At 36.2% G+C, this 72089-nt stretch overlaps 2 protein-coding genes across 5 annotated transcripts in view; one reads left to right on the forward strand and one right to left on the reverse strand.

Moving 5' to 3' along the window:
* Positions 1-16254: 16254 nt before the first annotated feature.
* LOC142622449 (DNA ligase 6) lies at positions 16255-54644 on the forward strand. Of its 4 annotated transcripts, XR_012841912.1 has the most exons (20): positions 16255-18806; positions 18922-19039; positions 19172-19253; positions 22803-22905; positions 23010-23106; positions 25256-25358; positions 28017-28145; positions 34370-34417; positions 36518-36615; positions 36732-36797; positions 37418-37577; positions 38726-38833; positions 44349-44398; positions 51063-51097; positions 51215-51276; positions 51623-51784; positions 51881-51969; positions 52669-52768; positions 53611-53788; positions 54038-54176. XR_012841912.1 is itself a non-coding variant. In XM_075795913.1 (19 exons), exons 1-19 carry the CDS (start codon positions 16400-16402, stop codon positions 54344-54346), a joined length of 4326 nt encoding a protein of 1441 aa, XP_075652028.1. In that variant the 5' UTR covers positions 16255-16399; the 3' UTR covers positions 54347-54644. The 4 variants fall into 4 exon arrangements, 2 of the variants coding, with proteins under 2 accessions (XP_075652028.1, XP_075652029.1); XM_075795913.1 differs by lacking the exon at positions 53611-53788 and having other exon boundaries at positions 54038-54644; XM_075795914.1 differs by lacking the exons at positions 34370-34417; positions 53611-53788 and having other exon boundaries at positions 54038-54644.
* A 12374-nt stretch (positions 54645-67018) lies between these two features.
* LOC142622450 (uncharacterized) overlaps positions 67019-72089 on the reverse strand; it is a 7521-nt gene continuing 2450 nt past the window's right edge. Inside the window, exons 4-7 of the mRNA XM_075795915.1 lie at positions 69038-69285; positions 67813-67938; positions 67652-67708; positions 67019-67564 (exon numbers count right to left, since the gene is read on the reverse strand). Coding sequence (XP_075652030.1) covers positions 67481-67564; positions 67652-67708; positions 67813-67938; positions 69038-69285 — 515 coding nt within the window. The 3' untranslated portion in view covers positions 67019-67480. The remainder of the gene's footprint in view (positions 67565-67651; positions 67709-67812; positions 67939-69037; positions 69286-72089) is intronic.

Here is a 72089-nt window from a genome sequence, read left to right on the forward strand (position 1 = left end):
TTTGTCAAAAAATTAGCCAATTACATAAAATGTTGACATATGTTCCTAACATGAATCACATATGTCCTAACAACAACCATAACTAATTGTTCTTCTTCACTTGGCATATTCATCATCTGTGTAGCTTTGGACCTCCACTTGGTAATGAAGGTAGAGAAGGATTCGTTTGGCTCTTGCTTCGTAGTTTCGAGATCTCTCCTTGTTATATCGACCTCTATGTTGTACTTGTATTGATTTTGAAACTCACGGCAGATGTCCTCCCAACTCCTTGCTCTAGTATCTTTTAGGTTGAGAAACCACCTAAGAGCGGCTCCAGTTAGAGTGTTTAGGAACATTTGAGCAAGTAACTCTGCAGTTGCTCCTAGGGGTTGCATGGCCCTCATATAAATCTTCAGATGGGACTTTAGGCACCTAGTCTTGTCAAACTTATCCAAGGTGGCATCTTGAACTTGGGAGGCAATCTCACATCAGGGAAAAGTGAGAGTGATTCGTAGTCCATGAGATCTTCCATCTTGCGAGCTCTTCTAATCATCTCTTCCACCTTATTCTTTCATTGATCTTCTTCTCTCCCTCCATGATTGGGGAATTATGGTTAGTCTTATTCTCCTTTTGGCCATTCTTCAAGCTTTGAACCTATTGTACCATAAGGTTTATGTCCTCCCTGAGCTGGATTTAACTAGCTACCATGGTGTTTAGTAGCTCTTGGGTGTTCATGGGTTCCTCAGTATTCGGATGTTCTCCCTTTTCCACCATGGTGATAGGATCTTCAGTCTTTTTATGGTTTGAACTGTCTTGTAGGACGAATGTGGGATTGTGATGTTGCAGCAATGGAGTGTCTTCTATGCTCACAGGCTTCAATACCGTGATGGGAGTGACGAGCTTGGAATTGAAACTACTAGCTTGAGTGTTGGTCTTAGGTTCTCTTTGGAGCCTTCCCTTTGATTTTGACCAAATTCTTTCCTAAGAAAAGGCTTGGTCGCGTCAATAACAACTAGATCCCCATCTATATCAAACAAACAAACAAACAAACACACACAACATGCAATGCAATTTTAACACGGACCGGCCTAGAGGCAGGTTCTAAGTCATTACGTTGTAGGGTGGTTTGTTGTTTTATTGTTTCCCATAGCTAGGACATTACACCTCCCAACTTGTAATGTAATGAACATTGCGTTAATCCAAATAGCATGTTCTATCCTTTATAGTCAACAAGAAATGATCCAGTGACTTTAGGCTATAATTTGGTGAGTTCGCCACTGGGTACCTGAATCTAATGAAGACCGGTGATCCATAATTACTACCATCATATTGTTGAGATGGGTGCATACATATTTGTTGTTTTGATTCCACACACCATGACAATTAGGGAAAGCTCTTAACAACCAACATGGCAACACAAAAAAATATCATACAAACATTTCAAGACATAAATAAACAAACAAACAACAATATCATGCAAACGAAAAAGGTATATAGTTGGTCACTTAAAGTCTAACACGAAACTTAGCCCTTGACATCCCCAGTGGAGTCGCCACTATAAGAGATCGCAAAACTTCTAATGAGAAAGGGTGCTCTCAAAAAAGAAATTTGGGTGCTTTGAAGGGCACCTTTCTTTTTGGATAAGTGGTGTGGAATTGCCACTTATTTTTTTATACCAGAAAAATAAGAAAATATTTGTACAACTTTACATGATCAAAATGCTTCATTGTCATTAATTGAACAAAAATAGATACAAGCTTGATAGATTGAATTTTATAAGGCTTTGAATCCTAGTTACAATCTACCAAAAGAATATATGACTTTTTGTCCTAGTTACAATCTACCCAAAAATAAAAAGAAAGACAAAGCATAGGTCTACCTATCCAAAAGAAACTAAGTTCGGAGGCTAGGTTACAGAATGCGAAGGTGTTAGGCACCCATTCTGCCCAGACAAAGTCTGATCTTCTAGACTCTAATGACCAATATACCCTTTTTGCATGATATGGATGACATGTTGAACATACATGACAAACTTAACCAAAACTAACTCACAAAAATCTATTTTATGAATGTATCCTCTCTTTTTTTTTTTTTTTAAATTCAGATTTGTTTTTTGTGAATTAAAAAATAATAATTTGATTCATTAAAAAGAAACCAGATTTGTTTTTGTATAGAAAAAAAAAACTAGTTTTGTAAAGAAAATCATATATGTTTTTTTGTGTAAAAAAGCACGAGGTTTTTGTAGAAAATATCAGATCTGTTTTGGAGCAAAGTGAAAAAAAAAAATGATTTTGTTTTTTATGTAAAAAATCAGATCTGTTTTGTGAATAAGAAAATCTAGATTTGTAGAGAGAAAAAATCATATCTATCTTTTATGAATAAAATAAGAAAAAGGGGTTTTTTTAGAAGTGGAACTACACTCTTGAAATAAATTTATACTACATTCATCAAACAAAAACCATCTCAACATTTGACTTCCTCTTTTAAATTTCAAAATTTGCTATTTTGGGACAAAGAAAATTTTCTTAAAAAAATCAGATTTGTATTTAATGAAAATACAGACCAATGTTGTGTGTTAAAAAAATCAGACCTGTATTTAATGAAAATATAGATCAGTTTTGTGTGTAAAAAAAAAATTGAATCTGCATTTAAGGAAAATAAAGATCATTTTGATTGTGTAAAAAAATCATATTTGTATTTAATGAAAATACAGATCAATTTTGATGTGTAAAAAAATTTCAGATCTGTATTTAATAAAAATACAGATCAGTTTTTGAGTTTTGAAAAGATCAGATCTGAAAAATTCAGATTAGTTTTAGTTTTAAAAAAATTTGTTAATTTGCAGATTTTTGAGACTAAAAAAAGAAATCATAACAACAAAAGAATTATCTAAAGACATATTTAAAGAAAAGTTTAAACAACATATGGCAATAACATCAGAAATCAGAAATAATAAAAAACATCCTAAATCTATTCATACATCGTCAAGTAGAATTAATAGAAAGGAATAGAAAAAGAAAAAAAAAAACTACCTCTTGCATGGGTGTGCTCTTCTTAGTGAAGGATATTTTAGGGTTCAAAGAAATTTATTCAATTCTCTTTGAAACCTAAAATATTTTGCTTACGAAAAAGAAATTCCTAAGACTAGAGCCTCAAGAACATCTTTAATGTAAGAGAGAAAAGAAAAGAAGAGCTAGAAAGAGGGGAGTTAGAGAGCGTGAAAAAATGTGCTGAATTTTGAGATGTGGCCTCTATTTATAGAGGTTGGGATGTTAAAAAAATTAGTTAAATGATAAGAATATGAATTGGGATGCGTCATTATCTCTAAAAAATCGAAAATGATGAGTTTTATCTCAATCCAAGTGCCCTCGGGCTGAGGCCTGCATTTGTGCCAATTGGCACTTCAAAAGTGCCGAATGGCCCTTTTGGGTGCCGGTCCTGCGTTTGAGTTTTGGTTCACTTTGAACTCTTTTTTTTGAGGTTTTTTTAGTCAAGACTTGCAATTAGACGCGTTTTTAATGCATGTTCTAAAAGTTAAACTCCTTTTCTGATAATTTAGATTTCTTTAGCAATGATTATCTTGTAGATAAACATTCCCAATAGTCTTGATTATCCACAATCTTATTGCTATCTGATTATCCTCTTTATTCCCATGCAAGCAAGCCTATTTTTGACACTAACTAACGACCAATCACAAAATTATTTAATTAGTTTTAATTGTCTAGCCAATCAGAATTAATTTAAACTAATCATGTGTGGTTGGTTCCACCTAAACAAAATACATGCAGACCGTGCAAACTTGATCATGCGATATCTTTCAATACGACGGTCTAATTTGAAAATCGGGCATACCGTCGTGACTGTTAGAACCTCAAGATCAGTTTTATGATATGCAATCAATGAATTAATGCATGTAATACAATCATAAATTTTGGGTATATAAATTGTCATTCTAGTCATCTTCCTTGATTAAATCATGGGTGCAAAATCGAATGTCTATAAAGTAATTCATGACATTATTCATTTTGCATTTAGCTATTTATTATTTCCTTATATATCTTGATGATAAAGGAAGAGAGTGAATAGTGGTTGTTGTGTGTGAAGAAAGAAACACAATTAAAAATATCAAGAAAATTTGATATTTTAGTGAAATGTAGAGTAAAAATAGATAATCTAATGTGAGGTCTTTTGAAAAGTGAATGTAAAATAGAAAAAGTAGATTCTTATGCTAAAATAGATAGAAAATTTACACAAATTAATACAAATGCTCTTAGAATAAATTTCGGTATGTACTTTTGGTTTTGCATCTTATATAATTCATAAAAAAAAAAAAAAAACAAATAGGTCGTAGTCCCCACTTGTTGTGCTACATGACTAGTAAAAAATAAGACTATATGGTCCAATTATTCTTTTCATATTAAACAGTACTAACATAACATATAACTCTACTTTTGTCATATTTAGTGGTTCTCTTTTTTTTTTCCCTCAAATTTGATAGTTCTATTATCACTATGAGAGATTGTGAAAATTGGGGTGCTCTCAAAAAAAAAATTTTGGTGTTTTTTCAGGGCACTTCTCTTTTTGGGTAAGTGGTGTAGAGTCGCCACTTTTTTTTTATACAAAAAAATAAGAAAAAATAAATACAAATTGCATGATCAAAATACTTCATTGTCATTTTGGGTAAGTGGTGTGGAGTCGCCACTTATATTTTATACCAAAAAAATAAGAAAAAATAAATACAAATTACATGATCAAAATACTTCATTGTCACTGATTGAATAAAAATAAGTACAATCTTAGTAAATTGAACCTTACAAGGTTTTGAGTCCTAGTTACAATCTATGCAAAATAATAGAAAGTTTTTTGTCCTAGTTACAATCTACCAAAATTAAGAAAACAAGAGACTAGTCTACCTATCCAAAAAATCTAAGTTCGGAGCTAGGTTACAGAATGGGGAGGTGTTAGGCACCCATTCCGCTCGACAGAGTCTAATCTTCTAGACTTTAATGACCAATATACCATTTTTGAATGATGTGAATGATATGTTGAACATACATGACAGACACTTGACCAAAACTAACTCAAATAAATTTATCTTATGAATGTATCCTCTTTTTTAGAAAAATTCAGATATGTTTTGTGAATTAAAAAAAAAATTTGAGATTTGTAAAGAAAAATCAGGTCTGTTTTTGTGTAAATAAAAAATTAGATTTGTAAGAAAAATCATATTTTTATATGAAAAGAAAGGAACAAGATTTTTGTAAAAAATATTAGATCTGTTTTAGTGTAAAGTTAAAAAAAGGTGGCTTTATCGAGAAAAATTAGACCTGTTTTGAATAATTAAAAAAAAGATTTTTTAGTTTATAAAAAAAAAATCAAATCGGTTATTGGACATAAAATAAAAAAGACTTTTTGGAAGAGGATTCATACTCATTAGATAAATTTATTTTACATGCATCAAATACAAAACTTCAACCTAACTTTTAATTTCTTCTTTTAAATTTAAAAATCTACAATTGTATGACAAAGAAAACTTTTTCTTAAAAAAATTGGATCTTTATTTAATGAAAATAAAAATCAGTTTTGAATTCTAAAAAAAATCATATTTGTATGTAATGAAAATACAGATCAGTTTTGAATCTTAAAAAAATCAAAACTGTATTTAATGAAAATACAGATCAGTTTTATGTGTAAAAAAAAAAGATCTACATTTAATGAAAATACAAAACAATTTTGAATAATAAAAAAATCAGACCTGTATCTAATGAAAATATAGATCAGTTTTATGTGTTAAAAAAATCAGATCTGCATTTACTAAAAATACAGATAAGTTTTATGTGTTAAAAAATCATATCTGTACTTAATGAAAATAGAGATCAATTTTATGTGTAAAAAATTAGATCTGCATTTAATGAAAATACAGATAAGTTTTTATGTGTTAAAAAAATCAGATCTATAGGAAAATACAGATCAGTTTTGTGTGTTAAAAAATTCAGATCTGAACAATTCAGATCAATTTTTAGTTTAAAGAGATCTTTGATAATTAGCAGCTTTTGAGATTCAAGAGAGAAATTACAACAAAAAATCAACTAAGAACATATTTAAAGAAAAATTTCAAACAAAACTTGGCAATTATATCAAGAATCAGAAATAATCAAACATTTTGAACCAATTCATGCATCATCAAACAAAATTAATAGAAAAGACTAGAACAAGAAAAGAAATAGACTACCTCTTGCATGATCATGCTCTTCTTAGTGAAAGAATATTTTAAGATTCAAGGAAATTTATTCAACTCTTTGAAGCCTAAAATATTTCGCTTACAAGAAATAAATTCCTAAGGCAAGAGCCTCTAGAATGTCTTTAACATGAAGAGGATTTGAAAAGAAGATAAGGGCCAGAAAGAGTGGGGGTCAGAAAGTTTGAAAAAGTGTGCTGAATTTTGAGAGGCATCCTCTATTTATGGAGGCTGGAATGCTTCGAGAAATTAGCTGAATGATCAAAATACAAACTAGGACACGTCCTTATCTCTAAAAAATAAAAAAGGATGAGGTTTATCTCAATCTCAGAACCCTCGGGCCGGGGCCTTAAAATTTGTGCCAATCGACACTCCAAGAGTGCTGAATGGCCCTCTTGGGTGCCAGACCCGCGTTTGAGTTTTGGTCTACTTTAGACTTCTTTTTTGAGGTTTTTTGAGTCGGGACTTGCACTTAGACGTGCTTTTAATCTGTATTCTAAAAATTAAACCCATTTTCTGATGATTCAGGTCTTTATAGTAATGATTATCCTATAGATAAACACTCCAAAAAGTCTTGATTATCCTCAATTTTGTTGATATTTGATTATCCTCTTTATTCCCATGCAAACAAGTCTATTTTTTACACGAACCAACAACCAATCACAAAATTATTTAATTAATTTTAATTTTCTAGCCAATCAGAATTAATTTAAATTAATCATGTGTGGTTGGTTCCACCTAAACAAAATACATGCAGACCGTGCAAACTTGATTATGCGATATCTTTCAATCCGACGGTCCGATTTGGAAATCAGGCATACCGTCGTGACCATTGGAATCTCAATATCATTTTTATGATATACAATGAATGAATTAATGCATTTAATGCAATCATGAATTTTGGGTATATGAATGCACCTAAACTAAATGCATGCAAACCGTGTAAACTTGATCATGCGATATCTTTCAATCCAACGGTTCGATTTGGAAATCAGGTATACCATTGTGACCTTTAGAACCTCAATATCATTTTTATGATGTGCAATGAATGAATTAATGCATGTAATGCAATCATGAATTTTGGGTATATGAATGATCATTCTAGCCATCTTCCTTGATTAAATTATGGGTGCAAAATCGAGTGTCTACTATTAAGCAATACCAACATTATATCTAATCGTACTTTTGTCACATTTGGTGGTTACTTTTTTTTTATCTCACATTTGATCCATCTTCACATTGGAAAGTACCAATATCACATATAATTGAACTTTTGTCACATATGGCGGTTCCTTTATTTTTCTTTTTCTTACATTTGATAGTTCCATTGTCATATTAGGCAATACCAACATCACATCTGACCATACTTTTGTCATATTCGGTAGTTTTTTTTTTCACATTTGTCAGTTTCATTGTCATATTAAGCAGTAATAATATTATATATGAAAATACTTTTATCATATAGCTCAAAAAATGCACAAACTCTAGTCCTTTACATCCATTAAAATTAAAACCATTCAAAGAGACTAATAGATCATAAGCTCTTAGTATTGCAAACCCAAAATTACCTGGCATTGATAGTTTTTTGAAGACAAAGCATTCATTCATTCAATAATATGTAAAGAGTCTTGGTCCAAAGCCTCCACCGCTGATGGTGGTGAATCCTTTATCCAATACATTTCATCACTAAGATTTTTTGTGTACCTAGCTAAAGAATAAGCCATCATATTCCCCCCTTCTTAATGCAACTAATTGATGCATGCTGCATTCCCCTAAGGTAATACCAAATGTCCTCATAAATATGTCCAAGTAAGGAATTATGACAAGACAAATCTGATATAGTTTTCATGACTGTAACATTGTCACCTTCAACCACAAGCTCTGAAAACCTAGCTTCCATGGCAAAAATGACTGCTTTTCGACACGCCAACGCTTCTGCCTCTTCGCCGTTTCTCACAAAGGGTCCCTTCACTGACATCCCAGCCATCACTTCTCCCTGAGCATTCTAGATTGTGGCTCCAAAGCCTGAACACCGTTGATCTGTGAAAACAGTTGTGTCAAAATTCAGCTTGAACATATTCTGTGGAGGAGGCTTCCATTGTTTTCCACTTGGTGCTGCCTCTGAAGTAGCCAAATGTTCCTACGCCTTTTTGTATTCTTCAAGGTATTCTGTTGCTCTTCTGTTCAGCTAATGTGGATCCTTCATCTGTCCGCCATGCACCATTGTGTTTCTCTGATTCCACACAGTCCAAGTTTGAACCAAGAAAAAGTTTCATCCCAGCTGCATCCAACTTGTTCATCAGCACCTCAAATAGCTGCATAAAATCATTAAAATTAGTGGAGCATTTCTCATCATGGTAGAGCTACTAGCCCAAACATCTTGGGCCGTTGGACATTCCCAAATAGCATGAATCGCTGTTTCTAGAGCTCTCTGACATCAATGGCATGTATTATCCTTGATGATATTTCTTTTAGCCAAATTTACTCGGGTTGGTAGTATTTCTTGGCAAGCTCTCCAAGCAAAGACCTTCATTTTGTTAGGCACCTGAACCTTCCACAGCTGCTTCCATACTTGATGCCCTGAACTTGTCGAGCATTCAACCCACTCTCTAGGTACCTTTCTAGCTACATGGTACCCGGACTTGACTGAGTAAATCATTTTTCTATTATGCTGCCACACCATTACATCTGATACACGCCTATGACTTAGAGGAATTTTACATATTGCCTCCGCATCATCCCTATTAAATCTCTCCATGATGACATCTTGCCTCCATTCATGTAATTTCAAATCAATAAGGTTCGAAACTCTCCAATCCTCCTCACCCTTATGTACCGGATGCAATACCCTATTTGTTGGATAATTTGGAATTTATTTATCCAACATAACTTTTATGGATTCCCCTCTTCCCACTCGCCAACAAGATCCACTTCTCAAATTTGGCATGGCAGACATAATACTCCTCCATACAAAGGAACAATTGGGAGACACAACTGCATCCAAGAAATGGTATCTTGGAAAATATCAAGCTTTGAAACATTTGAAGAAAAGAGTATTTTGATCATGCATTAATCTCCAACCTTGTTTTGCTAGCATCGCATAATTAAACAACCTCAAATCCTGAAATCTCATCCCTCCAACATCCTTTGGTTGAGTTAGACTCCCCCTACTCTTCCAGTGTATCTTTCTTTCATTTCCCACTTGTCCCCACCAAAATTTAGCGCATAAGGCATTTAGTTCCTCGCACAATTTTACTGGCAACTGGAATACCCCCATAGTATATATAGGAATTGCTTGTATAACCACCTTTATTAATACTTCCTTCCCTGCTCTTGATAACATCATGCCCTTCCACCTTTATAATATTTTACAAACTTTATCCTTTAGATAGGAAAAAGTTTGATACTTTGCCCTTCCCACCAAAGTAGGCAGCCCTAAATACGATTCAAATCTCTCCACCACCTTCATCCCCAACATTGCCACAATCTCTGCTTTTTGTCCTTGTTGCATATTACTGCTAAAGTAAACCGAAGATTTCTTCATATTGATGCATTGTCCAGAAGCATTAGCATAGGTCTGCAGGACTTCATTAATTACCTCAACCTCTCCACCCGTGGCTCTACAAAATATTATAGAATCATCTGCAAACATTAGATTTGATATTCTAGGCGCCCTTCTGCATAGAGAAGCTCCCTTGATACAAACATCTAATTCTGCCTTCTGTAATAATGAAATGAATCCTTCTGCACATAATAAGAACAAATATGGAGAGAGAGGATCCCCTTGCCAGATTCCTCTAGATGGACGGATGTTGCCATATGCTTTTCCATTAATAAGAATGGAAAATGTGGGAGTAGTCACACACCCCATCACCCACTAAATCCGTTTTTCTGGAAAACCCAATTTGGTCATAATGCCTTGCAGAAAAGCCCGCAAAACACGATCATATGCTTTACTAATACCAAGCTTTAGTAACCTGGCATTGAAAGTTGCATAAGCATATTGAATTGAACTATCACAATGATGTTTGCGTTCTCATTTCTAGAAATTTAACAAAAGCAAAAATGGTAAGGGGTTGTTTGGATTTATGATTTCCATAACTCATACCTTTGTTTTCATCACCCATAACTCAAAATATGTGGGTCCCACGAAAAAAAACTCTGTTTGGATATGTTTCTAGTTTTTGTTTCCATCACTTAATTCTCTGATTTTTGAGTGATGAGTTATGGAAACTGAAAACACATTTTAGGTGTTTTCAGTTTCCAAAACTCAGTTTACAATGGCTTTTTGGTAATTAAACACACACTGAGGGACCCACTAGTCAGAGGTCAGCCGCAACTTTTGAATTTTTTTTTTCACTGGGTTCGATGAGTTTGGGTCTTTTTTTTTTTTCTTTTTCCTTTCACATTGGTCTTCTTCTTCTTTTTCTTCTTTTCTTTTCCCTTTCACACTGGGTTTGGTCTTGTCTTCTCCATCTTTTTTTTTTTCTTCTTCTTTTCTTTCCTTTTCACACAGCTTCATATCCAAAACCAACATCATACCTTCATCCGGAAATGCAACATCAACTTTCAATTTAACATCAAAATCCATAATCCCCTTAAGGAAATCCAAAATCCAAAATCCAAAACCGGGCCTTCACTAAAGCATTGATCTAAACCCAAAACCCACACAAGCAAAACCCATAAAGGACTAGTCTTCAACTGCCACCGCCGCCGTCGCGTTCAGACTTCAAGGATCTGTCGTCGCCTTCACCGTTGCCATCGTCGCCTAGAGATGGGAGAGAGGAGAGCATTGAGAGATGAAATAAACGTTGGGCAAGAGGCAGAGAGAAGAGAGATGAGAGGCAGAGAAAGATGAGAGTCAGGGGAAAAAGAAAAAAAAAAAGAGAAAAAAGGAAATGACATTGGGTTAGTGTGTGGGTCCCATTTTTTTTTTTTTTAGTTTTTTGGTTGAAAACATAACTGAGTGATGGTGCCAAACGGGTGGGGAGTAGGGAGTTAGTATTTTAAGTGATATGTGATGAGTGATGAGTGACGAAAATTGAGTGAGGAGTGAAGAGTGATTAAAAAAAAAAAAAAAATAGCACCTAAATCACTTTCTCCCATTTTAATTTGTTTCCACTATTTTTTTGCATCTATAGCTTTCCTCCAAATTCAACGTTAGCTTTTTTTTTTTTTTTTTTTAAATGGAAGAATTATTGCATAACGTATCACTGTATAAAGATCTATCCATACCAGTACCCTCACCATTTTCCCCAGTTTCCCCATACCAAAACCTCCAACCATTAAACATGACACACCCAGCTCAAAACCCTTTTAAACAGTGTGGACTCTTTCCCAACATACCAAACCCAACACCACTACCTCAACTCGAACCCAGACTTGAACCTCCAACCAAACCACAAAATGAACCTCCTCCCCTCAAAAAAGACAAAGAACCATTATACCAACCACCAGACCCAACCATTGGTGCTTCCTCCAGACCCCCAGATATGAACCTGTTAGACATAAACACTGACCCTCCAAACCCGATATCATCATTTCTCAGAACTTTAACTCTTCACGAACAAACAGAACCCTTTGTTCTTCCAGTCATTGATGAAGCAGATCTAGACTTGTCTGATCTTGACTTAGATGAAGTCTTCATGACTGAGCCAAAAGTAGAAGAAGAAGATGATGTCCTTCGTCCTAAAAAACCTCCACCTCCACCACCAATATTCCCTCCACCACCTGTCATCCCTGATCATCATACAAGATTAACCTACTCATCAACCACAGATTCAAAACACCTGTTCACCCTTGATAACAGTCCTCCTTCCAAATGGCATGATGAAATATTCAACATGTATTCATGGTGTACAGCTGAACTTCATAATCAAGCACTACATTTCAGAGATAATTGCCAAATTTGTAGCAAGACTCACGGGTAAGGCGAGACAATGGGGGATACACCTTGGAGAATACCGGCAACGCCAAGCAGCCCCGAGTAACACACTCGAGGATTATTTCCCGATCCTCCATAATGAATTTCTTGGTTCATTAGCCCATTACACTGAAGTAGCCAGAGATGAATTCTTATTGATGAAATGCTGTTCTTTTGAAAGAAAAGATTTGGAGAAACACTTTGACAGAATGTCGAGCAGATATTATGCCTTTAATGGCATGGATGATGTGAATTCCAAGCACACATTCTTGAATTCTTTTCCAGAACCACTTGGTGATGAAACTCTTCGCATGATGAATCTTCAAAAAATTACCTTGCAGCAAGCCTCTCTTGGAGAAATCTATCAACATGTTCTCATTGCTTTGGAAAAACTTTGCAATCAAAGAAAGTTTCTTTCGGAGATTGACAAGATCCATAGCAAGCTCAAAGACAATTGCAAAAGAAAAGATTTGCAGATTAAGTGTTATGATAAGAATTGTTCTTGCCCCACAAAGAGAAGAGGTCATTATAAGAAGTACTCTTGGAAGAAGAAATATTCTCATCCAAAGAAGAAATTTTTCAGGAAAAAGAAATGGAAGTTTCTCAGAAGAAAGCAATTCAAAGGAAAAAAAATTCAAAAGTTTGTTTTGTATGCAGAAAGCCCGGTCATTTTGCAAAAAATTGTCCAAAGAAAGCCAAAGCAGCAAAGCTTTTGGAGCAAGCCCAGATTCATGCAGATGATACCCCATTTTCAGATGTGGAATCACTCTTTTCACTTGATGATGATTATTCTCCCCAAGCCTTGGCAGTCATAGCCTATTCATCCTCAGAAGAAGAATCAGATTCAAGCATTACAGATGATTCAGACCCAGAAATCCAAACCATATACACATCTCAGCCTCTTATAGCCCCAATAATTGGCCCCACACCAATAGCCCAAGTTCACATCCTCCTTGATACATATTCCAGACCTATCCCAGTGATAGCCTTGTTTGATACAGGAGCAGCAGCAACAATCCTTCATCCTAAGATTTTACCAGAAGATTTTTGGTTACCCCGTATCATCAAATGTTCGGAGCGACCAATGGAGAAACATTCCGATCACCGAGAAAAGCAAACCCATTCACATTAGAATATTCCCAACCGTTACCATTAAACACCAAGTCCTTGGATCCCTCTCCACGGGAAGAGACCTCCTTATAGGATTTGACCTCCTTCACCGAGATACCTAGCCTCGAGATGGTCTTGAAAGGCCTCTTGCATAAACAACACCTTCTCACATGGACCCGGGTACCACATTTGTTTTCACTAAACCCCTTTGATTCCTTGAAAGCCCGGATCATCGTGAATGTTGTGCGACCACTTACTCGAATTCCTCTTAAAAAACCCAAATCCACTTTATGGAAAAACCCGGCCTTTTTCATAACCCTCCCCTTCAAAAAGAATGAAGATGTTAACCCTACAAAAGCTAGCTATAGAGGTATGAATCCGAACACTTGTCCACTAGCTAAGCGGGAGTTAGCTATCCTTCTTTCGAGAAAACCTCATTGAACCCACGGACTTCTCCATGGGCATGTGAAGCCTTCTATGTTAACAACCATGCAGAACAAGTTCGAGGAAAGCTCGGATTGGTAATCAACTATCAAGATCTTAATCATTTCCTTCTTGATGACAAGTTTCCACTTTGCCAAACAAAAGTGCTCTTTTCCAAGCATCTTTCCAATGCCAAAGTATTTTCAAAGTTTGATCTCAAAGCGAGGCTTTTGGCAACTTGGAATCCATCCGGAAAAGAAAGATACAAGACGGCTTTTTGCATTCCGGACCACCATTATCAATGGACGGTAATGCCTTTTGGCCTCAAAATGCTCCATCCCGGTTCCAAAAAGCAATGGTAACTCTTTTCCAACCACGCTTGTCAAATGCATTGATCTATGTAGATGATATCCTCCTATTCTCAAAAGATGCGAATCCCATGAAAAATTGCTTGCGAATTCTACAATTTAGTAAAAGCTCAAGGGATAATGCTTTCGGAAAAAGAAAATGGTCATAGGAGTATCCTCTATTGATTTCCTTGGAGTAAACATTTCGGATGGAAAGTATACTGCAGCCTCACATAGATCTCTCGGTGAATTTCCGGATATACTCGCGGCACAACGGATCCAACGGTTTCTTGGAATTGTTAACTACATGTCGATTTCATTCCAAAAATTTCAGACACGAGAGATTGTTTGTCCGAGTTGTTGAAAAAATCTCCTCCGGCATGGAATTCGGCTAAATACGGGAGCGGTTCAACGAGTTGAAGAAATTAGCGGAAAAGCTTCCCCGCTTTGCGGATTCCGAGGGCACGGGAAAGAATTTTACGGACGGATGCAAGTGATGAGTATTGGGCAACGGCTCTCTTTGAAGAAATTAATGGAAAAAGAAGCATTTGTGGATACAAAAGCGGTGCATTCAAGCCTTCGAACTCCATTATCATTCCACTTTCAAAGAAATTCTAGCGCAGGTTAAACATGGTATTGAAAAGTTCCGGTTTCACCTCCTTGGTCACAATTTTCTTGTTGAAATGGATATGTCTTCCTTCCCAATGCTCCGAGTTCAAAAGAAAAATGCTCCCCCATCCCCAGTTACTTAGATGGTCAAATTGGTTTTCACAATGGTCCTTCCAAGTCAAGCACATCAAAGGTACGGATAACCTTATCATGACTACCTTTCCGGAAAACCTCCGATCCTCCATACCACTATAATCCCTCCACCCTTATGTGTATATCCAATAACGAGATCCATCCTCGTCCTCGGGTCCTTCCTCATCCTCTTCATCCTCCAATGACATCGTGGAAATAATAGAAACCCTTCCCTCGGACATAAAAGACCAAATAAAAACCCTAACCAGCTGACGGATCCAAAAGAATCATCCAAGTCCTCCACAATTACCTCACACAAGACCAGAACCATTTCCTTGCCATCTACCCAGATATTGAGCAACCATGGAAAACCCCATTTGCATTTTGGATAACACGATGGAACGTTGTTCATTACCTTTACATGTGGTACTTACTCAATGAGTACTACTTGTGCATTCACTTTGAACCACGATTCTACTCATACATTTTTCTTCATGATAATAAATATTTTAACAAATTTTGGCATGAACTTTTGAAAAATGATGCTCATGATGGTCAATGGTCCAAGTATCACAAAGCAGATCACCCCAGATTTGGTCAAAGAATCACTTCAGCATGTATAGTTGCAAAGCTAAATTCCAAAAATAATGTTCAAGCAGAAGGAATTGTCCACCCTCCAGATGTCCATTGGGTAACAAATGCCGACGGTACTATTCACAGACACACAGATGTATCATGGATATCCTGTCACTATTCACACTTTCGATGGCGAGAATCTCTCGGCCAGGGAATCCTTCCGAGGAAATTGTATGCCGACCAGACGTTTGCGAACAGCAATGGCCTTATCAACACCATTGGGAAATGCCCAGTCCGTTTGATTTTGATGATCCCTATTTCCATAATCCTGATCCAGATGCAGACTTTGATGAAGAATGGTTTCAAGGAAGAGATGATTAGAAGAAATTATGTACAAAAGAATATATAAAAAAAAAATATATATATATAAAAAAAAAAATGAAAAATGAAAATTGAAAATTGTGGGACCCACTTTGGACCCACTTTTGTCTTGCCCTCCTTTTCCACCTTGCCGTCACACTCCTTTCAAGAATGCATGTATTATCACTAGTCCTTTACTTCAATTCCAGGATTTCCGTTGTCAGAAGAAGATTTTGCAGAAGCCAGCCCTTACTGCGTCATCCGCCAGTTTCCAACACCTGTAAAGCAAGAACTCAGACTTCACGCTTTGTTACTGTAAATTATTTCGTCTTCTTGTAACATGTTTGCCTATAAAAAGGCCCTTTGTATCATTTGTTTAGCAGAGTGAAGCGAGAACAGAAAAGAGAGAGTGAATTAGAGTAAGAAAAATTAGAGAGTCAGCCAGCTTGTGTAATATTTTACAGTCTATGTCTGACCTCGAGATGCTATTTAATATATAATTTCAAAAGGTTGCCAACTAGCTATATAAACTGAGATTGATGTCGGATGCCAATTTTCCCCGCCCCTTTGTGTACCCAAACCAAATCAGCAAAAAAAAAAAAAAAAAAAAACTTCTGCTGCTCATCAGGAACTGCCTTGGCCAAATCACCAACTGCTGCCCATTCTCATTGCTTTCTCATATCGATCATTTTCCAAATCCAAATGGCCTCTTCCTCTTCCTCTTCTAAAACCCTCTTAACGCTAGACTCCTCTCACCTCTTCCTCGCCGCTCTCGAATCCCAATCATTATTGCCACCACCATCGCCCCTCTCCGTTTCTTCGGCCTCTCTCCCCCCTTCGAAACGCATCCCCAACACCCGTTTCCTCGTAGACGCCTTCCGCAGTGATTCCGATTCCAGTTTCTCCGTCTCCTACTTCCTCTCCCACTTCCACTCCGATCACTACGCCGGCCTCTCCCCCACTTGGTCCAAAGGCATCATCTTCTCTTCCCCCACCACCGCCCTTCTCCTCACCCGTGTTCTCAAACTCCCCTCCCCCTTTATCTTTCCTTTACCGCTCCGCCAAACTGTTGTCATTGACGGCTGTCAGATCACCCTCATTGACGCCAATCATTGCCCTGGTGCCGTCCAGTTCCTCTTCAACATTCCTGGCCCCAACGGTGGGAGGTATGTTCACACCGGCGATTTTCGGTTTTCTGATTCCATGAGATTTGACTCTTTTCTAACTCAATTCATTGGTTCTGATGCTGTTTTCTTGGACACTACTTATTGTAATCCCAAATTCGCGTTTCCTTCGCAAGATGAGTCTATTGATTATGTTGTTAGTGTGATAGATAGAGTAGGACCAGGAGGTGATTGTTCATTTAGGGGTGTTTTGTTCCTTGTCGCTACTTATGTTGTTGGGAAAGAGAGGATTTTGCTCGAGATTGCACGGAGGTGTAATCGGAAGATACACGTCGACGCTAGGAAAATGGAGGTTTTGCGTGTTTTGGGGTATGGCGAGACCGGGTTGTTTACAGAGGATGTGTGTGAAAGTGATGTTCACGTTGTTGGGTGGAATGTTTTGGGTGAGACATGGCCGTATTTTAGGCCTAATTTCGTGAAAATGAAAGAGATCATGGAGGAAAGAGGCTACTCTAAGGTTGTGGGTTTTGTCCCGACTGGGTGGACTTATGAAGTGAAGCGCAATAAGTTTGCTGTCAGAACTAAGGATTCGTTTGAGATTCATCTTGTTCCGTATAGTGAACATTCAAACTATTACGAACTTAGGGAGTATGTGAAGTTATTAAAACCAAAGCGTGTTATTCCTACCGTAGGTTTGGATGTTGAAAACCTTGATAGCAAGCATGCTGATAAAATGCAAAAGCATTTTGCAGGGTTAGTTGATGAAATGGCCAATAAGCAAGAGTTCTTAAGGGGTTTTTATCGAGGGTCCTGTGAAGTGGTTCACAAGGTTGAGCGAGATGCCAGCACTAATGAGGAGCTGGACAAGGAGAATGAGATCAAGGAAACCAAGGCAAAGGGCAGTGATATTAATGATCCGGGTTTTGCTTTGGACAACTCATCTTCTCCTAAAGAACCTGGTACACAAGATCCAGTTGTCTTGAATGATGAGGAGATATCTTCTCTTGAACAATCCAGTTCACAAGATCCAGTTATGCTGAATGATGAAGACATGGAGAAGCTCGTTCAGGAACTTCGTGATTGTTTGCCCACATGGGTCACTCACAACCAGATAGTAGATCTGATCAGCAGCTCAGGAAGGAATATTGTTGAAGCGGTGTCTAATTTTTATGAACGTGAAACTGAATTTCATGAGCAAGTCCTTGCTAGTACAGCTACAACATCTGTGTCCACTTCTCAAAGTAGCTCACTTAATGACTCTGCTTCACTTTCAAAAGCAGGTTTTGTTATGAGTAGTCCTTTTGGAAGCCTTGACAATGCTTTAAGTAAAGTCTATAAGCCAGCCAACCTGAAGCATTCTCGTAAGAGTAATATTTCCCCAGGCAAAGGTAAGGGGACTATTGACAATAAGCCGGACAAGAAAGTTAAAGTCAATTCAATTAAGAGTGGCACTTCTCCTGGAAAAAGGAAGGTGAATGTTGAGAATAAGAAAAACAAGAAGGCTAATTCAAAGTTGGAATCTGGTGGTTCAAAACAATCTACAATAACAAGTTTCTTCAGTAAAGTTTTGCCCGATGTTTCTGAAGGTGGTAAGGTAGGAACTTTGTTTGAGCAGAGCCCTATAGATGAAAATCAGTTGCCTGATGATTCTGCCAAATTTTACAGGGATGAAATAGACCAGTTTATTCAAATAATAAATGGCAATGAATCATCCAGAAGCTGTGCTGCCACCATTCTAGAGAAGACAAAAGGAGATATTAATAAGGCACTGGATATTTACTTCTGTAATCATGAGGATGACCTTGGTGACTTTAACAAATCAGTTCTGGTGCAGAGTAGTGTCAACAACTGCTCTCGTGGCCAAAAGAAGAATGTGCTAGAGAAAGAACATGTTCCTGATATCTCTTTGCAGACAACGTTAACAAAGGATGTGGATGCAACTCCTGTATCACTACCTCCAGAAAAATACAATCCTATAGAGCATGGTTGTTTATTTTACATTTTGAAATTGTTCAAAACATTGAGTTTTCTTGTTAATGTATTTAAATTTTAAACATTTTCTTGATGGCAATCCTTCACATTGCTGAGATACATGTGCAGCATGCTGGAGGAGCGGACAGCCTGCTCCGTATATACATCTTGCAAGAACTTTTGATCAGCTAGAGGATGAAAAAGGGAAGATAAAAGCTACTTCTATGTTGTGTAATATGTTCAGAAGGTCTGTTGCTATAGATGGCATCTTTGATATCATTTTTGTTTTTCTTCTTCCTGTTATGGTATCACAGGTTGCTTTTTTATTAGTTTTTGCTGATTGGGACATATTCTTTTCTTGCACTGGCTTTTATGACAGTTTACTGGTCTTGTCTCCTGAGGATGTTCTGCCGTCTGTGTATTTGTGCACAAATAAGATTGCTGCAGACCATGAAAATATAGTGAGTCTTATCCACCCATGGTCTTTGTACTCTTTTTCCAATCAATGCTTGATTGGTGATACTGTATTCAAGTTTTATTTCCTATCCTTTGAAGCCTCAATTTTCTTTTAGTTATGAGAGTTGTTTTTATTTTTATTATTATTGTTATTATTATTTTTAAATCCAAGTTACTATTTTGTATCACTTGGCTGCACCTGATATGACAAGACTTAATTTTGACCAATAGAATTGTGACCTTAATTTCCTCCTTTTCCCCTCCACATTCTTCTTCAAGTTCATGGTTTTGTTCTGACTCTAGAGTTGGAGCTGACATTACCTTTCTTGGTCAATCATGGCAACAGAGATATATTCTATGGAACTAGTAATTGATTTTTATTTTTTATTTATAATCTTTTTTGAATGGTAGAACTAGTAAATTTCATGAGAAATCTATCTCCAAATTTAAGTGTAATTTAATTTACCTAGCATTATTAGTTTAAGCAGTTTAAGAAGTGGAGGATTTGTCTCTAATCCTTGGGATTTCTTCCCTCCCTACGAAATATTTGGGGTTACCACTTGGTGCTTGACTTAAGTCAAAAGAGAGGTGGAGTCCTGTTGTGGAAAGAATGGAGAAAAGCCTTGTGGGGTGGAACTTTGGAAGAGAATTTATTTATCCAAGTGGGGTAGACTCACTCTTATTAAGAGTACTCTCTCGAGTCTACTGACATATTTTCTCTCTTTTCCCTCTCCCAGTTAGCATTGCTAGGCCTATTGAAATGATGCAAAGGGATTTTCTTTTGGGAGGGATGGGAGATGAGCTTAAGTGTCCGTTTGGATCACGTCTGCACATCTGCATTTCTGCGTTTTTGCCCTTTTTTTTTCACTAGTGCCTCTTGCACTGTTCACGGGACATGAACAGTGCATTAAGGCAAAACCACAGTGTTTTCAGCAATGAACAGTAACCCAAAAATTATTTTTTTATTGTTTTCAGCAATAAGTTTTTAATTTTCAGCAAAATAAGCGGTATTCAAACACACACTAAATTTTACCTTGTGAATTGGATTATAGTGTGTACACCAATTAGATAAGGAGGGTTAGGAGTGAGATAGATGGTGCCATTCAAAAAAAATTTATTAGGTAAGTGGTTATGATGATTCACCGTTGTTTTGCTCTTTTGAGGAAAGTAGTGGAGTGTAAGTATGGGTGTGGTTTGGGAGGATGGTGCTCGAAGTTGGTTAAAGGAGGGTATGGAGTTGGTTTATGGAAGTTTATTAGATTGGGTTGGGGTCCTTTTTCCAGGTTTCTTTCATTCTTGGCTGGGAAAGGAACCTGTGTTTGTTTTTGGGTTGATTGGTGGTGCGGTGATGGGCCTTTGAAGGATGTTTTCCAGTTTTGTACGAAATTGCTCAGGATAAGGGGCTTTTGTGGTGGATTATTTGATTTGGATAGATAGCTCTGTGCTTGGGATGTTACTTTTATGCGTCTATTACATGATTGGGAAGTGGAAGCTATGATTATGTTTTGGGAGGAGTTAATTCTTTTCCTTGGAAGGATATTTGGAGGGTAGAGCTCTGCTTAAGGCTGCTTTTTTTACATGGACTGCTGCTTTGGGTAAGATTCTCACAATTGATAATCTGCATTGCCATAAGGTTTGTGTGATCGAGTGGTGTTACATGTGCATGAAGGTGAGGGAAACAGTTTAGCATTTGTTCCATTGCAAGTATGCCCTTGATTGTGGTCAATGATCTTCTGTTTAAGGGGAGATTTCCTAGACGGGTGGGGGTTGGGGTGGGGGTGGGGGAAGGGGATTGGTGTTGTGTGGGGTGCAGTCTTTGTGCCTTTTGTGGATGGTTTGGAAGGAGTGCAACCGTAGAGCTTTCGAAGGATTTGAGAGGTCTTCAGCAGATTTGAAACTATTCCTCCTGCATATTTTGCATAAATGGATGGCTGGTTCCAACCAATTACCCTTTACTTTGCTAGATTTCATTGATAGTTGTTATCTCTCATGACTTTGTAGTTCTCTTAGAATATTGCTTGTGTACTGAGGGGCTCCTTTTTACTTTAATGAATAATTATTCATAAAAAAAAGTTCCACTAGATTTTGAAATAAATATGTATTGCCGTGTGCTAGAATCCTTGGTGACCAAGTTAGAGCAGAATGGTAAGACTATGTAGCTGACCACAAAATTTGTTATCATGTTTTGTGCTTTGTAAAGTTCTTCTGTCTACTTTATATAAACAACTTAGTAGGTTGATTCTGCTGCAGCATAAGAGATCATTTGCATTTTTTTGATTGTTGGTATGGTCTATGATTTGTGTGATTATAACTCAGGTTCCTTTACCGTCCCCCTCTCCTTGGAAAAAGAAGAATAATTGAAAATTGAAGGAAAATGAAGGGCACAATGTCTCTATAAGGCATACCAATGCAATTTGGTTGTCTTGCTGTTTTCCTTGAAAGTGTTTTTCCTCTTGCTTTTCTAGTTGTTATTTTTTTTTTAAATTTCCTGATTTATTATGTTGATAATTCTTATAAGTTTTTGGTGTTTCTTGTATACTACTCCATCCCTGTCTTATTCTTGTTATTCTTCTCAATTAAGTACCCTCAGTTTTTATTATTGCTGTGCATATTCTCATGGATATATTCAGAAAATGGAAATCAGTATGCATTGATACAACAATAGCAGCAGCAACAACAACAACAACAAGAAGCCTTAATCCCAAATTTTGTGGTTGGCTATGGATCCTCAATTGATTAGTTAAAGTCCACCACATGTATTCTTTTTCCCCATTATATTCTATTGGAAGTCATACTCTTTGTTATTTACTTAATTGACAAGTCCGTTTTTTTATTACTTCTACTATATTAATTAAATTACTTTGAGTTTTGACTAGATGTACTTTTATCAGATATTATTACACAACGTGATTTTATCCATCTCTTATTCTTGGTGCTTTGAATTTTCTTTCTGCTCTGTAATGTTTTTAATGATCTATTTCTCTCGAATGTAATGCTATTCATGTACACTTCCGATGTACCTGGGTATTTTGATTAATGAACTTTTGTTATTTATCAAAAAAAAAAAAAAAAAAATCTATTTCTCTTGACAACAGAAATCTGGAAATATGATTTTGTTTTCACATGCCAATGTCAGGTGTGAGAGATTTTAAGCATTAAGGGTCCGTTTGAATAGAACTTATTGCTGAAAACTGAAAACACTGTAGTAAAATAATTTTTAAATGTGTGAATAGTGCCGTATGACCCATTTTTAATGAAAAAATTGCTGAAAAGTGAAGTTTGTGGGTCCTGTGAACAGTGCACGGGACCCACTGATGTGCTGAAAAGTGGCTGAAAAGTCCACTATTGTGGCTACTGTTCCATGCACTGTGCATGAACAGTAGCCTTTGTCCCTTAAAAGCTGAAAAGCTGCCGCGGGAGAAAAAAAAAAAAAAAAAGAGCTGAAATGTGAACGTGCGAAACGTAAACGCAATAATTTGTATCCAAATGGATACTAAGCATCTTCTCTTGTGTGCAAGAAATTAAAATGTGCTCATGTCTTAACTATGGTGCAGGAACTAAACATTGGTGGAAGTTTGGTCTCCTCAGCACTAGAAGAGGCATGTGGTACAAACCGGACCAAATTAAAGGAGATGTATAACAAGATTGGTGATCTTGGTAGCAACAAATGTTTTTCTCTCATATATTATATCTGGTCTGCAGAACTATTTCTTTCTGTGAGGTTTTTGTTCAACCTAAGAAATAGTCTATTTTGGTTAAAGGTGATGTTGCTCAAGAATGCCGACAAACACAAACATTACTTGCCCCTCCTTCGCCGCTTCTAATTAGAGATGTATTTTCTGCACTCCGAAAGATAAGGTTTGACTTATCCATCTTGGTTTTTGTTCTTTAGAGCATAATGGACATATTGGTGACTATCTATTGGTGGTTTTTTGAAATGATAGAGAATAGTTTGTATAATGATAGTAGTATAGTACCGCTTAGATAATAGTATTAGTAATATATGTAATGCCTAGGAGTTGGTATCATAGATTTTGGGAAAGTGGTATGTTCTTCCCCCATAAAACAATGGGTGGAGGGGAAGGTCACATGTTCAATCCGATATGATGCATGAGTTTACTTGCCTATGAAAAAAGGGAAAGTAGAAGAAAAAGGAGAAGATCATCACCTGAGATTGGTTTTTTCTTTTTCTTCTTATTGTGGTGCAAAGCAGTTTATGTTATAAAATATTTCCCCAGTCAAACTCTTTTTGTCAATTAGGTTTTTCTTTTTCATTTTTCCCTTATATATATATATATATGTATATATATTTGGTCTTTAGCTGGAAACTTTGAAAAATACAATAATAGACTAATGCTATTATCAAGATATTAAAACATCAGTATCCCACTGTTTTCAGTGTTCACAGTAGGAAATGGTGCCGTAATGAAAAGTTTCTTAAGGTTAGCATGAATCAAGTGTAGGAATGTTAACTCTGTAAAAATATATCTAGTTAAAGTGGTATTTTTCCCACTATTCTATCCAGATGGTAGGTCACGGCATTTAGGGCATGTTTAAGAGGCTTGAGTTTTCAAAAGCTGCAGTTGTTTTATTTTTATAATAAAAAAAAGGGAAAATTACACTTTAACACCCTAAACTATACCCCTGTTACACTTTGCACCTTAAATTTTTCAAATGCATTTTGTACTCTAAATTATGACCCTTGTTACACTTTGCATTTGCCGTCAAGTTTACCGTTAACTTGGATGGAAAAGAATGACATCTCTTGAAAAGAACCAATTGGCCATCTTCTCAATCCCTTAAAAACAAAGTAGAAATTATACTTTACCAGCCTAAACTATATTCCTGATAACACTTTGTACCCTAAATTTTGTGTTTCCATTCAAGTTAACAATAAACTTGACGACGGGGTGCAAAGTGTGACAAAGGTCATAATTTAGGGTGCAAAACATGCATTTGAAAAGTTAAGGATGCAAAGTGTAATTTAGGGTATTTTTCCCACTATTTTATCTAGTTGGTAGGTCACGACATTTAGGGCAAGTTTAGGAGGCTTGAGTTTTCAAAAGCTGCAGCTGTTTTATTTTTATAATTAAAAAAAGGGGAAATTACATTTTAACAACCTAAACTATACCCCTAATTACACTTTGAAAATGCGTTTTGCACCCTAAACTATGACCTTTGTTACACTTTACACCAAATATCAAGTTTATTGTTAACTTAGACAGAAAAGAATGACTTCTCTTGAAAAGAACTAATTGCCCATCTTCTCAATCCCCTAAAACAAAGTAGAAATTATATTTTACCAGCTTAAACTATACTCCTGATAACTCTTTGTACCCTAAATTTTTTGTTTCCATCCAAGTTAAACAATAAACGTGATGTCGGGGTGCAAAGTGTAATAAGGATCATAGTTTAGGGTGCAAAATGTGCATTTGAAAAGTTTAGGATGCAAAGTGTAATCTGAATTATAGTTTAGGGTGATAAAGTGTAATTTTCCCTAAATTAAAGGTTTAGTTGTTTCAAAAGCCTCCTAAAAGGCCCAAGCTGCCTTTCAAAGTCCTCAAATGCAGAAGAATCTTTGGGTTGCCAAACAGCTTCTAACTTTTACTTTTTATAGGCTTAGGCACCCAATGGGGTTTGATTTTGAGTCTTTAAAAGAAGTAACATTAATAGAATCAACCTTATTAGGCACACGGTGATGGGCATAGGAATTTGTCCTCAAAGTTTGTATATGATGAGATGGCTATGGAATCATTTACAGAGTGAACCATTATAACACCGTATGGGATTTGATTATACTTGTAGGCCTTTTAGTTTATTAGCTCCTGTAGAATTTGTAGCAAATTTGTTCTAATTTTCTTTCATATTATGTGGTAATTTTCATGATTCAAAATGTGTATTATATAATTTATTTTATTGATTTGAATATTTTTGAATTTTGATACCAATTGCAAGCACTCTGTTATGTGAAATTATTATAATTCTTGTTCTTATATGGTATCATCAGTGTACAAACAGGCAGTGGAAGTACCGTTCGAAAGAAAAACATTATTGTGAATCTCATGTGTTCTTGTAGAGAGAAGGAGATGAAGTTTCTTGTTAGAACTTTGGTAAGACTCTTAATGTAGTTTGCTTTGAACATGTCTACATTTATCTAAATGGTGATCTTTGCACTACATTTATCTAGGACTATTCCTTGCTTATAAATACTTGTCTGTTTTGTTAAATTATATCTCATTTATTCCTCTCAACTTGTCAGTAACCCATGCAATGCACACAAAAAATTAATAAAATATGATATTTTTCCGTTTTCTATTTTTTGGTTAAATATGAAATTTGATAATTATGGTAGTTAATAATAAGCTTTTATTATGATTGAGGTTGTATATGGATATATCTATTCTACCATTGTGAGGCATCAAAAGCTTATGTGGCAACACTAGAAGAAGTTAACAAAAAGTAAAAGGTTTCTATATATTATAGATTATAGATGTGTGATGGTATATTTATGTGTTTTGTTGAATAACAGCATTAAATAATATTATGCCTTTTTTTAAAGTAATTATCTTCATCTTGCACTTGTTGACTTGAAGAATTGTGTGCATCAGCGCATCAATCTTAATACAATTCTCTTCTTTAATCCTTTTCTCTTTTTAGTTACTGTTTTCATTATTACCTGCCCTGCATGCTTATAGAGCATAAAATGGGGCACATGTGGTTAAGTCGTTGTTTGCTGTTGAGAATTTAATTTTGAAACATAATAGTTTATCAGTTTAGACTTTCAGCAATTTTTCTTTGCTTGGATGGGAGGGGGAGAGGAGAGTAGAGTAAATGGGAGGGGTATGGTTTAACAAACCCTCCTAAGCCTGCATTTCTAATTCAGTGGAGTGGAGGGGATTAAAAAAAAAAAAATTGAAATGTCAATTTTGCCCTTAAGATGTCAATTTATATTTATTTTTTTAAAATTAATAAATAAGGTTATAATTGTCATTTTATATGAAATTCTCATCCCCTCTCCTCTCCTCTGCCTACTTAATTTTTAAAACATCCAAACAAGGTGAAGGGGTAGCCATTCCCCTCTACTCTCATTTACTATCCTTTCCTTACCCTCCTTACCCTCTACTGCCTTCTGCCTCCAAACTTCCAAACATAATGTTTGTGTTGGGAGGAGCATATGAATCTTTTGTTGGTTACACTTCCAAAAAGCCGAAATTTTTTTTTGACCTTTTGTTGTAATTATCCATTCATCATAATAGTGTTTGACTTGCAATTTTTAGTTGCAGAAAAAAAATATTTTACACCGAAGCAAATAGATGCTTATTAAATAGTAAATGTTGTTGTAAGAATAATGGTTAAATTATTTAATTTTCTGTTTTTTAACAGCTTAGCAGGATATTGATAAATAGGAAGAGCACAACAGAGATTTTTATCCTTGAAAACCGAGATGATTTTAGTTGCCCCCCCCCCCTCCAAAAAAAAACCAAAAAACCAAAAAAAGATTACTGCTTCATATACTCTATTTGAAGTTGATCTTTTGTTAGAAAGGGATTCCACAAACAGCTGCATCTTGTGTTTTTCAAGCTTTGATTGATCACTCTTGTACTTGAGTTTTGCTTCCTCATTTTGTTCTTTATGCTCTTGGATGTTCAGGTCCCTAAAAAGTATTGACGTTTTGCATGCAGCAATGGCTTGAGGTTTAAGTTTCTTGAGAGTATGGTTGTGAAAATGATCATGTTTGATCAGCTTTTGCACTATTTACTGAGGAAGTACTGTGTTTTTGGTCTAGCAGTTGAGCTTCAAATTTCTCATTCCAGATTGTAGCACCACAATGTCACCAAGCGTTCCTATTTATTTCTCCTTATGTGCTCTAGTGTATACTTATCATTCATACTTCTAGTTCACCAAGATCTTAATCATTTATCATTAATCATTAGGGGGCTGTATTATCCATTTAAATTGAAAAGTAGGGTGTTGTTTAAGATCTGAAGACATGTTTTATTAAGATGCAACAAGATTCTTGTTGTACAATAGATAGAGATAGCTGTTGCAGGTAGGGTGGAGATGATGTTGCTTTACCTGTCATTTGCTATTGATTTCCAGAGCAAACTGTGTTTTTCCTTTCATTGATCATGTTTGATCAGCTTTTGCACTATTTGCCAAGGAAGTACTGTGTTTTTGGTCTAGCAGTTGAGCTTCAAATTTCTCATTCCAGATTGTAGCACCACCATGTCACCAAGCATTCCTATTTATTTCTCCTTATGTGCTCTAGTGTATGCTTATCATGCATACTTCTAGTTCACCAACATCTTAATCATTTATCATTAGGGGCTGTATTATCCATTTAAATTGATAAGTAGGGTGTAGTTTAAGATCTGAAAACGTGTTTTCCTAAGTCACGACAAGATTCTTGTTGTACAATAGATAGAGATAGCTGTTGCAGGTAGGGTGGAGATGATGTTGCTTTACCTGTCATTTGCTATTGATTTCCAGAGCGAAGTGTGTTTTTCCTTTCATTTTGTTTCATTTCTTCCCTTTCTCATGGTCTTCTATTTTGTTATTTTTAGGATTTTTTTTTAGAGAATTAATAGACGAGGTCTTCACCTGTGCTGCACTGAAAATGTGCATCATTTGAATATGGCTGGGATATCTGATTGCCGAAAAAATATATATTTTTGAATGAGTATAATGAATGTGGAACTTAAATACGGGGTTTAACTTATGGTATTGAGCTATTTTTTGTGACCATTTTTAACATCATTTCTATGCAGGTCAGAAATTTACGGATTGGAGCAATGATGAGAACTGTTTTACCTGCTCTAGCTCAAGCTGTTGTTTTTAATTTCTCCCCTAACTTTTACCATGAAGGAAAAGTAGACAATTTGAAGGAGAATCTTCAGGTTAACACTATTTTTGACAAAATGTCATTTATTCATTCTGTCATGTTTTTACGGTTTCATAAAAGTTGGTTCTCACCCTTTGCAATCACGATTCAAATGAATGAGGTTTTGGCTGAGTATTTGAAAATTTTATAGAGTTTCTTAATAAAAATTGTTTTTTTGCCTTTTGTTTTTTCTTTTTCATTTTTTTTTGAAAAATTTAATGTGAACTTATTTAATTTTTTAATGTGGGCATACTTATTTTGTGAGTCATTTGGGTGAAAATTATTTTTTAATCAAAATATATTAAAATACTGTTTGAAACTTACCTATAAAAAAAAGTGTTTGAAACTTATCTGAAAACTATGGTGGTTTTAAAATCATGAGTTCAAGTCACAATTTTAAGGTCTGTAATCATGACTTCAGCTCACAATTTCAGCTGACTTGGCAAGCTAAGTTGGCTTTCTTGGTTTGTTGGTGACACATGAAATCATGGCATCAATTCAAGGCTTCTTCAGATACATAATTTGATGCAAAAAAATATAGGAAAATAGGAAATAAAGAGTGACAACTACAGAACCATTCCTAGGCTTCACCACCTAGGATCTGCTTGCAAACCCTAGGCTTCATCACCTAATGGCATTTGGCATCACCACTAAACAAAGAAAACAAAAGAGTAGACATATTCTCAACTCATTATAAAATTCTTATTCAAAATCAACTGCCTTTCACAATTACAAGAACACTAGTTTAATAGGGTTTAGGGATTACGCTAATTTGGAAAATGCCTAATCAAATCCCTTAAAACCCTCAACATTAAAAACTAAATTCAAAATTCAAAATTCAAAATCAAACATAATTTCAAATTTAGAAACAAAATCTTAAACGAATGTTGAGAAAACTCAACCTCAAGTTTTTAAGTGGAGAAGGATCAAAACTCTAGCACATAGTGCTTGCCTCAATTGAGGAATCACCTTTGGGAGCACAGAGACTAGCAAAATCTTGCATTCCCTGACCTCAGTAAACTCATTTGGAATGACAAAATCAATGTGTGGAATCACAATCTTATCTTAAACCATAGGAAGCACCATGGTATCCACTTTGGCAAACAGTTTGTCTCCATGCACCATGCAAGGTTGATGATAAGCAGATTCATCAACTTCAACTGTCACATCATGTGCACCCTCATAATTTTCACTATGTTGTTGAACTTCTGCCTCATTTAGTAATGACTAACCAACAGGTTGAATTGGCTCTACTACAAATGGTTGAGGGTGCGCTGATGGGACATTATTTGGCACTTGTATCTCCTTTTCATAACAAAATTTTGGTACCACAACATTACTATCTCTCATGTGTGAAGCTTTTACCCTTAAGTTTGCTGGGTAGTATTTTAGTGAGTGCCATTATTTTGTCTGGTTAGTTTTTCAGTGAGTGCCATTATTTTGTCTAGCCAGGCATTAATCCTAGTGATAATTTGCTTCCCCTATTTCCTAGTGATTATTTGCTCCCCGATTTCCATAAAGTAGGTGATACATTCTGATTTTCCTTTCTTGCACTAGCTAAAAGCGAATTGAGAAGATTGAAGGAAATTTCTTCACTTTCATCTATGACAAGAGTCATATTTGTTTCCGTGGTTGAAAATACAACATGTGGATGGTTGGACCTAATTATTTTTAAGAAATTTTGAAACATCTCAACAACCAATGCATCACAATCAAGTTCCAACATCACCAATCTAAATTTTTGCGATGCTCATCTAGATTAGATTTTGATGCTTCGTATAATCCTTATTTGGTTTGAGGCGGTTTCTGGTCTAAAGATAAATTTGGGCAAGTCTGAATTGGTTCTTGTTGGAGTGGTGCATAATATTGACTTATTGTTGAATGTCCTTGGCTGCAAGCAAGGTACTCTTCCATTGAAATATTTGGGTCTTCTATTGGGTGCTAAATTCAATGATAAGACAATATGGAACCTGATTCTAGATAAGATGGAAAGGAGATTAACGGGATGGAAACGTTTGTACTTATCCAAGGGAGGTAGAGTCACTTTAATCAAGATCATTCTATCTAATTTACCCACTTATTTTCTATCTTTATTTCCTCTACTTGCTGTTGTAGCTAACAAAATTGAGAAACTTCAGTGAAATTCCTTATGGGATGGCATTGGTGATGAACCCAAATTTCATTCGATTAAATGGGCTACTATTTGTTTTCCCATTTCTTCGAGTGGCTTGGGAATAAGGAATGTAAGACTTTTTAATGAAACTTTGCTTGGGAAGTGGCTATAGAGATTTAGGATTGAGAAGGATGCCCTTTGGAGGCAAGTGATAGAGGTGAAATATGGATGTGTATGGGGTGGCTGGTGTATCAGATCTGTTTATGGTCCATATGGTGTTGGTTTATGGAAAAATATTAGTTAGGGATGACCTTCTTTTACATGCTATATTCTGTAGGATATTGGTGATGGGTCTAGGCTGAAGTTTTGGTGAGACCGTTGGTGTGGGGAGAAATCTCTTGTAGTTAGCTATCCTGAGTTGTTTAGATTTTGCCAAGATAAGGAGGGCTAGTTAGTGTGGCTGAACTTATGAAGTCCACTAATGGAGTCCTCTTTTGTGATGTAAGTTTATTTAAGGTTGTGCATGCTCGAGAATTAGAGGCTATGTCGGGTTTCATGAATACCATATATGGTTCTTCAGTAATGGAGTTTGGTGAGGATAAGATGTGTTGGAAACCTGATAGAGATAAGGGCTTCGTGGTTAATGATTATTATAGTATTTTAGTGGGCTCTAATGACTACTATTTTCCTTGAAAAGGTATTTGGAAATAGAAGATTCCTTTTTGAGTAGTTTTCTTTGTTTGCATTGCTGCTTTAGGGAAATACTTGATGATTGACAATTTACAAAAAATGAAGGTTTGGATATTGGATTGTTGCTAAATATGCAAGTGTAATGGTGAATCGGTTGATCATCTCTTTCTTCATTGTTTGTTTGCTATGGATTTGTGGTATATGGTTTTGGGTTTATTTGGAGTAAGTTGGGTTATGTCGCAATCCGTTGTGGGGCTACTAGCTTGTTGGCAAGGTTTGGTTGTCATCTAAATGGTCAAATATGGTTAATTGATCCCCATTGCTTAATATGATGCCTTTGGAGGGAGAGAAATAGTAGGTGTTTTGAAGTAAATGAGAGTTTCATACTAGACCTCAAGTTATTTTTCATTAGAACTTTATTGGATTGGTCGGTTGCTATGCGAAACCAATCATTCTCTTCTTTTCTTGATTTCCTTTATTTTTGTGATTTTTGTACTTGAATTGTTGACTCCTGTACACTCCTTGAGTACTAGGGTGTTCATTTTTTTATATCAATAAAACTTATCAAAAAATAGTTCTAGCATTACCAAGCATGACCTGACCTTTGCAACAGTATCAAGAATTGAAACCTTGTATAACAGTGACTGGACACATGAGACAAGTTTTCAAATGCTGCTACAGACGGCTGAAATATTTCCTTTATCTGCTCATAATCACATGGGGCATCTAGTGCTGTTACTGTTGTAATCTCAGTAATGCAAAATGCAACTGAAACCTTCAGAACCATTTCATCATGTCTCAAAAGTGTCTTCATTGAGGGTAAATATGCATCTTGCATTGATTTGGATGGTGCTTGCTCCTCATTTGCTAACAAATTTTCAACTTTCTCAAGAAGAGTGAGTGAGTCATCATTGGAGGAAGGAGGGTTAATGAGGTTATTCTCAGCCTCCTTAAGCTGCTCCTCAAGGTCTCTATCAAAGGAAGTAATTTTCAACTCAAATTTAGAGCCACAAAACACAAAGACTGAAACTTAGCTCCTAAAAATAAGCTTTCCATTTTTGACGCTGGGTTGGTTTGGCTGCATGACGTTGTGCAAGATTGGGGCCTAAAGGTGGGGTGGCAGTGGATCAGCAGATGGGAAAGGGAGAGCGATGGCGGTGGCGAGTTGTTATTTGGAGTTTTGGGGTGGCTATCAGCAAAGCGTCTCGGTGCCGAAGGTTGACGATGGTGGCTTGCTTCAAAAGATTGGCTGTGGGATGTGTTTTCTGGTGGTGAGGTTGACGAAGATTTGCAGTCTGACCTTCTGGTGGATTGGGACTTTGCGGATCTGGGTGTGGATGGGTTTTGTATAGAGTTGTAATTCTTGGCCATGGGTTCTTTTGTTTTGTTTCTTTTGTATAGAGTTGTAATTCTTGTCTTCTGGTGGCAGATGTGGTTTGTAGTGGTTGGGCTGTAAATGAAGTGGCTTGCAGCGAGTGGGTTCTCGGTGGTGGTTGTATGATGTTGGCGGCTGGTTTCTTTTTAGAATGATTTGGATTGGGTGGAGGGATGGGATGCGTTAATACCAAGATGATATAGAACAATGTAGGAAAATAGGAAATAAAGAGTGACCACAAGAACAACAGAACAAATCTTAGGCTTCTCCACCTAAGGGCGTTTGGCATCACTACCAAGAAATGAAAACAAAAGAGGAGACATATTCTCAACTTATCATAAAATTCTTATTCAAAATTATCTGCCTTTCACAATTACATGAACACTAGTTTAATAGGGATTAAATATTACACTAATATGGGAAATGCCTAATCAAATCCCTTAAAACCCTCAACATTATAAACTTAATTCAAAATTCAAATTCAAATTCAAATTTAGAAACAAAATCTTGAATGCATTTGGTGCTCCCTGCATCATAATTGCTAGCCCTCTTCCTTAGCCTTTTTACTGGGTCACTTGAGATGGGATGGCCGCTTGGGGTGTTTTTAACGGTTACCTCGACTGGCATCTAGGTGGCAGCATGGCTTATGTTTGGGGGGTTGATGGTGGCAATTTTGGGGAGCTTTGGTTATGGGTGGGTCAAGATTGGTTTGGGAATTTGTGTTTGAATGGTCAATGGGCTTGTGTTTGGCTATCGGCATTTGGTGTTTGGGTGTCTCATGGTGGTGATTTGGTGGTGGGGCTTGAGTTTGGTGGTGTTTTGGTTATGGGGTTTGAGTTTTGAGTGTCTCCAATAAGTAGGTTTTGTGTGGGATGATGGGGACAAATATTGATAACTGTGATGGAGATAACGGTCGTGTCAAAGTCCAATCCCGGTCTTAAGTAGGCACCAACCCATTTTTAAGACTAATTTGTCAATTGGAATGTGGTATTGGGTTAGCTGTTGAGGGTAATTTATGAAGGGAATTATTCGGCATTGCAAATTCTTGCAATTAAAGTAATTAGGTTTTTGACAAGAACTTTTCATGCAAGAGAGACGAGGAAAATTTGTTGGTGGCAGCTTTTGTGTCGGACATCTTATATGTTTGAGTTGAAACCCCGATTTCAACTTTTCAATTATTTATTTATTTATCTTTTTGATAAGTAAATAAAATTTTATTCAAAGACATAAAAATGAGTCACCCAAGTATATGGGAAGTATACAAGAGGGGACCAAAACTATCAAATACATAAATTACAAGCATCCACCAAATCATAGTCCGAAAAAATAGAATGACTTCTTATGATAGACATCCAATCCGATAGAGTTTAAAGAAGAAAAGTCTTAAATCGATTATAGTCCTTTCAGAATCTTCAAAACACCGGTTATTTTTCTCCTGCCAAATGCACCACATCAAACAATGAGGGACAACCATCCAAATAACACCATTACGATGATGACCAAAAAGCTAACCACAGTCTTTGGCATCACCTAGTAGATACCAAACAAGGTGAACACCATAGACCATAACTCAGAAACAATAGGACAATATAGTAAAAGATGGTCTACTAATTCTACATTACTTTTGCACATATAACACCAATCTAGAATCAACACCTTCTTCTTACGTAAATTATCAATAGTCAAGATAGTTCCTAAAGCTGCAGTCCAAACAAAAAACGCGACTCTAAAATCTTTTCCTTCCAAATACTTCTCCAAGGGAAGGATTGAGTACATACACCCAACAAAGCCTGATAATAATTGCTTACCTCAAAGCCCAGGTGTCCAACACATCTTATCCTCACTAATACCCCTCAACTATTTATTTATACCTCAATTATTTATTTATTTATATATTTTTATAAGTGCCACAATTTTCTGATAAGTTTCAGGAACATGGTATTTTTCAATATTTTATTATTATTAAAATACATCTTTTAGCTAAATGACTTCCTATTTTGTAGAATGGGTTATTTGATATAGAAATTTCAGTTGATTATTTGATCTTTTGGTTTCTTCTCAGTTCCTTTCTGCAGCCGTAGTTGAAGCCTATAATATACTCCCCAATTTGGTTAGTATTAATGTTTTTGGCATTACAATTCTTGGCTATTTTCTTTTTTCTTCTTTAGCAACTATTTATGTTGAATTTTTTTATAGCTATATGCTCCATGTCTTTAGTTTGTTGTCTTATTAAAAGAAGATATTGATTTGCATATGTCGTTAAATAATGTGTTTTATTTGAGAATATGTCCTGGTTAAAATTGAGAAAATAACAACTAAGCCTCTATCCCAAACTTTGGGGTCAGTTATGGCTTTTCAATTGACTAATAAGGTCGTCCATATGTATTCTTTTTTCTCATTCCTATTATACTTTGTCACTTTCTTAATTGACATGCCCTTTTAACTATTTCCATGAATGTTATTTTAGGTTTCCCTTTACCTTTTTTCATTTCCTTGACTTGAATCAACTTACTCTTTTTCATTGGTGCACTAATTGCTTTCCTCTACACATGACCAAACCACCTCAAACGGCTCTTCCTCATCTTTTCATCAATAGAGGTCAACTCTACGTTTCATCACTGAGATGCCTACCAAAACTCCCTTTCCAACAAGCTAGCAAATCCATAACTCAATTATTTATAACCCAATGGTGTCCAAACAAATAATACACCAAAGACCATAGATTATAAGCAAAATCAGAATGGAGCAGGTGATCAATGGACTCCTCATTTCTCGTACACTTTACTAATCTACAATGTAATTATTTCTATCCATCTAGTGAATCTTCCCTCTAGCAGTTGTCCACATGAAGAAAGTTACTCTGGTAGGAGTCTTTACCCCTCCAAATACTTTACCCCTCCAAATACTCTTCCATGGTATCTTTTAGAAAGAACCTTATAATAGAATTTTACCTTAAAAACCCTGCTCCTAGTTGGAATCCATCACAGCTGGTCTTCCCTATCTCTGTTAACCTTTAAGGAATAAACAGGGCCAACGAAACTCCTAATCCTGTACAGGTCTAGTAAACGTGACATCCCAACACATAGTGCCTTTATTCTATCCCACATAGTCCGGCATAGAAGCTTCTTTGTCATGACAACTAGCTTGTAACCGGCACTTTGTGTGGGTACATTCCTTGTATCATATATTTTTTCCCAATGATTGAGAAGTAAATAAATATTTTTATTTATTTATCTATACTACTATTTAAGGGGATTCCCTTATTTGGATTCCTTATTTTTTTTTGTTCAAAAATACCCCTACACACCTATGTTTAAGTAGAGACAAAATTAAAGGACAATCCAATAAAAATACAACTCTAACTTCTATTAAAACATTGTCTAAAAAATAGGGTCACTCTCCTGTTGATTTTCAAATTTCTTTATTCACTTATAAATTAGATTTTTAAAATAAAAATTATATATATAAAATAATAACACAGATTTTTTGTTTTGCTACATCATAGGACCACTAAAATATAATAAAAAAGCCTCATTGCACACGTGAAGTGCGTGTGACGAGGCTAGTATTTTTTATAGTCTTTTTGTGGTTTGGTTTTTCTTGAGTTAAAACTCATCCAACAACCTTTATAAGGGAGTTGTGGTAGCACTTGGACCTCTTTTTCCAAGAAAAATTGTTGAGAAGTAAAATTTTATAAGAAGTCTTTTATTTATTGGCTGATTAAAAAGTTAATTTATCTTGGCTTAAAAAAAAAAAGAAGATAATATATTCTAGCATTCAGCTTATTCCCTTCTACCTATCTAGTGTGTTGCTATTTCAATTGATGCCATCATTTGTCCATAAGAGTCATGATTATGGCGCTGCTGAAATAAGCCATAAAGGTATAAATATGCTGTTTAACACAAGATTTTGTCCATGCAGTTTGTATAATAATATTATATATTTGATTCAAATTCATCAGATCATGGTTAGATACTTTTGGTAGATTAGCTTAAAAGAACAATTTAAAGATAATATCTATTTAAATAAAAGTAATTAAAGTGGAATTAAATTTGCTCTTTGTGTAATAATTATTCATAAACGAATTGTTAATACCTCTGACAACTCAGCAAATCTCAGATAGTAGAGTTTAAGATAATCTGGGACTTTATGCTGCAATCACTGTCTCAGAATGTAACACTTGTCTACTGTGCAATTAAATAATAAGCAGGATCTGGTTGTTCCTTCTCTCATGAACAAAGGTGTCAAGTTTTCTTCTTCGACTTTGTCAATGGTTCCAGGAATACCCATCAAGCCTATGCTTGCAAAGTATATATTCTTGGATATGCTTATGCCTTTTTTTTCTTCTTTTATGTCTTTTTAATTTATGCAGGATGCATACTGAAGGACTTTCTATTTGTATTGGTTTTTTTGCTTTGTGCTAGAATCACCAATGGTGTTCCGCAAGCACTGAAGCTCTTCCAGAATAAAGCTTTTTCATGTGAATATAAGTATGCTTTTTTTCTCAAATATGTAGTCTCCTTTCTTATGCTCTCTTGATTTCCCATATGTAGTTCTTTATAGAGTTTTGATGATTCTAATTGCAAATTAGGCGTACTATGTATGAACAGGTAAGAGTGGTGATGTTGAAATTCTTGGTTGGAGACAATAATAAGTATTGCATATTGCAAGCTCATTTTACATTGTTGGCAGATAAATAATATGCAGTAGTGATGGCAGTGTAGTAGATAAGCCCTCGACTTCAAATGGTTGTACATCTTATGTTCCCGTAGCTTTGTTTATTATCATGATAATTCAGATTTGTAAAGTCTCTTGGTGTGTACTAGAGACATTCTGTTTAAGAGGAGAGGCTGTGGGTTCTTCCCACCCCCAATATGCATTTATATAATTTTTCTCCACATATTAACTTATAAGAAGAAAAATTATCAATTAGTTTGCTCCACTTGTGTGCAGTTTGTATATTACAGTTTCTTCATCAAAAGAATTAGTTTAGTGTTAGTCACTGATTTAGCAATATATCTTAGTTTTTTCTATTCATTTCACTTTGCTTTTACTTTTGGTAAGTTGGCTACAGTACCTGCTGAACTGGTTTTTGTGGTTGCAATTTTAGATATGATGGTCAGCGTGCCCAAATTCACAGATTAGTTGATGGAACTGTTCGCATATTTTCACGAAATGGAGATGAAACGACCTCAAGATTTCCGGATGTGATTAATATAATAAAGGAATCATGCAGGCCTGCTGCAATGACTTTCATTCTGGATGCGGAGGTAGGAACCTTTTTTTTTTTTTTTTTGATAATTAATTGTTAGATTAAATGATTAAATTCACAGTTTCCTAATAGTTGAAGCTTTTGAGTTAGTTGGTAATTAATCTTGGTATCAGAGCTAGAGGTCATGGGTTGAAACCCAGTCTCCACTTTACCTACCATTTAACGAAGTCCCATGTGTTGGGCCCCCCTAATTAGGGCAGTTTAGGCCCACATTTGAAGGGTAGTATTAACTTAATTGATTAAATTCAACAATTTTCTAACAATTTAAGCTTTTAGGACAATCAGTAATTTATTAGTAATATATATATAAAATAATATGCTAAAGAAATGTACTGGGAAACTAATGGAGTATACAGATTGTATACCCATGTTTCCTTAAAAACAGGTATAAATACAATGTGACAATAAAATCATGCAATAATGAGGGTCTGCTTGCATCCAAAGATAGCCAGTAGAATAATTCCCCCGGGAACTGAGATTTGAATCTCTCTATAAATAGTTTATGCCCCTCAATAGTTCTCTTATTGCTCCCTCTCAAAAGTTGCCACATTAAACAAGAGGGAGAAACATTCCAAACTCTATTATGGAAAGTAATGGAACTTCAGCACCAATATTTAAACAAATCATTCATTGCCTTTGGCATCACCCACTTCACCCCAAAAGATATGAATAAAAAATTCCATATCTATTGGACAATTGGAAACTGCAGTCCACATGAAATGGCAGCCTTTGTGGCTGCTTTTACCCTCCAAACAGCCTTCCAAGGGAAATCAGAGTAGGCATCACCTCTCAACTCCTCATAATAAGATCGAATGCAAACCTCCCATTCCTGTTTATGTTCAAGGTGGTACATGATTAACCTCAAGGGGTTAGTCTAGTGGTTCCCAGGCCTCATGTGATCCATAAGGGTTTCCTAACCAACACCTTGGGACCACTCCCAAGGAATTCTTTCCTGTAATTACCTAGTGTGTGTGAGGCGGGGGAACTATACTCACTCTGGTATTACCCAGGTACTTTAAGAGCCCTAGACAGCCACATCAGGAGAAAAAAAGAAAAAAAGAAAAAAGAAAAAAAGAAGGTAGTACATGATTGATCACAGGTAAAGCAATGTTATCTGAATCATTTCAAATGTGGTTCTGGTTTTAGGTTGTTGCAGTTGATAGGAAGAATGGCTTCAAACTTATGTCTTTCCAAGAATTATCTTCTCGAGGGAGAGGAAGCAAAGATAACTTGATTACAGTGGATAGCATAAAGGTTTGATACATTATTACATTACCTATTTTCCATCATGATGTGGTTCAATGTATCAATGCCTAAATAAAAACAAAGACTATTTTGCTATTCCTTGGTTTCAATTTATTGAACATTATTTCTTGCTATGCGATTTTGTTATGTTGGGGGTTATAATAATTGTTTGCAATCTTTCCTGAAGAAAATCCTAGTAGTTTCCTTATTTTTACATAATGTAGACTTGTAGTTTGTTAGTGTTGTCATAAGCTTGGATTCGAAAGTTAGAAGATGTTTGCAAGTACTTGTGCTTCCTTCCACGATGCTCAAGTAATTGGTAATTTGGTAGATAGAATACTGTTATGACTGTAACATTGGAATTTTTAGAACTGGTTCAATTGAATTCAAAGTTGTCAATTCCATTCCGATGGCTGTTTTGGTTTGTTTATTGGAATGGAGCATTTCGATACTGGTGTATACTAGTATACTGTTTAGGAGTTATTACTTTATATATTTAACACAAATAAATATATGTGACTGTTCATCACATGTGACTGTTCATCACATGTATTTCTATAACATTTCAATTCAAATTCAAGTAATAAAATCCTAACTGTATTCTTCTATTCCAATACTACCACTTTTTTCATAATTTCTAGTATTTGATATTGATTCTTGCGTGTCCTCCCTACTCCCTAGCTTGCATCATCACTCATTAGTTCCTCCACAAATTGACAAACAGCACATCACTCATCACCCATTAGTTCTCCACCACTGATTGACAAACAGCAAATTACCCAAATGCCCAAAAATAAAAAGATAAGACAAATTAGCAAATTTGACTTTTGCAAAAGCTAAAAGTAAAGAGAGAGAGAGAGAGAGAGAGAGAGAGAGAGTAGAAGAAATAACTTAATCTTAATGCTAATCTTGAAAACAGAAAGTTGGTAACATGAGACTTTTTCTTTGTCGGAGATCAACACAGGGAGGTGCTTCAACATTTTGCTTCATCAGCTTCATCCACAGCGTGGCACCTTCATTTCTCCACTGTCCAATCAATCTCAACGTCCAAAGCAACGACAAGGTCCTCATTTTAAATCCCCAATCATCTATCTTGGCTCTTGACTTGCAATCTGAAATGGAGAGAGAGAGAGAGAGAGAGAGAGAGAGGGAAGGAAGCTTAGAAATGTGTATGAGAGAGTGAGAGATGTGAATAAACGGGAAAATAATTGTGACTAATGGAAAGAAAAAAAGGAAAGTTAAGTTTGTATTGGGTATTGGCTGAAATAAAGAATGTTACTAATAGAAAGAACAAAAAAGAAAGTTAAGAGCCTGTTTGGTAACCCTTTTTTTTCCTATTCTCCAAAAACAGTTTTTTTTTTGGTGTCTTCAAAGCTAGTTTTCAATCCACAATATTGACATATTTTGTGTTTGGCTCCTATTTTGGAAACAAGTTTTCAAGATTTAAAAAAAAAAAAAAAAAAATAGAAGATGTTTAGATGATATTTTCAGTTTTGAGAAAAAGATTATCTTTTGACACATCAAACGGTAATAAAAAATCACCATGAAACACCTTTACCCTTGATTCTACAACATTTTCACGTCTCTCCCTCCTCTTCACGCTCTCTCTAGGTCATATCGCCTCCTCCACTTCCAAAAAGGATAATATAGCCCACCAAACAATCCACCATGGTGAAAGACACAGCCTAGGTCCACTAGCGGCTGCGAATCACTACAAAAACCCCTTCAAATCCCAAGCCACTATGACTCTGACTCCCAAGCTACCACCAAAACCCTCCTTCAAATCCCAAGCTACTGCAACTCTGCCTCCTAAGCCACAACAAAAATCCCCTCAAATCCCAAGCCACCATAACTCTTGCTTCAAAAACCATTGAAAATACTGAAATCCCAAGCTACGCTGTTAGAGAGAGAGAGAGAGAGAGAGAGAGAGAGAGAGAGAGAGAGAAGGTTGCAGATCAGCGTCACTTGTTGGAGATTTCATGGTTGTTTGTTGCCGATCAAACAAGCCATCACTTGATATGTGTCTATGTCGTTGTTGATGATAGGAACGATTCTATTCCACATCGAATTCTCTTTCTTGCTCCTCCTTAGCAATGCTACCCATTTGTGGGATTGTTGTGCCATTTGGAAAATCTGAGGCTTGGGAATTGTCTATCCTACTTTTTAAAAAACAAAGGGGCTTTGCTTTGCTTGAGAGTTTGTGAGGAGTGAGAAAGATGAGAGTTTGAGAGGAACGGTTATAATGGAAAATGAGAGGAAGGATTTTTTTTTGGAATGGGAAATAATGGAATGCTCTAGGTTTCCGCTCTTAATTCTTCAATGTGCTTTGAGGTACGTGGTTTATCATTCCCTATCCCCGTCTAATGCCATGTTGTTTCCTTGGAAATTGGTGTGGTGTTTGAAGGTTCCCTCTAGGGTTGCCTACTTTTCTTGGACTGCCGCTCTAGGGAACATGTTATCTATTGACAATCTTCAGAAGAGACATATTATTTTGGATTGGTGCTGTGTGTGCAAAAAATGTGGGCAGTCTGTGGGTCATTTTCTTCTTCATTTCCCTATACCTTATGAGTTGTGGACAATGGTGTTCTATTTGTTTGGACCAAGGTGGAATAGAGGGGTGATTCATACCAGTATGAAAATTTCTAGCCGGAATGGTGGGAATGGAACATAACAAAAACCTTGATTCAGTGAACCTTATATGTGTTTGTTCTATGTGCTCTTTTGTCTCTATGTTCATAAAAATTAGTATTTTTTATGTTCTTATCAATCATGATCAAGGGACTGCTGCCTTAAATTGGGCTCAACATGCTTGTGGATAAAATTTTGGGTTGGAGCCAAATGCTCATTTGAACATGTTACGCACTCACTTTCCCACTGCAAATGTTCAAACCACTCCTGATGGTTGGTTTTAGAAAAATGATTGGAGGTTTGACCAGCTTAAAATCTTAGTTATCATCTATCAAGTAGTCCATGTTCTGTGAATGTGTTTTCTGATAGTTTGTTGGAAAATTATAAAGCTTAAAACTAAGACTGAATAATAATTAAAATAATCCAAATTGCCTTTATTCTAGTAATAACTAAAGTAACTTCCTACTAACTGTAATCCAAATCAGTAACAGTGAATGTGACAACCGTTTGTGAACAGAAAAAAGAATATTGTGGGTAAAACAAGAGGAAGAAGAAATGAATGGATTACCATAAAATGGAATGATCCAAGACCAACAACAAACAAGTTAGCATCCCTGAATTTGGTCTGAACCTTTACCCATCTGTTTGAACATCCACTCATAAATGGTACTCTACAATACCCATTTCGTGAACACTAAAGAAATTTTGCAATCAAGAAGCCAAGTTTTTCAGGCATCTCATCAAACACCTCAAGAGAATATAAAAGATACAGTTTCATGTACATGTCAATGTGAGCTCTGGCTGTTTAAACAAACATCAACATGAAAGATAAAGAAACCAAAGAAATACATAGGAGGAAAAAAATCCTATGATTGTCAGTAACTATTATATATTACCTTAAACAACATTGCTAAGCTACAGCTTGCAATTAGGATATATATTCCTTGATGCTCAAATTTTTGACTGCATCAAGGACTAGTTAGCTAGAATTAAAATTGAATTGAATTGAATTGAATTCAGACTAGTCTGGCCATTGGAGCTTCTGGGAAATTTTTTGTGAGAATTTGGCGCAGCTTTATTCAACATATCACAGAGGGGAAACAAGATTTTGGTTGAACTCATAGTTCCTATGCACTGATAGTGAAGTTATAGTTTTAGTTCGCTATGCTTGTGATACAACTTAAAGAAAAATTAAGACAATGTAGCTTAGACTTAAGTTTTTAAATAAACACCAACCCCCCCCCCCCCCCCCCCCCAAAAAAAAGCATTCAGTTATGTTCAGATTTTTTTAATTGGTAAGTTACACATGCATCTGGTAGGACTTAAATCCATACAAGGTGCCACTTGAGTAGAGCTTGTTGGTGGTTATGTTTATATGTTAAAATGGCCAAAGAAGCAATCAAGGATCATTAAAGTGACAGAGGATGTAGCCTGGAAATAATTATGAGAAGAAGGAAAAAAAAAGCCTTAAATTAGATGAAAAGAAATTATCAATACAAAAGGAAATTCATATAAAATGTACTCCTTGCCATTTAACTGGGAAAGCTATTAGAGATTAGTGTTATTATTAATGGATTAGAAAATGTACAAACCAATCCCAAATTTGATGTCATAGATTCAGTTCTGATTTGAGGCCAGCGAATTTATTTACTACTGATTCAAAGGTTTCTTTCTTCTTTTCTTTCAAACAATGAAATTTGATTTTCTTTCCTAATATCTAGACATCCTTGGTATAGTTAGATTTATTTAGTTTGAGACGTGATTTTTTATGCTCTATATCAATTTGGTTGGGAGCTGACACAAGGGTAAAAGAAAATCACTTGAATGATTCTCTTGACATGTATGCTCTGTCGAAATCCAAACTAGGTTGGTTGATTTTTACTACTTCTAAGCCCTACATAATCGGGATCAAGATAAATGAATTCAATAAGGGTAGATTGGTCCGATTCGTGTGGATGATGCCAAAGACAGTCGCATCTCTACTATTTGCATGGAGGAATTGGTTGGGTAAATAGTTTTCAAATATTTGGACTATGGTACCAACTTGTCTAATGTGGTTGATTTGACGGGAATGCAATACCCTTCCTTTTGAAGATATTGAGAGACCTTTAGATCTTTTAAAGTCTCTGCTAGTTGGGACTTTGTTTGAGTGGTCTCAAATTTGGGGTTTTACGCGATGTATTTCCATTTTTGATTACCTACAAGCTGTTAGTTCTTCTTATTGATTTGTTTGTAATTGTTTCAAATACAGTGTGTTCATCATTATAATCGTGATGTACTTTTATATTCAATAAAACTTCTGTTACCTATCAAAAAAAAAAAAAAAAGGATTGGTCTGATTCACAGGGTGAGTGGGGCCAAGCTGCTTATGATAGATGTGTAGCTTAAACAGAACCTTTAAAATAATATTTGAATGAATCAGATTAAGGAATTTGATTTGTGGAGAGAAATTTAGTAAGGGAAGATAATTTGTATCATGATGTGTCATTCATGGTTAAACTTTGTAAAAAGGAATGAGGGTGAATGTTAGCTTATGACAGTGAAAGATGAATAATTAATTTCTTTTCATGCAATTCTGCACTTCAAAACTACTTCAAATTAGTCAAATATGAACTATTTAATTCCTTCTTTATCTTGATCAGTGGGTGGAGCAATAAACATGGGAAGTTTGAAAATTTTTTATTTGTCAACCTGACCAAGAAATGCACAATGGTTCCATAGCATGTCTCTGTTAAGGTGCCAAACTGTGGTGATGGATCTTATTGCTGTTTTATTTGGATTTTTATAATATATTGTTTATTTTCTGTGAAATTTAAATTTTGCCTTTTATTTTATTTTAGTTTCATTTACTTGTTTAAATTTCTCGTTATACTTCTGATGTTTTCTTTACATGCAGGTTGACATTTGCGTGTTTGTCTTCGATATCATGTTTGCTAATGGACAGCAGTAATTATCTAGAACTTTCTCTTGGAATTGTTTTGGATGTTCTTGCCACATATATGTTCATCAAAAATTTAGGACAAAACCATCATGTTACACTATCATTGATTCCCATATATTCTCAAAAGGGTACAATTGAGATTCAAAATTGTAGATGTATTTTTCTCTTTTCGGCGGTTGGACAAGATTCATGCCTCAACCCAGCCATGGATACCCGAGCCAGGCCCTGAGGAGCAAATACTGTAACCAATCCCATACTACCTCCATTTTACTCTCATTTATTTAATAGATCCAGTCCGCATGAAGTTTACCGTAAGTTTGGGAAGAATCATAGTATTTTTAGCAGTATATCCGTCAAAATTAACCCTTTTACTGACCAATATAATTAATTTACTTTTAATTTATCTGTCAAGTTAGTATGAAACCAAGTACTGCAATTGAGGGTAGAAGTTAAATTTTGCAATATCAGAAAAGTTTTTAAGTATACATTTTCTTGATCAACTGGAGTCCATTCGATGTATTCTCAGAAATCGTTGGTTTGGGTTTGACCGCTTCCCATTTGGTGAGCCACCCCAAGGAATTCCAAACAGATGCTTGGTACATGTGGACGGGTCTACATGTGCTGGTGAATTGGTGCATTGCACTAAGTGTCCCAGATGCCTTGGCCAAAGAATAAAAGTAGGTTATAAAACATAGGGGTAGTAGTTAAGTACAAAATTTGAGGCCTGGCTACCTCGGATTAGTCACAAAATTTGAGGCCTGGCTACCTCGGATTAGTCACAAAATTTTGGTTTTTACTCTGTTGATATGGGAGGTTCCATTTTCTTTTTCGTGGAGTCCAAGACCTTTGAGTTCTCTGTTGAGGAGGGAGGAACTTATTTTATGTTACGCATTTTTGAGAGAAACCGAGATTCTCTCCGATCAGTTTTCATGGGCAAAGAGGGTGCAAAACGTCTGCTAACTATTGTGGAGGATCTCATCTCTAATGCAACTACTGGAAATTTTGCACGAACATTTAGAGAGGGTGTCAAGGTATTTATCTTGCAATTAGGTTCCAATCCTCATGGCAGATTTTTTATGATCTCGGAACTTGTCCATGGCCGGCGGAAAGGCTTTATCGTGGTGCCGAGAGAATTTGGGTAGTGGGTGGAGAGGGTTTGGGCTACACTTGCGGAAAGTCATTGTTCACGAGTCGAAAATCAGCACCCGACCACAAGCTGTCTTGAAGCAGACAGTGGAGAAGTCCAAGTCTCTCTCTCTTGATGGCAACGGCGGAAGGCGGTCGGAGAGGGCATGGTGGTAGCAAGAAAGGAAAGTCATTACGCCAAATTTTCAAAATTCAAACACAACAAACTTGCGCAATCATACCCATGATTCTCGTGAATTGAATGCCTTGAAAAAGATCTTGCGAATGCGAGGCTAAACTTCCGTTTGAAGTCCACGATATAAATGGCAAAAGCGTATCCTTTGGAGATCTCTATGGGTTTGGAGTGTGGGCCGGATGGTAGATGGCGAGGTTCGGTGGTCCAATGCTCGGGAGGTTATAAAGCCCAACCGCTTCTATGAAGTCTATAGCTCCCGCTGAAAGCCAAAGCCCCGAAGCCCCGAACCCATACAAGTCGCGGCCCAAAGCCGACACAAACCCATCTTCGTTCTTTATCAACCGGAGAGACCCGACACTGCGGGAGTTACGTACCTTCGGTTACGGTAAGTAAGTAATGAGAGAGATTCCGACGATATCGCGGTGCTTGCTACGGCCGATGCACCATCAAGTTGATCTCCTTGTAGCTTTCCGACGATAACCGAGTCATTGAAGCTCGCCGATGACGCCGATATTGATGCCGATGCGGGGATTCCCGGCTCGATGGGGCCGATGCGAGTCTCTTGGCTCCGACGAGGCCGATGAGCAAGCAACCACCTCGATTGCGAAGACACTTTGCGGACATCCGATTGTTGCTTCGGGAGCATTCCGGCAATGTTATCAAGAAATGGGGGAATTCGGATCGGTGGGTGCTTGAATTGAGAGATGGAAGGAGAGTGGCGGTTCCGATACAAATTTCTGCGCCAGGAGTGAAGTCACGGAGGTTCTAGAAGTGCAGAAACAGTGGCTTTGGTTCCATTGAAGTGTTCGGACCCTTTGGAGGTGTCATCGGCTCGGTTGAAGGGGATGAAGTAATTGTGGAGACTGGGTTTCGGACACATATTCGGAGGTTCTTTGAGTTGCCTAACGAAGGGGTTTGTCACCTATAGCGGTGGAACCAGCACCTTTTCTTTACCATTGGGCATGGAAGAAAAGGAATTTGTAGGAGCGAAGAGTCCATTAAAGAGGAATCTTACTACGGCGGTTTCAAAGTAAATTCAATGGGTTTGATAATTTCTGGGTGTATCATTAAAAGGGTTGGAAAATCAAGCAACAAATTTCTTGTTAGGTCTGAAAGGCTGAATTGCAACGTAGGGCTGCTTTGGAGATTAAAGCACGTGACTTGAAGAGTTCGGGGGTGAGAGGTATCGAGAGCTAAAAGGTCTATTCGGTTCGGTTAATTATGGTTCTACTTCTTCTAGGCGGAATGGTACTAGTAGGGTGCGGGCACTATCGTTGTTTCTAAATGAAGTTGAAGATAATTACTTGGAATGTCGAGGTTTGAATCGGGTTGAGAAGAGGCTTCGATTCGTAATTTATTGCGATCATGGAGGTCGATATAGTATGTTTGCAGGGAGACCAAACTTGAGTGGATCACTAGAGGAATTGTTCGAAGTATATGGGGCTGCCCATATGTTGATTGGCTTTTACAGGTTACGAAGGTGCTTACGGGGGTATTGTTTTGATGTGGGATCGAAGGGTGGTGGAAAAATTAGAGGAAACGTGGGGTATTTTCTGTTTCGTGTAAATTTAAAAAAGTTGGGGATCAATTTGAGTGGGCGTTTACGGTGTCTATGGGCCTAATTTAAACAAGAGGCGGAGGAAAATGTGGGAGGAGTTGGCGGGGCTAATTAGTTGGTGGGATGTGCCATGGTGTCTAGGAGGCGACTTCAATATAATCCGCTTCCCTTCGGAAAGATTAGAGAGTGGTATTACTCGGAGCTATGTATGAATTTTCGAGATTTTATCTCTCTCCATGGGTTGATGGATATAGCTATGGATGGGGGCCTTTATACTTGGTCTAATACTTCCTCCGCTTCTAGAATAGACCGATTTCTTTTCTCTCCACTTTTGGCGAGATCACTTCACGTTGTTCTCCCAAAAAAGGCTTTCAAGAGTACTTCGAGATCATTTTCCAATTTTGTTGGAGGGGGAAGTCATCGGAGAGGGAAAACCCCTTTTCGTTTTGAGAATATGTGGTTGAAGGCTGGAGAATTTTGTTGATAAAGTGAAGGTTTGGTGGGCATCTTACTTGTTCCAAGGCAATCCTAGTTTTATTCTAGCTAAGAAGTTGGCGGCTTTGAAATTGGATCTAAAAAAGTGGAACGAAGAGGAGTTTGGTAATGTCACTATTAAGAAACGACATCTATGGAACAAATTAAATGATTTGGATGTTGAGAAAGATTCGGCCTTTAACGGTGAGGAAAAGATAGAACAAAATAATCTCCGTACGGATATTGAAAAAGCTCACTCTCTTAGAAGAGATTAGTTGGAGGCGAAGTCTAGGATGTTGCAATTGAGGGAGAGGATGCAAATACCAAATTTTTCCATAGAATGGCTAATTCCCATAGAAGAAATAATGGCATTGAGAGCCTTATGGTAGATGGAAATTTGTCTTCCGATCAAGGCATGATTGCTAATTGTATTACTCAATTCTATAAGAAACTATACTACTCGAGGAGCAAGTTGATAGGCTATTTCGAAGTATTGATATTTCCAAGGATATCTGGTGATAATCCAGTTGGTTGGATAGACACTTTGATGAGGCAGAAATTTTTGAGGTAATAAAGAATTTTAATGGTGACAAATCGCACAGGTCAGATGGGTTTCCTATGGCTTTCTTCCAAGCTTGTTGGGGAATTCTTAAACCGATCTTATGGTGTTTTTAATCATTTTTATGTTAAAGGTCGAGTTTGAGAAGAGTTTGAATGCAACATTCATTACTCTCATCCCTAAAAAAATGCAGCAATTGAAGTTAAAGATTTTCGCCAGATTAGTCTTGTTGGGTGCGTTTTTATAATCATTGCTAAGGTCTTAGCCAATAGGCTTCGCACGATCATGGAAGATATAATCTCGGCATCTCGAAATGCTTTTGTGAGAAACGAGGAAGATTCTTGACCACAGTACTTATTGCTAATGAGAGCCTTGGCAGTAGATTGAAATCCGATTTGCCGAGATTACTTTGCAAATTAGATGTTGAGAAAAGGCCTTTGATCATGTAAGCTGGAGATTTCTTATGCGGTTGTTAGAAAAGGGTGGTTTCTGCGCTAAATGGCGTCGATGGATTTTCTTTTGTATATCTACGATTCGTTTCTCTATTCGATAAATGGCTCTCCTGTGGGTTTTTTGAGAGTTCCGGGGGTTACGACAAGGAGATCCATTATCCCCTTTGTTATTTGTATTGGTTATGGAAGCCCTTGGGAGGATGTTGGAAAAGGCTGCCCATGATGGTCACATGTCGAGGCTTTAGGGTGGGTTACGTAGAGGGAAGATCATTGGTGGTGTCTCCACCTTCTCTTTGCGAGATGATACTTTGATTTTTTGTGGTCTTTGATTTGGACCAGTTCTGTTTCTCCGTATGATCCTCATTTGGTTCGAGGTGGTTTCGGCTTAAGGATAAATTTGGGCAGAGTCGAATTGGTTCTGTTGGTATGGTGCATAATTTGGACTTATTGTTGACTGTTCTTGGCTGTAAATAAGGTACTCTTCCAATGAAGTATTTGGGTCTTCCTTTAGGAGCCAAATGCAAGGATAAGGCAATCCGGAACCCAATTAGGAAAAGATGGAACGGAGATTAGCAGGATGGAAACGTCTGTACTTATCGAAAGGGAGGTAAAGTCACTTTAATTAAAAGCACTCTATCTAACTTACCTACTTATTTCCTATCTCTATTCCCTATTCACACGTTGCGTGGCTAACCGAATTGAGAAACTACGGAAGAAATTTCTTATGGGGTGGCATTGGAGATGAACCAAAATTCCATTTAGTTAAATGGGCTAATGTATGCAGTCCCATTGCTTCGGGGCCTTGGGATAAGGAAGATAAGACTTTTTAATGAAGCTTTGCTTGGAAAGTGGCTATGGAGATTTGGGATGGAGAGGATTGCCTTTTGGAGGCAAGTGATAGAGGTGAAATATGGTGTGAAGGGGGTGGCTGGTGTACTAGGCACATTAATGGTCCATATGGTGTGGGTTTATGGAAAAATATTCGTCGGGGATGGCCTTCTTTTTCTCGCTATATTCTATTTGATGTTGGGGATGGGTCAAGAGTGAAATTACGCAAGACCATTGGTGTGGTGAGACTTCCCTTGCGATCGATTATCAGGAATTGTATAGATTTTGCGAGAGACAAGGAGGCTAGTGTGGTGAGCTTATGAAGCTTGATAATGGAGTTCTCTTTTGGGATGTAAGTTTCTTTAGGGGTGTGCATGCTCGGGAATCGGAGAGGCATTGGCTGGTTTTATGGATACTATTTATGGTGCTTCGGTGAAAGGATTTGGTGAGGATAAGATGTCTTTGAAACTTGATAGAAAGAAGGGTTTTATGGTTAAAAAATTATTATAGTCTCTTAGTAGGCTCAATGATTGTTGCTTTCCTTGGAAGAGTATATGGAAACGAGAAAATTCCTTTTCGTGTTGCTTTCTTTGTTTGGTTGCTTTGGGGAAGTGCTTAACGATTGACAATTTACGAAAAAGGAAGATTTGGATATTGGATTGGTGTTACATGTGCAAGTGCAATGGTGAATCGGTTGATCATCTTTTTCTCCATTGTCCGGTTGCAATGGATATGTGGGCAATGGTGTTTGGATTATTCGGAGTTAGCTGGGTGATGCCACAATCTGTAGTGGGGCTATTAGCGTGTTGGCAAGGCAGGTTTGGTAGTCATCGAAATGGGCATATATGGATGACTATTCCACATTGCTTATTGTGGTGTCTTTGGAGAGAGAGAAATAGCAGGTGCTTTGAAGATAAGGAGAGATCAATTTCAGACTTGAAGCTATTTTTCTTTAGAACCCTTAGAGATTGGTTGACTGCTTTGCAGAACCAAACATTTTTATCATTTCTTGATTTCTTAGATTCTTGTAATTTTTGTTCTTGACTGTTTAACCCTTGTACACTCCCTGTGTACTAGGGTGTTACATTTTTTATATCAATAAACATATTACTTATCAAAAAAAAAAAAAAAAAAACATAGGGGTAGCCTTTTCCTCCCAAATCCTTCCTTGAACCCAAGAACTTCTCACCATTAGAGGGATAAGGGTTAGGAGGCATGGATGCTTCATTCAAGGAGCCGTACCTATGTTGTATCGGTGTCGTACCTGTGTCATACCAATGTCGTACCGGACACTGTGTTATAGTTTTTCAAAAATTGCTTGTGTTGCTGTGTTGTATCCATACCCATACCCATGTCCATGCTTCCTAGGGTAAAGTTATCACGTGGCAACAAGGGCCTGTGGTTTTATTCTTATTGTCCAATTTGTTGCTTCTTTAGAATAAAGTACAAGTTTAGCTTATCAATTACTCTATTACAGGCTGCTGGGTTTCTCTCTCCGCAAAAGACGAAAATGTATGCATCTCTGCATTCTATGACAGCGTCATTCTTCTTTTCTGGATTTAAGAAACCTCTTTTCCTGAAAGTACAATCTAATCTAAATCTTTATCCCCTTTTGCCAAAAACTCTCAGATTTGAAGGATTTGTTTCATGATGAGAAGTTGGGGTATTTCGAATATGCAAAGGAAATGACAGTAAGTTCTTTAATTTTATGTTATTTTTTAAATTTCTAATAATCATTTTATAATCAACCTAAGGGGTTGACTCAGTGGTTCCTAAGGCCTTATGATGTCCATGAGTTCCTAGGTGTGAAACCTCTAATCAGAATCTTGGGGCCACCTTTAAGAGACTCCTCCCTATAATAACTTCGTGTGTGTGGGATTGGAGGACTACACACACCCAAGAAAATAGTCAAGTGTTCAAGTAGTCTAGACACCATTGTCCCCCCCATCCCCCCCCCCCCCCCCCCCCTCTCCTCCCCCAAAAAAAAATCATTTTGTATTGAATAAATAATAGTTTATTCAATTTATCTGTTTGTAGGTTGAAGCAGATGATGCTTGTTTGACCAATGAAGTCACATTAAATAGGATAAGCTCTTTTCTTGAAGATGCATTCCGCTCTTCATGTGAAGGGCTTGTGGTTAAATTATTAGATTTTAATGCTGAATATTCTCCATCTAAGCGGACTGACACATGGTTAAAGGTTTGTCAAATGAGATTGTATTGTTACTTCAGTATCTAATCGACAATGAGGAAGTATAGTATTGACCTGTGATTGAAACTGTTGGTTTCTTTGAAGGTCAAGCGAGACTATGTTGAAGGATTGTGTGATTCTCTTGATTTAGTCCCAATTGGTGCCTGGCATGGAAATGGGAGGAAAGCTGGATGGTGAGACCTATCTTTTATATACTCTTTATGCTGCCTGTGGATTTGGAATTTGCATGAAATCAGAAATAGTTCCATCTTGCAAAATAATACAAACAAAGATAAGTGTCATTTATTTACCAAAGTAAAGGTGTTGTCAGTAACAAGAATTCTGAATTCTAAATTCTAATTATTTTTTGTTCAAGGGAGAATTCTAAATTCTATTTGCCAAGAGCCTTGTAGCTCAATTGGTTGGCACCTCTAATGTTGGAGACATCCAAGGTTCAAATTTCCCCTTCCCCAACTATCAAATTATCAAAGAAAAAGAATTCTACATTCTATTTTGATATGATAATAATAATTTACAGTGGGTGGTAGTTTGCTTGTTGGTGTCCTCCTGGACTTATCAGGTTCAAAAAGTCGAACGGTGAAGGTATGGTTGTAGTGTGTTTCACTTTGTATTGTTGAAAGGTTTGAAAAGTTAACCAATGAAGATATGGGAGATGTATAGTGTGTTTCACATTGTAGTGTGGAAATAAATATATAAATAAACAAGTGAGACATGTAAGTGTATGAACACATGCAGAAGTGGTGGAAAAGTATGTATTAATTACTAGAATAATATTTAGTGATTTAATTCCATTCATAGCAATGTTTCCTATTTGAATTGGCTATGAGCTCTAGGTTATACCGAGATTTTGGTTTGACTTTTTTATGTTTCAGGTACAGTCCATTTCTTATGGCATGTTACAACCCTGAGACAGAGGATTTCCAAAGTGTATGCCGCGTCATGTCCGGGTTCTCTGATTCTTTTTACATAGAGGTAAAGTTGGACGTTGCTTATTTGCATTGTATGTGCATGCTAGTAAAAATATGTTGCTGTTTAAAATAATTTGTATTCTTTGACGATATACTTTATTGTTAAATATAGGGACACCAGCTTTTAATTCAATAGTTAGGAGTGAGACATTTGAACCCTAAACAGGCTGAATTCTCCATTAGAAATTACCAAGAGGTGCTAGTTGAGCTACAAGACTCTCAGCAGGGACACTATTTTTTAATATTCTAATGTTAAATAAAGTCAATTGGTGCTCACTTTGATGAAGCTACAATTTCCAACTTCCAGGTTTTTAAAATTTTTTTTTTTTTAATTTATTTGTTGTGGGGTGGTGGGGGATGTTAATAGATAGGATGGTGGCACCCCTAGCTGTAGCCCTAGAAAGACAACCCTAAGAATGGTACACACTGATGCGATAGGGCTAGGTATGTGTTCCACCACAACATGATAATTGCAGGATTTTAACCAACCATTGAGTAAAGAAAATGAGCACATTTACCAATCATCCATCTGCTGCAAAGTTCAATTTCCAGTTGAAACCAAGTGCCCGGTTTGGAGTTCCATAAGGAAATAAGAGTGCTGATTTTGATAGTATTTAAAGGGTCAGAACCTGCAATGTGTGTTCTGATGCAGATGTGATGTATTTATTTTTAGGTCATGACAAAAATAAATCTAGGATGGTTTTGTTTGCATCATATTTCTTCTCTAAGCATGTAAGGTACTTTCCAATTCTTTGGAGGCAATCTTAAATTCCTCTTCCATCAGCGCCACATTCAGTGCAAATAATGCTGACATTATCATACTGATGACCAAGTCTTGCTTGACAGGGCTACACCCTCCTTTACTAGAACTGTTTTGGGATCTTATACCTACAACCAATCAGAGTCTTGGCCAAGGATTCTGATTTCTGACTAGTACGCATAATTTCTAGCCTTTTGTGGCCTTTTTTTCCCTGGTTTTAGTTCAAAAATTATGCTGGTACATCCCTTAGTAGGTGCTTTGAAGGTAAGGAGAGATCAATGTCAGGCTTGAAGCTATTTTTCTTTAGAACTTTAATGGATTGGTTGGCTGCATTGCGGAACCAATCATTTTTATCTTTTTTTGATTTCCTAGATGCTTGTAATTTTTGTTCTTGATTGTTTGACCCCTTGTACACTCCCTATGTACTAGGGTGCTCCCACTTTTTTGATATCAATAAACTTTATACTTATAAAAAAAAAAATTAATAATTGGGATCTCTACATTGAAATGCAGATGAAAGATTTCTTTTCTGGGGACAAGATTCTGTCCAAAAAGCCACCTTATTATCAAACAGCTGAGGTGCCTGATAAGTGGTTTTCGCCAGAACTTGTTTGGCAAATAAGAGGTGCTGACTTCACACTTTCACCAGTTCATCAGGCTGCCATTGGTTTAGTTCATCCATCTCGTGGTATTTCAATACGATTCCCCAGATTCATCAGTCCTGTGTCTGATAGAAATCCGGAAGAATCCAGCACAGCTGCAGATATAGCCGAAATGTTTCAATCTCAGACTCGAAAGATGGATGTGACATCTGAAGCTTGATTATTTTGGTTGGTCTCAGGTACATTAGCTGCTTTTCTAGTTCAAACAATTGAATGTACAGTGTACAGAGGATGATGCAGTTCCAAATTTTGTATGTACAGCCTGAGAAAAGTGTACAAAAGATGATGCAGTTCCAAATTTTGTACGTACAGTTTGAGAAAAATTGGGAGTGTAATGTTGTAGCCTTGTAAACTTGTAGATTAAGGGTTTCATCTAGTTTCAAATAACTTTGTTCCAACTTCCCATCCCCCAACACACATTCACAAACAAAACAAAACAAAAAACTTCTTCCCTGTTTTATGTTACTGTGTGTGAAATTGCATATGTTTCTTTAACCCGCTAACACTTTAAAGAGTCTACAAGCCAAGATAAGATTCACAATTCCCATTCTACCACGTGAGAGACACTCCAAGTCCGTCATGTTAATCATGTTGAACTACCTCAGGGGAATGGGGATTGCAATATGCTGACTTGGGAAGAAACAATGGAGGGAAGTTTTTCTCACTGTTAAACCATTACACTGTTTATTTGGGAAAAAGATGAATAGGAGTTAACTCAATTGCAGTCTCAAGTTAAGTTTCTTATACCGCTCGTTGAGCATACTCTAAAATATTAAAAACCATCGTCGGACCAAGAGACAAAACATCTCCTGGAAGCCTTTAATCAGCGGTAAAAGTATGCTGCCCAACAACTAGAAGCAGTAGTGCAGTACATCGTTCTCAATCAGTTTCAGAAACTCAAGCTAATATTTTCATTTCCATACTCACGGCTTCTCGTTCATTGATAACGATCTCCTCCACAAGTAACATCAACATATTGAAGCTTTGCACGTTACTCTAGATCTTGTTGTTTTGGTTGAGAAGTATATATCTTGTTATTTGATGAGTATTATTTTAAGAAATTAAGTGAAAAAAAGTACTACTCTTTTTTCTGTACTCCATTACTTCTTAAAATAAATTAAACAATAACTAGATGAACATGAGTTTTAAATTGCAATGGTTTCATGAATTTAGGATTTTAATTGATAAAATTAAAAATTAAAAAGTTAATGTGAAATGGGATATAAACTCGGAGAGGTTTTTTTTTTTTTTTTTTTTCAATATTTATTAGATAAGAATTACTTAAAAATATAGTTTAGAAGATGGAATATACCTTATGATGGCTTTGATTGGGCCTAGTGTCTTGTGCACAGTCATATGTTCATGAATTACCACGTAGAGTGTGTTTGGGAAGTAATAAAACTCAAACTTATTAAAGTTTTTAGTTTATTTTTGCTACTATTTATGGGCCTCATTTCACTTTTTAGTATTATTTATGGATCTCACTGTACTATTCAGCTAGCTTTTAAACTTTTTCTACATTACTTTCAGCAAAAAGTTTTCAATTTCAATTAAATAAGTTGTTCCTAAACAGATAGTGGACCTAATCTCTTCCCTGGCATTTAAAAAAAATTTAAAACCTTTAAATATTTTTCTTCGTATTATCTTCAAGAGAGGGGGGGGGGGGGGGGAGATTCTGGCTCTCGACATGTGCATGACACATGTTCTCCGTGTATATTGGACCTTCAATTTTTTCCACTTTCAAATCAAGCTCTACTAGATAGATAGATACTACTAGTCTAGTCTAGTTTGCAAGCAAAAAAAACAAAAGGCTAATAAAGAGAATAGTTTGTTTTCTTTCTTAGCGTCCACACTCTCACCAAATCTCGCAACTGGCTATCTCCGGTACAATCCCAATCCAAATACTATAAACATTTTGAAAGTTTAAACCTACTACAATACTATTTAGGAATACAATATCTCCTCCCTCCTTTTATTCACAAATCACCCAAAACAAAACAAATTAAACCACTTTTTAACTTTTTGCTTTGAGGTGTTTAGGGTTTTGTGTTGGGTTGTGTGGGTTGAGTGAGTTTGGATGAAGGTTCTAGAAGATTCTTATAGGGTTTCCATCGAATCGCAACTGGAACTAAAACTGAAACAATAGCAATGAGTGTTGTGAATCTCACCAACTCTACCATAGTTGACAATCTGACGTCATTTTTTACCCCCTTTCAGTTTGAGATTTCTTATAAGTGCTTAACCCCTCCCCAAGTCGGTACTCTCTCTCTCTCTCTCTCTCTCTCACACACACACACACACACACACACACAATTATTATTATTATTATTATTATTATTGTTTCGTTAGGGTTTGTGTTGTGCGTGAATGGTTTGTGAGAAAATAGGCGAAACTATATTGGATTTTCTTTTTGAATTAACTTAATTGTATTTTATATGAGAAAAATGAAAGCTTTGTAATCGTGTGGTTTAATGTGATTTCTTAGGACCAAACACAAGGTTAGGGTTTGCAATTTCATTTACTATTTGCGTTTCTTTTTTTATTTATTTATTTTAAAAATTGTCACTATTTGCATTATGGTCGGGATTTTTAACTAGGGTTTGTAATGTTGTATTTGATATTTGGGTGACAGTTAATCCCAACTCATGGTTCTTGATGAGATGATCAAATTTGTTGTGGCAATGAGCATTGTTAAAAGATTGCAAGAATGCGTGGTGACGTGAATTCCAAACTTTTCCAAGTAGCTTAGATCATACTCCATATTTACACAATGTGAATTGTATATTCATATGGCTAAGTTGATTATGCATCTAAGAGAAACCAAAAAAGAAAGGAGTTTTGTGTATCTTAGGGGAACTTGAGTCTTTTTCTAGGCCCTAAGTAGACCACTTTCTGAGATTCTCAAGGAAGAGAGCATTTATTTTGAAACTCTTTTTTTTTTGTTAGTTACACATGCACCAGATGGGTGTTGAATCCACAACCTTACCCTTCACCCAACTCTATTGTAAGAGGAAGAGATGCCATTTGAGTTTGAACTCATTGGCGTGTTGAAAGTTGAAACCCAAAGTTACTTTAAAATTGATGCAATGAATGTTGCTACTAGAAGCAAGGTTTCTTTTCTATCCTTAGGATGCATTTAAATTGGTAATTTAACATAAGTTGGGTTTAATACCTAGGCAAAGAATTCTTTAGTTGATTTTTTTTTTTTTTTTTGGTAGGGCTCACATATCTATTTATTCGCATACTATTGTATAAATACATTAACCACTGGTTGCATAAAAATATGGTATTTGTCACTAATTGCTCCCTAAGACACCAATTTGTATTGGGATCCATTCATCCATGTTACTATTCTTTGGTTGCTTAAGACAATAGTATTGTTGAGAATATAATGTTTACCATCATCACTCTTTGGGGGTGTTTGGTTCGATTGACGTCACATCACATTATGCTAATCTAACATTACTTTGTTTGGTTCACTAGTTACATTCCCATGATATTCCAAAAATGCATTAAAAATTTTAGAATGAATTTCCACAAATGTCCTTTTGGAATAACCCAAAAAATTATAATTATAATAAAAAATTCAAAAAATAAGTAAAACATCTTGCACTTTCTCACCAACCAAACAAATCCAACAAAATCTCCAATCCGATTTCACAAATGTCTCTTACAATCCAATTTCAAATTTTGTATATCACAAGCAACCATGTATCTTTCGATTTAAAGATAAAAAGTTGGAGAACTGAATATTCAAATGAGAAGGAATTTTTATTTTCCTAGGAAACAAGCAAACTCATGAGAAAGACAAAAAGTGAGCCAAAGACCCATACAACCCCAAACTCTACACAAACCAAATCAATTCCAAAATCTACAAATGAAGAGCACAAAAATGAAGTCTCGAGTTCCATAGCTTCTAATGTTGTGGCCAAGCTTGAGCCCAACCTTGCCGAGCTTTTCTGCCACCAATACTGTTGAACCAGACAATGTCACGCAAAACCACCATGACTAGTGGGTTCGAGGCTCATTGGTGAAAGCCCAAGGTTTTGAGGATGCCATTGGAGTAGAGATTTTGAGTTCTTTGCTGCTTGTACTGTTGGTTTTGTGTCCAAAGAACCAGGCGAGATGACCACAAAAGTAGGACAATGAAAACCATAGGGTTTGAGGATACCATTGGAGCTTTGAGATTTGAGCTAGGCTAGGGTTTGATTTGGGGGAGAGAGACAAAGAAGAGAAAGAGACAACTAGGTTTAATTTCAGTTTGTGAAAATAATATATATGGAACAATTTTGTAATTAAAATTTATTAGCATGGGTAATTTTGTCAATTTGATACATTAAAACACTCCAACAAATAAGTAATCTATATATATATATATATCTAAAAGTTGAAGCGTATTATTTATTGTTGCTAAGCTCTTGTTGAACCACATCAGTAGCCACATCATCTACTTATTTTGGGCTAAAATTGGGAATTAACCCTGTTTGCCAAACAATATAATTAGCAGGTACTGTTACAAAACTATATTTTTTACTAACATCTTGAGTTTAAAATACTCAATTTGGGGTTTCAGTGTTCTAATCATGTCTGATTTGGCCTTTTTTCCACGTGGCGTCCACTTGGAAATCGAGTCTCTAAGACTCGATTTATAAGCTGACCCTTCAAAACAAGTAAAAAATTTTAAGCCTGCATCTTCAGCCTCCTTATACACATGTTTAGCTCTCTCATGTACAAACCATTCCCCCCACCTCACCTTCTCATCAGACATGACCACCATAGTTGAAGCCCTTGCATCGCTGCCTATGGCCTCTCATCACCGCTATCGCGATGGTGGCTTCCTTCACCTTCATCTGTTATGATCACTCTCTCTCTCTCTCTCTCTCTCTCTCTCTCTCTCTTGTTTTCTCTCTTTCGATGAAGCTTCCATGGCCGATCGGCCTCCATGACAGTGGGTTCCTCTCAAGTTCCAAACCGACTTTTAGGGTCGTGGATTTTTGGATTTTCTTGCAGAGAACCCTAATCAACAAGCCAAAAAGGTCGTGGGTTTTGGGGTTTCTATTTTTTTAATCTGGATTTTAGGTGGTTGTTGGGCGTGGATTTGGTTGGATTTGTGCTGAATTGTTGGATTAATGCTCGGATTTGTGGGTTGATAGTGGCTAGTCTCTGCTTGTATTTGGTGGTGGTTGATGGTGGCTGATCTGTGTTTTGTACTCCAAACACTTGAAAATATTTTCACTGTAAATGTTTTACAGATATAAATCGAGTCTCTAAGACTCGATTTTCAGGTGGACACCACGTGGAAAAGCATCAACTCAAATCTGATTAGAACATGAAAAGTGAGTCTTTTGAGACTTGATTTATAGGCCCTAAATCGAGTTTTTTAGACTTGAGATTTTAGTATAAAATATTCTTTCAAAACAGTGCTTACTAATTATATTGTTTGGCAAACAAGGTTAATGCCCAATTTTGGCCCTTATTTTGTATCTCATATATTCTCTTTCTAAACTTTTATTCTCCCTATTCTAAAAATAAAAAAATAAACCATTGTTTTCCCTATTTGTCTACATTTGCTGTTACACTCCCTTTAACATTTCCCCTCTTTCTTTATCTCTTTACCTCTTTATTTTCCCACTACTCTTTACTTTACTATTACACTTACTCAATATTTTCCCCACAAAAAACTATGAGTACTCTCTCTCTCTCTCTCTCTCTCTCTCTCTCTCTCTCTCTCTCTCTCTCTCTCTCTCGTGGATTTTGTTCTTTCTTATAATTTTGATTAAGGTTGACGGTTTTTTTTTAAAAAAAAATGTGCTTTGGTAATGTGTTTTTTAAATTTCCTATTACAAAATCTTCTCTCTCCTTTTTATAGTTTTGGTTGAATTTTGATAAGAGTTAATACTTGTTTTTTTGGAAATAGGAATTTGAATTTATGTCAAAACACAATCTACATGGCTATGAATTTGAAGATGCCTACCAATTTTTTGAGTAATAAATTGTTATAAAATCTATCTTTTATTCCTTTTGTTTTATTTTAATATTTGTTAAGATAACATTGTAATTTTGTGATGAATTTTTATTATTATGATAGTCTCATTATTTCTTAAGAGATGAGAAATTTGAATGATTAACTTGAACTTATAAAATTTAGTTGTATATCAAATATAACACACTACAACAGAAGTGAGAAAAATATAGTTCACCTTAAAAAAATATTAATCAAACATACAAAATATATTTGTACTTTGTACATATGAAAAGATTAAAAAAAACTTTTAAAAATCTTTTTAAAAAATACTTAAAGTAATGATTACTTTTTATATATATTAAACCCCATTACAAAATATTTATATATTCCCACGCATCGCGTGAGTCTACGGCCTGGGATGCACGGACGCGGCACCGGAGGTGCCGCACCCGCGTCCGACGCGGCGGGACTCGCCGACGCGCGAGGGACGCCGTTGCTCGCGCGTCGGTGCGGCGTCCGGCCGAGTCGGCCACGTGGCATCTTCTTTTTCCCGCCGACTCGCGCCGACGCGGCTTGAATCGCGCCGACGCGGCGCCGATTCGAGCGGTCGGCCGATTCGGCCGATCGGCCATCGGGCTGTTTCGGCCGTATCGGTCCGTATCGGCCGGCGGCGAAACGGCCGAAACGGCCGAAACATGCCCGAAACGGCCGAAACAGGCCGAAACAGGCCTCGAAACAGGCTGCAACAGCCGAAATTGGCTCTAAATGAGACCCAAAAACCCTAAATCTATCATTCCTTAATTTTATTTTGAATATTTGTTGCTTCTTTTGTGTTTTCTTTTTGGTTTTGTGTTGTGTTTTGTGTTTCTTGCTTTTTTCTTTCTTTGTTTTGTGAATCAAGGCATAGTAAATTAGTAATATGTTTTTTAAGAATATTTTAATAGTAAAAATATATAGAAAATATAAATAAAAATATTTTTAATAATTTTTTAATTGCCGAGTCCCGCCGCACCCGCACCCACTTTTTTCAAAAATTGCCGAGTCCCGCACCCGTACCCGCACCCGTACCCGTACCCGCACCCGCACCTGTGCTTCATAGTCTACGGCTAGTGTAAGATCACACCCATTTAAGAAGGTGATGGGATCAAGCTATGATATGGTATATTTTGTAATCTTAGATTAAGATAATATTAGAAAAAATCAAATCAACCAAATACTTTAAGGTAATGTGTAACATATCAAGGGCACAGTACAACGAACTATTACCTCCTTTCAGTAAATTGTGAAGTTAAAGAACTTTGCATTAAATACTTTGAGCCCAAGCTAGCATGTGAAAAAGGAAGATTTTATGTCTTGGTGGATCAGCATTTGTTATTAATTGTAAATAGATGGTGTTTGGCAATAATACTTCAGTGATGAATCTACTATCTATATTGTTTTGGATTCCATATTTTGATGGCAAGAGGAATTTTCGGTGTACTTGATGGTTGCTTAAGGGTTTAACATATGATGATAAAAATATAGCAAGTAGGATAGACGAAGTAAAAGTATAGGATGGGGGCAATTAGATTGGAAAACACTAACTGATACTGGGCTGTAAAGCGAACCAAGCTGCTCATGACAGTTATAATTTAGCTCGATAAAATGTTCATCAAGAATTAAACAACGCAAGCTCGAAGATGGTGAGTTTATATGACATGAAAAATTGGAAGATTAAGGATTTAGAAACCTCATAGTTGTGTATTGTGTAGGATGGCTGCAACTCTATTCCTACAACTGTAATTTTTGGACTTAGTTCCAATAATGGATGATAGCTATAAGATGTTATTAAGGATTCTATGTGTTATAGGATTTCTGTTTAACTTTTGCATAATATCACACTTTGATATTAACAAAGTAGGCACTAGATTGTGCTTTTTGGGAAGTTTGATCTATTCAATTTTCTTTCCCATTATATGAGTTATTTTATTATTCTTTGTTGACTGACTTATGTGCTGCATTATCTATGGGTAACAACCATCATTTTGTTATTTTGGTACAAATTTGGAATGGAAACTAATCTATGTGGGATATGCTGAGGATGAGACTTATGACCAACTACTAGAGAGTGTGCTTGTTGGGCCAATCAATGGTCAGTGTTGTGTAAATCAACTTTGGAGCCTTTAGATCATTCACATTTGCTCGTGTAAAATTTTTTGTCTATTTTAATATAAGAACTTACTTTTTCTAAATTGCTTAACCACTTTTCAATATACCCTACATAAGATTATCTATTATATATTCTATTTTATTTAAAGAATAATTTTTCATTGGTTTCTTATAATTATTTCTCTTTTTTTTTTTTTTCAAGATCCTTCCTTTGTTTTCTAAGCAAACAAACATCAACTCAACCTAAATCCACATCCTTTGTTCTTTAAGCAAACAAACACCCAAATCTTTTTTTCCCATTGCAAAACCCAATCCCCTCTCTTCTTTAGCCTGATTTCCACTATTCAACACATGTGCTTATTCAAGAATCCACACACAAGCATAATATGCCTCCAATGCAGTAATCTCAACAACCACCTCCATTACCGTATCAAAATTATAACTCAGCACCTTACATTTCTCCTATCTCTAGTCACCACAAGATTTGCAGCATATAAAAATTATCACCCACAGCAAGATGAGCGTGAGAACAGTGATTGGTAAATCAAACACGATTGGATTTGTAGAGCGAGCACGACTATGCAAGAAGAACAATGGACATCACCTTTTGATTTGCAGAGCAAGGCTTGATCTTGAACCAAGGTTGAGGTTGATTATTATGGGTTTGATGAATTTGGGATCTAGGTTTAAGATTTGAGTTTTGCTGATGATCAGATCTCAAATGGCATTTTTGCTAGGATTCAAGAGGGGGAGGAGGGGGGGAGGGGGAGAGAGAGAGGGAGAGAAATGAATTAAAAAAAAGATATATATACACACACACACACACAATTAACTTGTAAATTTACAAAGTTATGCACTACTTAATGCTGGTCATTTTTTGGCAAAATTGTGTAAACTTTACATCCTTTTCTATTATGCATCCACTGATATGAGTGCTCTTAGGGAGATTTAAACAATAAAGCCTATGCAGCATATAAAAATTATCACCCACAGCAAGATGAGCGTGAGAACGGTGATTGGTAAATCAAACACGATTGGATTTGCAGAGCGAGCATGACTATGCAAGAAGAACAATGGACATCACCTTTTAATTTGCAGAGCACGGCTTGATCTTGAACCAAGGCTGAGGTTGATTATTATGGGTTTGATGAATTTGGGATCTAGGTTTAAGATTTGAGTTTTGCTGATGATCAAATCTCAAATGGCAGCATTGCTAGGATTCAAGAGGGGGAGGAGGGGGGGGGGGGAGAGAGAGAGAGAGAGGGAGAGAAATGAATTAAAAAAAAGATATATATATATACACACACACACACACAATTAACTTGTAAATTTACATAGTTATACACTACTTGATATTGGTCATTTTTTGGCAAAATTGTGTAAACTTTACATCCTTTTCTATTATGCATCCACTGATACGAGTGCTCTTAGGGAGACTTAAACAATAAAGCCTAGTTGCTAATTTTGGAAACAGTAGGGTGCATACTATATCAGGTATCAACAAGGATCTTCTACCAACAATTTACCCTTCCAATCCAATATTTTGCTATTCTTGAGTCTAGGCTCATTGCATATGCTATCATCTTATTTGCACCTTCATCATTTTGTTACCCCTGATTCGTTGCAATTCACCTTTTTTACAATTTAACTCAATGGTAATTTGCTGCAATTCACCTTATTTACAAATTAACTCAATGGTAAGCTTAGTAGTATTGTTCCTAAGACTTGATTTGTAGATATATTATATATTTCAAAAAAATATTTTAAATGCCTAAGAAATCTTTAATGATCCCAGCAAGCATTGCTAGAGTTCAAATAGGTTAAAGATGCAAATTCTAGTTGAGTCATGAATTTTGATATTTGTTAAATGTGTGACTAGAATGTCAGCAGTAGTGGCACATCACGGCAAAGATTAGAAGTAAAAAGTATTCTACATGATATGCAACAAATTTGGATGACTATATTCTAGTGTTCCTTCGGGATGCCTTTTCTTGTTAAAAAGTGATTTTGGATGATCATCCTTGCCCAGATCGTGATTAAGAAATTAGACCTAAAGCTATGGAAATTGGGTGTGGGTCTTTTTTTGAAATGCATGGTCTTAAAAATTGATTTAGACAGTGTATGATAAGCTTGAATGGGGATTCATTCAGGTTTCAATGAGAATATTGAAAAATCCTAATTTAGCTCCACGTAAGATAGCCAAATTTGGTTGAGCAATTGACATTATACATTCTCACATACAAGGGGAAGGTCATAATTTGCAAGAACATTCTATGGTCTTAATAAGAGGAGGAAGGGTGTATCCCTTGGTGGAAATATGCATGCACGCAGCGGAAAAATAACAGATCTACTTCATTCATAAATGTTAACATGCACTATGTAAGTTTCAGAATTTGAGAACAAGAGAATGTACCTTTCCAATTAGGCTGGCCTTTTGGGCCTTTCCAATTGGGCTTAAGTGTGTGGCTTGAAGTGGGACCAAAAGGGATCAATAAGACACTAGCTCCAATGGGTCTTGAGCTTTTTTGTCAACTCTTAACAAGTTCAAAGTTACCATTAGTTATATTTAATACCACTATATAAATATAATTATATCCTAAGACTAAGCCTTATTTATAAATTATATCCTAAGACTTTATTGTACATGCAATATCTTCATAAAATATTCGTAGTAACACAAAGTCATGAATGTAGACTGCCACTTTGTAAATTATTACATCTTATCCTTGAGTACCCGGTTTAATCTTTTAAGTTATTTATCATATATTTATGAAATTCAATTCCATAAATATATACTTTAATAACTCCTTACTAAAGTGGTTTGGCCTAACTTTCTGAATAACTGAACCCATTAAACTTATTTCAATGCAATATTTTATATCTCCGTTAAGAGACTATGAATTCCATCTTGAGAATATATGTTCCATCAACACTAAATGTGATTGCCCAACATACTGAGGTTTTGACCGTAACAATAGATCTCACTCCTGATATATCAAAGCAACCTACACTTCATGATCAGGTCAATTATTCTCTTAAGATTAAGAGCTCATGTAAATATAAGTCATGAGTTTATTATTCAATTGACAGTCGTCAGGAGAATAATAAAACTCACAGCGGTTTAGTTCAATATGTCTTAACTCTTAAAACATATCAACATACCAATTAGAAATTTTCATTTCCATGATCAAAACAAATCATCTTAGTTGATATATTATAGTCTTCACAAATGAAATGCCCAATTTCATCACCGACTACGAACTATAATTCTGAGTTTACAAAGAACTTGTGATTTATATCTTCTATGACTAAATCACATACAATGCATCTCATGGACTATATGATAATATCACAATATTCATGTTACTATTATTTTTAGATAATTAAAAAAAATTATTAAACACAACATTAAGTCATACATAATATCATAAATAATAACATACATAGCATCATACAATAGGATTTAAGGGCACTAATCCTAACATCCCTGACTATATATAGCTTTTTCAATGAAAGAAATTTTCTGCTCATTATAGAAGCAGCAAAAGATAGGGGATTTAGTGTTGTAATGTTAAGAGGTCATGATTCCTTAGTCATCAAGTTTGAAAAAGCTTTGAAACTAGAAAGGATGGAATGATGTTACTAACCATGTGTTATGGTTCAATAACTACCCCCATTCTTCTAAAATAAAAATAATAAATAACTACCCCCATTGAATTATTTGGTCCTACTTTCTAGCAATTGGATCAGAGATGGAAAGGAATCTATAACTTCTTCACTAAGACCTAGAGCAGCTAAGTGAGGAAGTAAAATTAATCCATATTCATACACGAACTTTTTTAGTATGAAATGAGCCACTTCAAATAGGTTCATTGCTCCGTCCCTGAATACGCTTAATCTGGCATAAGGCTTAATATTTGTTGCAATGGTAAGAGTCAAATTGTCTCAAATATTTGCCAAGAGTCTTGTAGTTTAGTTGACACCTTCCTATACACAGAATGCTTGGGGGTCTTGTGGGAGAAAATGTCTAACTTGTGAGTTAGCAGTATATTGTAACTATCTTAAAAATAAATAAATAAATAAATAAAGTCTCAAATGCCTAATTTGAGACTGGGAAGTGGCCATTTCATGGGAAAACAACATAAAGACGAAGATCTTTCACCTTTGCAGGAGTACTTTTGACCTTGACATTACCAATATTGTCGTATTTAGTTTCAATTTGATGCTGTAACATTAGTTCAGACCCACCTTTTGAACTTTTTTCATTTTAGCTCTACTACTGAAAAATTCAATTAATGGAGCATAGAACTTTGCCGGGTAGAATAAGAGTGTGAGTCTTCATGCCTATGTATTAGTATATAGGCTTGAATTTCTAAGAGATCATATGATAGAAGCGTGGTGCACATTGTTAGATCTAGGAATAAATCTGAACCTTGAAATGAGTCCTTTTCATTTCATTCCAAATAGAGAGGATCCTATGCCTTGGTGAGCATGGTAAAGACTTGAAAGGTCCGTACTCCATTTTCATTGTTATATTTGACATGCTTGAGGACATCTTACTAATTTTTTATAAGGAAACGCTATAAAGAACCTTATCAATGCCAAGCTTCTTGTAATTACAAGGGGTGCCTGAAGCAACCTTTCTTGGGCAGATTAGAAAATATGCAATATACATATCAATTGCTTAAGAAAAAAAAAAATAGAGTATAATAACACAGATTTCCCAAACAGTATTAAATTTATACGCATGATGAACACATGTCAACTGAATATGGTGAGTGCTAAAAGCAAATGCCCAGATGCACAGCATCCCATGATCTTGATTTTCAGGAAGAACAGTATTTTGGAGTTTCTCAAACCAACCAATGTGTTACAGAGGGTGCTAAAAACCAAAAATCCAATGCATTGCCTTCTACAAAGTAGAGAGCAGCATACAGTTCCAGATCAAACACACCCCAACCTGGAAGGAGAGTGAATGGAAAGGAAAAAATAAATAAAATAAAAAAGAAGGAAGCAACTAGTGTTAAGTGATCATTTTGGAATTTATCAAACCAAGTAATGCCTTGCACAGGATGCCAAATGTTTGTAGCTCTGCAGAAATGGTGAAGTCCTTTGATTCAATTCTTGCTGCCATATATTCACTAGCAGTACAGCAAAGGAAAAAAAAAAGCGCAACATTCTTCAGTTCTCATTTTTACGCCTTTTCTTGGCTGGGCTTTTTGCTGATTGCTTTGCTCTGCTGATTTTCTCTTCATCTCCGGTTTTCTGTAACTTACAGAGAGCAATTTGATAAGCCATTTATAAGCTCAAATCTAAGATTACATGCAATCATCAAGGAACGATGTTTATTACCTTTGTTTTTTTCTTTTTCTCACCATGCCTTCTTCTGTTTTTCCTTTTTTTACCACCCTGAGACAGATTAGCATGAATGTATTAGTTACTTGTTTGAACATCTAATCTTTGATCTGTTAATTTAATCATTGTTCCAGAACTCTGAAATTAAAATAACAAACCAATGGAATAGCTAAAATTCGAGCATTCATCTCTGCAGCGGTCTCTTGGTTCTCAATCTCCCCATCACTGTTGAGCATGGCCTTCAGCCTACCTTCATTTAATAATTTCTCAGATCGAGCATGTCTCTAAAAAATCAAAAACGTTATAATTAGGTCAACAATAGAAGGCCTATAACCCAATGCAAATGGTGACAATTCCCCCAATGTGAATTAACTTGAGGGTTTATGGCACAACATACAGACAACCAGAGTGATATTCTTACACGTATCGGTTGTCCACAATCTGTGCAAAAAAACTGCCTTTCCAGTATTATCAGAAAAAAAAAATAAAAATCAACGGATATTACTTTTGTGTTGAATTGGAAAAAATCAGTTTTGAGGAAGCTCAAAAATAGGCAAGCCTACAACTCATTTGGGTTTGGCCATCTGATAAAAGTTTAATTTCTTGTTTGGAGGTCCTATTTGGGCCAACCTGGATATAACCAGGTCAGTTTGCTACAACACCCAGTACTGGAGATGAAAAGTCCATGTGGTATTATCACTGTGATCCAAAGCAGATCCATGGGAAGCCAAATCCAGCATGGTGATGGCTGAGGTGAGCTCATGCTAAAACATAAATTTTTTTCTAGCTTCATCGCACCAATTTGAATTCTCTATTTACTAAACCAAAGGCTACACAATTGATCAAATGCACTTATTCTAAGAAATAAAAGCTGTAAAGGAAGAGTGTAAATGCCTGAGCTCATCATTAAGTATTCAAATCGTCACATTGCCAGATCATGATGAGAAAGATCAATTATTGCCCTCAATATAATAGAGGGGAATAAAGACACATACTCTTGGAATAAAAAAGGTTATTCTATTGCACTTTCTCCTATTAATAAAAGGTTTAAGGAAGGAGTGTTAGTGTCTGAACTCATCATTAAGCATTTAAATCAACAGACTCCCTTGCCAAAGCAGATGAGAATGATCTACTATACCCTCATTAAATTGATGGGAAACATTCAGCAGTTATAACTAAAATATATAGATTAATATATGGTTTGTAGGGATGATGTAGCTGCATATAAAAACAACTATATTTTTAAAGATCTGAGGGAAGGAAAAGAAGGATATTCACAATTGAAGATTTAACTTTCACATATGTCTAGGAGTAAAGTTGTTAAAGCCATTGTTGGATTAAGAATTGCAAATGCTGATTCAATTAAAGGGAGAGACATCTTACCTTGGACTCGAGATGAGCCCTCAGTGTCTCCTCATTTAAACAGATAATTCTAGGGCATATCCTGCACTTAAAAACCGATTTGCATTTTAGAATACAGTCTGGAATATCTTCAAGTATTGATTCCTTTTGAGCCGTGATATTAGACTGTATCTTCAGTTCTTCATAATCACGTTTACCAGACAACTGACTGTCAGTACGGATTTGTCTTTCATTTCCAGTTTCAGCATCATCATCACTTATTGGTAGACCTACCATGCAAAAATATGCATCCATGAAAAATACATTCTTCCAGAATGAAGAGAAGCCCACATTTTGAAGAAGAATGTTATGATATAAAATGTACTCTAGCACATCAAAAAGAATAAATTTTGATACTATTAAAAAATCGCAAAAGGGGCCCTCTGATGCAGGACAAAACCAAAACAATGCATCACAGAAATTAAAGAACATAAATAAAATAAAATAAAAGGACACGGCTAGTGCATGTGGTCTTACTAGTTGTCACTATCTTTTAGAATTCCCAAATTCACTTAAATTTTGCACATAATTATTTCATTATTTTGGGTTAGATTGTGCTCATCAATGTGAGCATGAAGTAATCTATTCTCTTAATAAAATATCCTTATTAATTATAGAAAAATAAAGGATAGGTCTTTGGGCCAAAATTATAAGTTCCAAACTTATTATCCTAGTAGGAATAGAAAAGAAATTTACTTTTCTTGTAAAATTGGATTATTTCATATTTTTCATTTTTTTATTCATTGAGATGGATCGGATTCATGTTTTTTAGATAGAGATAAGATTTCAAATTATTGTTAGTTGAGGATTTTATGGGATGTAATGTTTTGTAATCCTAGAAACTTAAAAAAATAAAAAGGCTCTGGGTACTGTCTTTTTAATCAAACTATTATTCAATAGAAGCTTTCTTCTTGGGAGAAAATTCTCTATGCTTGATAGTGATAGACCCTTGCATGGTGAAGCCTAAGGTTTTCTTGCTGCTACAGGTTATGAACCCTATACTATCATGCATCTCCACCCTGGGCTCTTGCAGCAGTAGCATGCATCACATTAGAATGGAAAACAAAATACCACCCTCTCTAACTCAACCCTGATGACTAATTAGATATGAAACAACAACGCATATCTGCTTCCAAACAATCAATATATACTACTCATGAATGTAGCAAGTAAAACAGGAAAATTAACTTTCAAAGGTCAATCCTGAATCCACCCCACACCACAAATCATGCCAAAATTCCATCCCCTATCTTAAATGTCTAAAACTTCTTATAGGCATCCTAACCTTCTTACAAAATTACAGATTAGTGTCATTATGGATTGGTGTGTGTTGTGTAAATCTCACGGAGGACATTGATCGTTAATTTCTGCATTCAGTGCATTTTTGGTGTTGCAAGTGAGCTATGGGCATTCATTTTGTCTCTTTCCGGTCTCAATTGGGAGAGGCCGAAGAGGATATCAGATCTGCTCAATAATTGGTCTGGTCTGTGTGGTAAGAAGACATATTCAACTATCTGGGGGGCTGTTCCTGCGTGTTTACTATGGACTATTTGGAGGGAAAAGAATCTTCAAGCTTTTGAAGGGACAGAACGCTAACTTATTCAACTTAAATCTCAGATTTTTGGGTCTCTGTTTGAGTGGCAGCAGGTATATTGCTCTGCTGTCACTTCAGGTTCAGACTTTCTGGCCTTTTTGGACAGTTTGTCTTTTGCTTGACTCATTGTGCTGACTGATTTCGATTTTTTTTTTTTTATAAATCTTGAGTATCCATGGTATCTTGAGTGCCTTGGCCTATCTTTTTCTTCTTTACTTCAATAATGTTCTTTTCTTACTAATTAAAAAAAAAAATCAGACAAAATTCCACATACAAACCCCATACGGACCTCAAACCATAGTTTTAAAAACCAGAACAGGCCGACTGGTCTGATTGGTTCCATTGTAACTAATAATACTTATACCAAGGTCATGACCAAGCCTTATGGAAGCCTTCTAAGAAAGGTGTGTTTGAGGTGTCTTCATACTATAATGCCCTTAGGGGTTCTCCATGTAGGTCTTTTCGGATGCAGGGATTCTAAGGGGGCTGCTGTTTAGGCTTAGAATTGATTAAGGGAAACGAGAGTTGCTTAGAACAGTGAATAAGGTGTGACAAAACCTTCTTAAGAGAAATCCATCTCTTGAAAATAGCACTAGGCTAATCTATGAAATTGCATTCAAAACTAATAACAAAGTAACTACAATGTGGTACTTACACTATTTGTTTGGCATTGGAGCCTTCTAGATGCTTGACAGGTGTCCAAATCCTATTGGCTAATGCTTAAGCAATCATCTAACTAACTAACTAACTAACTATTCTTAAGAGGATTAGGATGCAACAACTTGAAATGCCCTGCATTATTTTCCTTGGAAGAGCATCTGGTTTGCCACGGTCCCACAAAAGTGGAATTCTTTGTGCAGACTGCTGCTCTTGGGAAAATCCTGACACAACCTTCTCAGGCAGGGCACATTTTGATGGTTGATTGATGTTTCACGCACAAAAGTAGTGGGGAGTCTATCGATCACCTACTACTTCATTGTCACTTGGCTTTAAATATTTGGTCCTTTATTTTCTCCTTGTTGGGACTGAGTTGGGTGATTCCCAATTCTGTGGCTGGGTTGTTGGAGTGTTTGCAGGGACAGTTTCAGTGCCACATAGCATTGAAGGTATGGAGAGCTTTGCCTTTATGTGTCATGCGGATTTTGTGGTTAGAAAGAAAGAAACAAGCAAGTATTTGAAGGAGTAGAACGGCCCCCCTTTTATCACAGATCATATCTTGCAGATTCTGTCACTGGATGCACACTCTAAGCAGCCTCCACTTGATATCTTTGGTTGAATTCATTGACTCCCTTTTTGTGATTGTATTCTTTAAAAGGGATAGTACACGTCTTAATATGTGCCTCTCTCCTTTCCTTTTCTAATAAAACATTTACTTACACAAAAAGAATTAATACCTATACCAATCCAGTTCACACCCACACTTGCAAATATTAAAAGACC

This window comes from Castanea sativa, chromosome 1, assembly GCF_040712315.1.
Source record: "Castanea sativa cultivar Marrone di Chiusa Pesio chromosome 1, ASM4071231v1".
Taxonomy (NCBI): domain Eukaryota; kingdom Viridiplantae; phylum Streptophyta; class Magnoliopsida; order Fagales; family Fagaceae; genus Castanea; species Castanea sativa.

Coding starts and splice junctions, on each gene's coding strand:
- LOC142622449 (XM_075795913.1), top strand. CDS start 16,400: ATGGCCTCTTCCTCTTCCTCTTCTAAAACCCTCTTAACGCTAGACTCC. Junction 51,277..51,622: donor AATATGCAAAGGAAATGACA/GTAAGTTCTTTA, acceptor ATCTGTTTGTAG/GTTGAAGCAGATGATGCTTG. Junction 52,769..54,037: donor CTGATTCTTTTTACATAGAG/GTAAAGTTGGAC, acceptor ATTGAAATGCAG/ATGAAAGATTTCTTTTCTGG.